This window comes from Rhipicephalus microplus, chromosome 4 (assembly GCF_043290135.1).
Source record: "Rhipicephalus microplus isolate Deutch F79 chromosome 4, USDA_Rmic, whole genome shotgun sequence".
NCBI classification, from domain to species: domain Eukaryota; kingdom Metazoa; phylum Arthropoda; class Arachnida; order Ixodida; family Ixodidae; genus Rhipicephalus; species Rhipicephalus microplus.
In genome coordinates this window covers 26062633-26130264 of record NC_134703.1, presented here as the reverse complement: position 1 = coordinate 26130264, position 67632 = coordinate 26062633, and the positions used below count along the sequence as shown (strand labels likewise).

General features: G+C 45.6%; 1 protein-coding gene across 1 annotated transcript; it reads left to right on the top strand.

The window, feature by feature from the left end:
• Positions 1 to 54054: 54054 nt before the first annotated feature.
• LOC142814202 (sterile alpha motif domain-containing protein 3-like) lies at positions 54055 to 66119 on the top strand. The gene is made up of 9 exons (XM_075892373.1): positions 54055 to 59308; positions 62129 to 62238; positions 62316 to 62546; positions 62614 to 62698; positions 63416 to 63562; positions 64976 to 65200; positions 65332 to 65506; positions 65641 to 65714; positions 65801 to 66119. The coding sequence occupies exons 1-9, from the start codon at positions 59165 to 59167 to the stop codon at positions 66068 to 66070; spliced, it is 1461 nt and encodes a 486-aa protein (XP_075748488.1). The 5' UTR covers positions 54055 to 59164; the 3' UTR covers positions 66071 to 66119.
• Positions 66120 to 67632: the final 1513 nt, after the last annotated feature.

Genomic DNA, 67632 nt, shown 5'->3' with positions numbered 1-67632 from the left:
TGCGGCGGCTGCATTTCCGACGGAGGCGGAAATGTTGTGGGCCCGTGTGCTCAGATATGGGTGCACGTTTAAAGAACCCCGGGTGGTCGAAATTTCCGGAGCCCTCCACTACGGCGTCTCTCATAATCATATGGTGCTTTTGGGACGTTAAACGCCACATATACACCAATCAATAAATCAGTTATACAATTAATCAATTATTCGATCAATGAATCAATTATTCAATAAATAAATAAATAAATAAATAAATAATGATTAATTAATTAATTAATCGCTCAGTACACGAATGTATAGCACTTCGCCTCCACCGAATTCGGCCACCGCAGCAGGGATGGAATTCACTGCCTTCGGGTCAGCAACCATGCAGAATGAACCACTGCTTCGCCTCGGTGGACTGCCAAGTTAAAGGTCCTTAGCATACAAGGTGTGATGAGCTAGAATCTGTCTGGATCGCATATTTGTTCGTTGTATCAAGAAGATAGAACTCTTTATCGGCAGTAATTAGAGACAGGGACTTAGCGATTGGACTAACGATTCCCGATGGAAGTCGAGTCCTCGGCTTGGCCTTACGTACGTTCATATGCGCGAGGCTCACGACGCAAGGACAGCGGGTCGCTAAGCGCGCCTCACGTACCGCACAATCAAGGGCACCATGCACGCCATGCAGCCACAGATTGTTGCGATAATCGTTGTCGCAGCGTATTGCGGCCGCTCAGTGGCCATACGTTCTGTACACGCTCAACGAAACTGTCGTAGCCACTCGTCGTGGAAGAAGTATCAGACGTGCAAACACCAGAGGTGGGAAATGAAAACAACGCAACAGAAACGCCGACTGTCTACCGAAAGGTCGCACTGCAGCGTACAGTTTATGCGCAAGACTTATCTGCGCGCGCTCAAAAAGAGCAGCGCCGCTCGTCGAACTTGCACACGTGCTGGCCAGACGGGGAGGTTATGTTTTAAGCATGACGTTTGAGCGATATAATCGAAGGGCTGGACCGCGCATCCACTTCCACATAGGCCTCATGCTTAAAACAGCACTGTAGCCGTTCACTTCCGCCTTTCGAAGCTGGACGTGAAATTTGGCGTTTTTCGTTGTTTAATAAAAAAAATTTCACCCCACGACGCTGCATGGTGCATTTATTCGTACTCTACAATATGCAATGCACCACATTGATTGTTCTTACGAGGTCCGCATTCCTTGTTCGAGCGTGAACACAATTTGCCACCTGTGGCACTCTCGGTCGTCACTATTGAGTCAAACCGCCTTCCCGAAAACCTTGTTTCATGATGTGTGTAAAATAAATTGCGGTTTAGAAAGAGATTAGATTTATCTAAGGAGGCTGTACGTATTATTTTTTCTTGTATTTTTATATTTCTTTAATTATGGGTTTTAATTTTCATTCGTTTATTCCAGCTGTTTTATGAATGTAAAATTCCACTTATTACGTTGTACAACTCATTGTGACTTGTAACCTACCCTCCCCCCTCTGTAACGTTTTCATTGGCCTTGAAGGCATAATTAATGTAGTGAACTAGAAGAAATCTGCTTGTTCTTGTGTGCTTGTTAAACTGCACATTTATCATCATGCCGTCAAAAAAGAGAAAAAAACGCTCGAGTGTATAAGTATCGACGTATAAATATTAGTGGAAACACACACACTAAACAAAAATGACCTGAAATAACCTCAAAAACTGGGTAAACCATTTGTCCTCTAGCGCACTACCTTTCCTGGGTTTTTTTTACCACCTACTACCGAGGTAAAAATTTACTCTCGTGCTAACTGAGTTTTTGAACGTAGAGAGAGTAGTAAATATTTACCCCAGTGAGGTTTTCAGCGAGTATAGAGAGAGTAAATTTTTACTACCTTCACAAGGTTTTTGAGGTGATTACTGGGAGTTATTTCTGGTGGTAAAAAAATAAAAATTGACGGGTGCATTCGGCCAGAGACGACAAATTTATTGAATAGCAGAACTGATTGAATTTATTGAACGGCAGAATTGGTGACACATAGATTCACATACAGACAAACACGCACACACAACAAATGCAGAATAATACACCACTAGAACAGACTGCACGCGTTGCTCTACTATACTTCGACAATCCGGTATATATATAGGCACGACTTTTTGACCGTCCAAGTAGTACCGGTAGGAGAGCTCTTTTTTTCCATCGATTAACAACAACGCTTGAAGGTGCAAGCGTAAGCTTCAGGTGGGCTGCAGGGCACTAAATGTCACACCGACCTTTTATTATAAATCTACACGATCTCACCTTTTTGATTATCCAATAATTGCTTGGCACACCGGGCTCTTTGCCCCACGCGTGTTAGCACTGCTGATGCACAACTTCATAAAATATACCTAAGTACACACAAACCATGGTAGCTCAATGATTTTCATTGAGCGACGGTGCACAAACACAGTAGCAGCACGTATTCATCACAACGGGCGTAGAGGAGCGGTGCACGCCTGCACACAAGCTTCTTACCGACGGCGTTCTAGGCCTTTTCGAGGAGCACGGCTATCCGATGAAACACAGCTGGCGATCACAGAACACATATCCTGTGCGAATTTCGTCGTCATTTCAGACACAAATGAACACGTGACCACTATCTTGCGGAGACGGGGCGGTGTATGCATACTTCCAACGAAAGACCACCATCCGGGCAGGTCCGGGTTTTCTTCGTGCTCACCGGCCGCCGCTTGTTGGTTCCGTCTGCCTCTTATCGGCTTCGTGCTACATGTTTGAGAACAGTTGGTGCATGAGGTAGGCAATTCGGGCAGCACTTTACTCGTGCAGACATCGCCTACTGTGGAACAAAATATATGCGATGCTTCTTTCACCTGCCCCGGCGACACACTCACACTGGTCACTGGTGGCCGCGGCTCGGTGCCGACGACAGAGTGAAGCATCTTGCTCATTGCTTCTCCAGCAGGCAAGCACGGACGATGACACCAGATTGATTTTGTTACCGCTGGCAGATCTGGAGATATCCGCGAACTGGAGATATCCGCGACGTGCAGGTTCGGAGGCGCTCGGAAGAGCACGGTCGCTCGATGATGTAGGAAACACGTGAGATCCATCAGCCCAACCAGACACACAGATACCGAGCTTTTTGCACTGTCTGTCTCCAAAGCCACCGCCGAGCAAAAGCAACGATTTGCGAAAATATGCAGGACAACTTTCCACAGCAGGTTTTCTTTCTTTTTTTTCTCTCTTTTGAGAGCCCCCCCCCCCCTCCGTCTGTTTCTTTTTTTTTGTTCAAAGAATGCTGTTCTCGCTTGTTGTGCTTATGCTGCCCCCAGTTCCAGTAATAGTGCGCTGACTCGAAGTCAGTCCAGAGGCACGGCGATGCAAAAAAAAAAAAACAAGCAAAAAAACATCTGTGGGCTTCGCGTACCTTCAGTATTCACTGAGAGCGTCACAAGGAGGGTATGGGGCAAAAGCCGCCGAAGCAGCTGCACCTTGCAGTCACGTGGTAATAAACTCTGAAACGCAGGTTAAAAATCACGTGATAGAAAACTCCCTAAGTGGTAAAACTGGATTTTGACATCCTTTTACTACTTGCCTGAGAGGTGGTGGTAAAACTATGTCATGTACCGTCTTTTACTCCTACGCGAGGTAGTAATTTTAAACGCGAGAGAGTTTTCAGAGGTCATGAGCCGGAAAAACCCCAAACTCGGATAGTTTTTGCTTACAGTGCATGGTGAGCCCTGCTTCGATTAAGCACTTCTGTGAAGAAGAAATATCATGCTTAAAATGCCGTCTCTGTGTAGATTGGCAAGTGGTACCACCATTATAGCACATGCCCAGATAGGTTTGTTGCGTCTGCTTTTCTTTTTTCGCCTTGCCGAATAACATATCTGCAAGAACGACAGAGACTTATAGATGTTTTTGAAAATAAATAATAGGTTATGACACAATGTTGACTGAAACCTATGCCATGCAGGTGAGTTGGTTGAAGTCAACGGATATCATGTCAGCAGGATAAGAAACAGAAATGATCAAATAGGCGTTGGGAATAACAAAACTAGCGCTAATTATAGGAATCTGACCCATTCTTTCATTTTCCTACTTCATTCATATTTTTCTTTCGTGATACTGAATTAAAATTCCTTAGCACTTCGTTTTATCCGGCAGCTGCGCATGCGAGAAGCAAAGCTTCCCACGTACATCTTAGACTCGGTCGATAAGGCTTTGGTATCATCTACAAAGGTTGCGTCAAGAAAAGAACAATAAGAAGAAAACGTGTTAAAAAAAAAAGCAGTTTCACCGGTGACTACACTCGCCCCCGGTGTGGCGGCTTCCTTTGAAGTCACATTTTCTCTGGCATGCTCGGCACCTGGGGTGATCATAACCGCCGCGAACGTTTCTTTGGCATACGCCGTAAAACATCTAAAGGCGCGCATTCTCATGCCTCCGTTGCCCCAACGCAGTCGGCGGCATACTTTTCCTCAGCAGCTGTTAAATTCTACCACTGCTGCAAGTACAGCTTTTCTTCTGCGCACATGCACTGCAACCGTTAAACCCAGATTCAACTTGTTCCAGTCGACAACATGCACACAGCAGGCTTGAAGGAACTGCGAGGTTTCATTGCATTCGACTGTGCTTAGCTTTTTCTCTTTCTATCTTCTTTTCTTTTGCGCTAAGCAATATAATGTGAGGATATAGAGAACAAGTCATGTTGAAAAAAGACTACACAGCTGGTATCTGTTCTGTTCTGTTCTGTTTTAACTGTTTTGCTGTGGAGAGGTTGAGGTGCCTATTGCCTCGGCTACTCCATATCACAAAGTTCTGCAGCGAAAAATAAAATAATAATACAGAACGGTACCCAAAAATTAACAATACGGAAAAGAAAAAAAAACATAATAGCACAGTGAAACGAGTTCAAATATCATGCCAATACACAGTTTTCTTCGCGCAGTTCACACAGTCATAAACTACTTACACGCACACCTTACTAATCTAATGTCAGTATATACATGACCACATTTTATATAATACCCATCTCTGGCTGTCAGTCATAGGCGCTTGTCCAGTCCGGTCTCCACTATAAAGTCTGTCAGGAAGATTATTGCCATTTTCTGGAGATGCATCTCAGGCCATGGCCCAAGAAGTTTCTTTATTGTGAGGGGCCGTCTGTCCAAACTTGCTAATTTGTTCTTTAATTTTTCTCTTTCATTCGCGTATTTAACGCACTCCAAAAGAATATGGCGAACATTTTCTTCTGCATGGCCACAATGGCATTCCGGTGAGTTGGATCGATGTATCTTGTGCAGGAATCTGTTTGTGTATGCTACTTCCAATCGAAGTCGGTGGTTTAATGTCTTTAAGTGTCTTTGCAGGTCTGTCGCTATGGAAAATTTTCTGTGTGGATCAACTTCATAAAGTACCGTTTCCTTTGATTTAGGACTATCAAACCACTTCTCCATCGAACAATGGTTAGCTCCTTGCGTTATAAAATGTCGAATATCCGCCCCAGACATAGGGATTGCGCAATCCCGTCCTTCCTTCAATGCTTTCTTCGCGAGACTATCCGCATCTTCATTTCCCTTTATTCCAATGTGGCTGGGTATCCATTGGAATACGATGTTGTGACCCTGCGATGAGGCATATTCCACAGTTTCTGCGATACATTGTGCTATTTCACCATTTTTGTAAGGTGATCTCACATTTCTGATTAGCTGAAGAGCAGGTTTGCTATCAGTGCATATAACCCATTTTCGTGGCTCAGTATTCTCGCAGATAAGCTTAACTGCTTCAAAGATAGCCACCAATTCTGCTGTCGTCGATGAAGATTTGTGTGATAATTTGTACATCTTCTTTTTCTGAATTTCGGGTATAAAGACCGCACAGGCTGACGCTTCTTCTGTGCATGATCCGTCTGTATATATCTTCGTTTTTTCATTATGCATTACATGAAGCTGATGAAGTACCAACTGTGCCGCTACTAGAGGTGCCATGTCTGCTTTCTTCTCTATGCCGTCTATTTCACGGATAACGTTGAGAAGTGGCAGCGTCCAAGGTGGTTTTGAAGGTTTCCATTGTTTAAATTCTGGTACTACTGCTTGAAATGATGATATAGTATCCTGTAGTCTCGTTGCCGTTCTTTGTGTTAGTGCACCAGATAAAAAAATGACTTTCATGTTGCGTGAAAATTCTAAATAAATTTCGAGATGTTTCTTTAGTTCGGAGTACTGCCAAAGGTGGCTCTCGAGCCTCCGCATACACTAAAGCACTGGAAGTTGACCGTAGTAAACCCAGACATACCCTCAAGCTCCTTGCCAATAACAAGTGAAGTTTCCTTTCGGTGGAGGCTGGAAGTCCGTGCAGCAGAGGCAGTGAGTAAGTTACGATGGGGCGTATCCAGGCAACATGTAGGGCTAATAACGACTCTGTAGTACCACCCCATTTGGCCCCGCAGAGATGCCGGAGGATTCGAATGGCCTGATTCACTTTTTGTTCCAGGGACTGGATATGAGGCGATCATGTTAGTCTTCGGTCTAAAATTACTCCCAAGAATTTATGAGTTTTAACCATTTGAATATGCTGATTTTGCAGAATAATCTGGAAATTTCCAGGTCTTTTTAATGTAAACGGAAGTATGGCTGTTTTAGCCAGACTCAGTGCCATACCTCTTTTTTTTTAGAAAACGGTCTACATAATCCAATCCTTCTTGTAGAGTTTGTTGTATATCCAAAAACGATGGACCAGACGTCCATATACTTATATCATCAGCATACACTGAACATCTGATGTTAGGTGGAAGATTATACGGGAGCTGCGCCATGACTGCATTAAAGAGAGTAGGGCTTAGCACGCTGCCCTGTGGCACTCCTTGGTTGACGACATGTTCTGACGTTGGGCCCTCCTGCGTAACTACAAAAATTTTCCGGTGCTTCAGGAAGTCAGCGATCCAACGCAGTATCTTGCCCTTGAATCCCTGTAACGCCAGGCCTTCCAGAACGTGAACGTGACTCACTGTGTCGTATGCTCGGTGGACATCAAGGAATACAGCGACAGTGATGTTTCCTTGCGTTCGTTGGTTTTCCACATCTGTGACCAAATCCAGAATGCAGTCCATTGTGCATCTACCTCTTCTGAAGCCGGCTATGCTTTGTGGTAGTAGTTTTTTCATCTCAGTGCCACCATAAAATTCGTTCATTGATCATTTTTTCCATCACTTTTGAAAAACAACTTGTCAAACTAACCGGCCTAAACGAGTCCAGCTGCATAGGGCTCTTCCCTGGCTTTAGCAAAGCTCCACCACCACCAGCTCACCAGCTGTTGCTGGTGATACCAGCAACAGCTGGTATCACCGAACACCATTCGTGTTCAAGCAACTACCGAATTGCCAAGCAAGAAAGCATAATATTAGGGTAAGCAGAGTCAAAATTTGCAAGGCAAAGAAAGAAAGAAAGAAAGGAAGAAAGAAAGAAAGAAAGAAAGAAAAAAGAAAGAAAGAAAGGAAGAACAATCATAAACGATAGAACGAAAAAAGTAAAAATTAAATTATTGATTGATATGTACGGTTTAATGTCCTAAAACCACCATATGATTATGAGAGACGCCGTAGTGGAGGGCTCCGGAAATTTCGACCAACTGGGGTTCATTAACGTGCACCCAAATCTTACATTTGCGACGTCATTTCCGCCTCCATCGGAAATGCAGCCGCCGCAGCTGGGATTCGATCCCGCGACCTGCGGGTCAGCAGCCGAGTACCTTAGCCATTAGACCACCGTGGCGGGGCAAGTAAAAGTAACTAAGTAATTAGGTAAATAATTAGGTAGTTAAATGAGTAAGTTATTGAGTGACTCGGTGAGTCAGTCAGTAAGAAGCGGCGCTTCACCAAACGTTCTCGAGACCGTATTGTTCTTGTTTTGTTGAAGACAGTCAAATGTACACGCTGATGAAACTGAGAGACTGTTGAACGTTTAACACGGAAACTGCTAACTTCCGACAGCGGGCAAATCGCACATGCTGAAAGCATCAGACACTGGCTGTTCTGTCATCCACACTGATCCACTATAGCGTTGACTGAAAGGCCATATTCGACCATTCACAAGGCGACAGACAAAACGAGGGTAATATATCATTGAACGGAGAAAGTTCTGAAACATTCGTGTCACATCTACTCCTGAGTGATGACGTCGCGAGAGTGCAATCTACGCCGCAATCTTGCGCAGGTCGACCTCAAACGTCGACGTAAGCAATCTTCGCAAGGACTGCCATCGTGTGCGATGTACGACTGCGCGATTCATGAACACTCTGTAATCAAGCCAGCGTTATTCGATGGAACGCCGGCATTTTATCGGAAATCTGAGCATCAACTTTGTGGTGTATCTGCTGTCTCAATGAGAGGGAAAGTGTGATCGTGTTTGAGGCCAATACTGTATACGTGCGAGGCTGGCGTTATTTTTGTGCGTGTGTTTATGCGCGTTAATTTTCTCATCTGACTTCATCAACTGGCACGCAGCGCACCGTCCGAGGCGTAGACGAGGCCAGTGATCGCTTTAATGGCCTTTCGGGCCGATATATCTGAGGTCAACCGCACTACTAAGTCTGGAGGTCACTGAAAGGAAAAATGTTGCGGGCAAGTTCGCGATATCGGCCTGACACATTTATCAGCGAAGATTGTTGATAACGAAGAGGGTGTCGTGCCTCAAATACAACTTGATATAAAGGTAAATATCGGCAGATCCCACGCACAGTGGCCTATCGACGATATGTGAAGCACGAATGAGGAAGGTTGATATGCCACTTTAAAATCAGCAACGCGTTACGAGGCTGACGTAAATTATGCCGTATACATGACTTCCATGCCATGATTATCAGGTTTACGCCAGGGATTTGTGTTCGTTGTCCATTCACGTCACGTAATATCAAATTTGGTGTATGTGAAGCTAGCGAAACGGTTACGGGTGCGCTATAAGCGTAGCATGGGTCATGTTTTACATGAAACGCATGTCATGATTATTGTGTTTGCACGTGTCATTTAACATCGTCGTTCGTTCACGTCACATAATACCAAATTTGTTATAGATATGAAGCTAGCGAGCAGTCGTGAGTGCGCTATGAGCGTGGCGTTTAGTTATGACTTACATGACACGCATGTCACAATATACACGTTACAGCATGTCACTTACGTTCGCCCTGTATTCATGTCATATCATAGCAGTTTTGCAGTATGTCATGTGAACGAAACCACCGCAAGTGCATCAAGACCATGACATGTACATCATGACATTCATCACAATCATATAATGATTTTCACGTTATCACTAGTCGCTTATGCTTGTCGTACAGTCATGTTATGCCATACAAAATTTGGTGTAGATCCCATTATAGAAGCGGCCAGGAGAGCTTAAAGTCGTAAGTGGCTACAGATAGATAGATAGATAGATAGATAGATAGATAGATAGATAGATAGATAGATAGATAGATAGATAGATAGATAGACAGATAGATAGATAGATAGATAGATAGATAGATAGATAGATAGATAGATAGATAGATAGATAGATAGATAGATAGATAGATAGATAGATAGATAGATAGATAGATAGATAGATAGATAGATAGATAGATAGAGATATGGATGGATAGATAGAGATATGGATGGATAGATAGAGATATGGATGGATAGATAGAGATATGGATGGATGGACGGACGGACGGATGGACGGACGGACGGACACGGTCAAAGTCGCTGGAGTTCGCTGAGAAATGCTTCGCATTTAAAACGAATTCTCTCCGCTTACGGGTATATGCGTAAACGTTCCCACCGTCAATACAGCCGAAGGACGGAGCCGCCGTCAGACACGTTTGCTACGCAATCTTGAACAGTGCGTATTCCGGCGTGGCCTTTGCAGAGGCATGTCTTAAAAGGGGGGCTTTCTCGCTTCGAGTACTTGAAGTGGCAACACGTGCACGACTGTGGCAGTTGATGACCTTCCGTGCGTTTGTTGGGGTACCTTGAGAATGGGAGCGGCGAGGACGGCGGGAAAATACGTCAAGCACGGTTATTTATTCGTTTTTTTAAAGCAAAGTAAGCGAAATATGACTGCGGTGGTACGACTGTATATGGCAAGTCCATTTTATGGGTGAGCGAGACTTTCACTTTACATGTGTGCTGAAGTGCTTCAATGTAAACATCTGTGCAATTTTAACATAAAAGAGAAGTCACAGCAAAAAATATAATAATAATAACAACAACAACAACAACAACAACAACAACAACAACAACAACAACAACAACAACAACAACAACAACAACAACAACAACAACAATAATAATAATAATAATAATAATAATAATAATAATAATAATAAGAATAATAATAATGATAATAATAATGGTGATATTATTATTACCATTATATTAATACCCCCACTATTATTATTATTATTATTATTACTATTATTAACTGTAAAGTACACCCCAACAAACGTCTGACAACACGCCATTTACTTCCCAATAAATGCAATATATGCTATAAATACTTCCCGCCTAGTATTGTGTAGCATTGTGACCGTCGACAGAAGTTGCCTACATTTTGTGCTTCTATACGTGCAATCAACAAGAGGCAGAGAGAGCGTGACAGAGGGAGAGAGAAAGCAAGAACAAGAGGAATGGAAGTGGAGAGAACCAGAGTCAAACTGTAGGCAGTCAGCGTGGTCCCTGAATGAGCACTTTATAGAAGCTAACAAAAGTGGATGTAGATGACTGCAATTTACATTAGCTCAATGACAGAAAACGAGTTATCCAAGCACTCAATGCAGTTAATGGGCACTGTATTCTCTACATAAAAATTCTATTCGATAGAGCTACGAAAGGTGGAGAAAAACTTGACGTGCCGGCAAAAAAAAAAAATATCAAGAAGATATCTGATTGAAATGACGAGAAAAATATGTGTTCGATTTTCTGCATCAGTTTGCTCTGTAGCTTTCACCCCACTCCTGGTAAGGCGTAGCCAGAGGAAATACACAAGACATGTGCCCCTTACACAGAAAGCTTCGAATGGATTCCTTTGCCGTATACTTCAACTTGAGGCAACGTGCGCGACAAGAATGTAGTAGCCTCTTTCCAGTTTATGCACTGGTCGTGCTATCATTTTTTTCTTATTTATTGCGATAGTGATTATGTGGATATTACAGGCGGCTTCGCACCGTCGGTGGCACCTTGCTTTAATGGTATCGGAAACACGCGTGCTGCGGTGCGTTGAGGCATACCAGTACTTTTAGCACTTGGCGGCACTTCATGTGGTTGCTGCCGCAGGGATATATGCTCCACTGCGTTTGACTACATCAAAGCAAGTAAAAGATTACCGTGCTAGTGAACCCTAACCTTTTCAGATCTTTCGTTTATAATTCATAGCTATGTCTGTCAGGAACAAGCGATCGTTTGACCGCTTGCTCAGCAACCATTTTTGTTTATTGGCAGGTTTATCTCTAAACTAATTTTTCAGATTGGCTTTCATTTCATTTTAGTTTCATTAAACTATCCTGCCGCCCGGTTCTTGGCCCATTCCCCTCTGTGGGTGAGCGTCATCCATCTGAGATCATCAGCATCAACATGGGGCACGCAGTGAGTTGGGCTACAAAAATTATAAAGCCAAGTTGACTCATCCCTGCGCCTGGCTCACTCGCCTCAACCGCGCAGCCTGAGCAGCTGTGTGCCTTCGTGTGAGAGTTGGGCGCGCATATATCGTGGTATACTTGCCTAACCTTAATTGTGGTTAGGCAAGTACCATGGGATATGCAAGTATCATGATAGTACCACGCCTAACTTTAAACAAGGTTGTTCGCCTCGGTGGATCAGCGGCAAGGCTGCCTACCTGAAGGTCACGGGTTCAATACCGGCCGGGGTGGTCGGATTTCAATGGAGGTGAAAAATATTGCAGGTCCGTGTACTGTGCAAAGTCAGTGCACCTTATAGAACACGAGATGGTCAAAACTTCCGGAACCCTTCACTACGGCGTCTCTCATAAGCATTTCTTGGTTCTGGCACGTAACCCCCCCCCCCCCCATATCAACTTGCAGGGTTGCAGTAATAAGTAGTCAGGAGCTGTGGGAGGCTGCCATGTACAGCTACAATGCCGACCTTCAGGAGGCTATCCTGAGGTGGGCTGATGTGGTAGAAGAGGCCTACCGCGAGTAGCATCCCTCGCCTTCTCGCAGCCCCTTTCCCTTAAGATGGGATAAATAAAGTTCTCTCTCTCTCTCTCTCTCTCCACTTCAAAAACTACGTAATTAACATTTCATATGTACTTTTATCGCACAGCAAAGCTGTACTAAAGCGTTGCTTGTCTTTGCATGGAATCCACAACGAACACTGTGCTTTCTAATCACTTCACTGAAGGTGACGTCTGCACGTCAACATGATGGCTCACACGCCTGGTAAGCTCACGTTATAAGCACAACTTATCGTTTTAAGCAGATGGCATCATTACACTTCGTGAGATTCGTAAACGTGAAAAACTGCGGCATATAGGTATAGCGCCTCGCTGACAGCTTGGCATGAAATCAATTCTTCCAATGCGTGGGATCGGGCGGAATCTTTCTTGTTCTTTCTTTTTTCATGATTACTACGGACATGTCTCCTACTTTTCTCTAGGTCACCGCGACCTGTCACATGCTTGCTGGCTAAATTTAGTCACGCCAGGCTGCTAGCGCCTGACAGCTGAGCTCCGCGTTGATGTTGCTTGGCTGCGGCAAGCAGCTCCCCTGCCCCTGCAGTGCCGACATGCGTCCTCCTCTGCCATCGTCGCTTACGGATGTTTATTCAATCCTCCGCCGTGCTTTCCAAGCAGGGCGTGATGCTCGGAGAGTTTAGCGCTGTACGCGCGCGCCACGTTGGCGCTGCACGGTCTCGGCGGCTACGCCCGTCGAGGAATGACACCATGCAAACGAATGCGGCGCAACCGCTGACGCCACGGACTTTGCGCAGTCTCACCTCGATTAGCAGGGCAACGCCTCACCGACGATATACCGGCACCGCCGAAGGACGAGCGGTTAAAGACGACCTACAGAAACGAAGATAGGCTGACGATCTAATGGTGTCATCGTTCGGCGGATTCGGAGTGGCCGAAAACTCTGCGCCGGAGCACTCCACCCCGGCGGAGGGCAACAGAAGAGAAATCTACCAATGGAACACGCGCGCTCCATCTGGAGCAAATGCCAGGGTCGGAATGGAACGCGATGAGCGCGTCTCTCTTCTTGCTTGGGTGGGCACGCTGCAGGCACAGCGACGCTACGCTAGCAAAACGTGAGCTCCGACGACGCGAGGTACAACTGACGCGACCAGCGTTCGTTTGGCGAGTCCAAAGTTGGCGCCGTTTCAAGGCACGGGGTGCTTGCGACTTCCGGTCGAATCTGTCGATTTACACGGAGTAGAAAAAGTTGCTCCGTGGAGTGGATATCTCGACGGAGCTGCTCCAGATTTGCCAATGTAACGTAAAGGGAGCACTCTCAATCCGCCAATGGAATAGACTTGCTCCGAATGGAGCAGATGAAAGTATTACCGGAAGTGCTCCGAATCTGCGAATGGATGACACCATTGCATAGAGCCAGAAAATTCGTCGCGAAATTTGTGACTGTTCTCAGGCTAATGAAGACAACGTTGTATTCTTTAGTCAATTCGGAGTATCGGCTCACTAGTCGTATTGATGATGATATGTCAGTTCGACGTCCCAAAACCACCATGCGATTATGAGAGATACCGTATAGTGGAGGGCTCTGAAAATTTCGACCACCTTGGGTTCTTTAACGTGCAGCCAAAGCTGAGCACACGGGCATACAGCATTTTCGCCTCCATCAAAAACGCAGTCGCCGCCGCCGCCGGGATTGAGCCCCGCGACCTGCGGGTCAGCAGCCGAGTACCCTATAGCTACTATATACCACCGTGGCGGGGCAACGTCTCGAATTGCTCATTTAATTGCTTTTGATGCGTTTTCATTTTTTGTTTTCTAGTGATTTGTTTTTGTGTTTTAGCCAGTAAGTAATTTTAATTTCGTTGGTGTTTATTTTGGTTCCATTTAAAAACAGAATACTATGCTGGAAGAGGTCTGCCTATATATAGTAGGTTGGTAGATACATAGGTGTTTAACTGGTCCTGAAGAAGTCATCCTCAGTTTTCATTGAGGGAGGGCCACGGGTAGCTCACACGTCAGCTAGAGAACACCGAGCTTCAAAGCAGCGCCGTGAACCTTTTTTTTGGACTTTCCTGAAGTTGGAGCCAGTCGCGGCTCTTGAGAACAGCGAATAAACAGCGTCTTGCGAGATCTCTTGATCCGTGTGGTACTGTCAAGACAGGTACTCCCAGGACATGTAGTTACAATCCCTGTATACACCGCAGCCGAACACGAAGGAGAGACCTCCATGTAACGACTATAGACCAAAATGCTTTATAGGATACGAGTGCGTTTGCAGTAACTTAAAGAGTAACCGATTGTGAACGTGATAGGTTTCGGTGAGGCAAAGTAAATGTCCTTCGAGCGAGTTGATAATGCTTTGTGATTTCGTTAAAGATGGAGAGTATGTCTTGAAAAAATATTTTAAAAAGCTGATTCCCGTGTGTGAACAATATATGCGCTCTGTGATCGACTGAATGACTGAGACAACGATCACTGATATTCAAGTTGAAACTTTTGAAAGATAGCGTCAAATACTCCTGCATCATTGTGTCAAGGATTGCTTTTAGGAGTACAGGGAAGAAGAAAGGAGTTTTAAAAGGCACATAAAGAAACAGAGCTGGAACTTCTCAGACTTGCTTCAGTTTTATAGAAATGGCCTTTCAAAAGCACCAGTGAGACACACGAAAAGTCGTACGTGCTTTAGCGCATTGTTCTGAGTTTAGCGCATTGTTCTGATCGTCCGAGATTCGGCATACCCTTATTCAAATGCCACGTTTTTTTTTTTTTTTGTCACCACTGTTCCTGCGTGGGAGTGGCCCACTACGTGCTAGTTCATGCCCAGATGGACCTAAATAAAGTTTTGTGTGTCATGCCGTAGGGAGTACATATAGACAGCCAGTATTCCGTTAAACTGTCGACTCCTGTAATACTCTTGCTCTCTGAATCATTTGGAAAACGCTCGTGCACACGTAATCTCTGCTCGAAAAATGGGGGAGCACATGCAACGAGGGCCCTGCTTGGCATATGCGATAGGTCAGATAAGTGTTCCTCCGTCGTTAAATGGTCAGCTGTTCGGGCGCCATTTCGGTGTACCACATTTCCGAACAATTAAACCCCATAAGCTAACATGGCCCTCCGACGGATCGACTATGGCGTATACTTTCAAATCTCGAGGACGCGGGTTCGATTTCCTGCCACGGTGCCGAATTTCGATGGAGGCAAAATGTGAGAGGGCCCGTCTAACTTACTTCAGGTGCGTGTGAAAGAAACGCAGGTGGTCACTATTTATTCGGAGTCCCGCATCTACGCCACGTCTCGCAATTGTGTGCTGGCGTTAAATTCCGGAAATTACTGTCGCATTTAAACAGGTAAGCGTCGTTTACTATCCTGTTCTACAGCTTAGCGCAGATCTTGAGGTGGGAAGAAGACCTCGCGATGCGTGCATCGATAAGCTTTGATCATGGAAGCAGGACACGTCGTTTATCGATTCTTATCGGTTCCTGTTCTTCGCACGTAAGAAAAAAAGGGTTTGTGCTCGTGAAAATGCAGCCTTCCTCCTTTCCCTCGGCCTCCACCGACGCCCTCCCTACATGGACGAGACGAGGAAACGACCAGAGAACCGTGACGGCGGGGCTTCGACTTTCCACGATCGCTGTCTCTGATGAATCATCTCTCCGCCGAAAAAGGAAAAAAAAAAAAAAAGCACACACGAGGTCGGCTACCTCCGCAATGCACGCAGCCGGTGCTTGTGTAAATGTTACACACACCCGCCGACCGAGTCTTTTCAAAACCAAATCGCAGCTGAAAACACCATGGTCACATGTTTTCTCTGTAAGCGAATGGTTACGGCGCGGTTGTGTGAAACGATGTATCTACAGACTGGTATATATGGTTTGGAAATAGCACAGACGGTTGAAAAAAAATGCTGTTTTGCTTTTGATATTTTGTCATTTATCATACTCGCTTGAATACGCTGTGGTAGCATATGGAATTGCAATGTTTAGATTGGTTCGCAACTGAAGTCAACTGAAGGCAAGTGATGTCCCAGCTGAGTTGCGAAACTGAAGTCAAAATTGATGTATGCGCGCACGTAGTGTGTCAAAGTGGTTACGAATATATTGTCATAGGTTAGTGGCTGACTGTAAAAAAAAAAAAAAAAAAAACAGTCGACACTCGTGACACGAATCTAAAGGCCCCTTTGATTTAAAGAATATTATGAACGTCATTACATGCAGCGAAGGTTAGCTCAAGTTGGTGGCTTCTTCACCATGCGAAATCTTTTTTTGTGTCTCGCTTTTGGCTGCGCGTTTTTGAAAGACAAGCATTTCGCTGAAACACTAAAGTACTACCTTTCGCGATGGAAAATGTAACCAAGTGTTCACTGCACTTCAACCATACAATTAATGAATGAGTAAAATAAAAAGAAAAAAGGAGGGGTCCTAAAAACTTTTTGAGTGTATCTAGGGCTCGACGACCGATAAACAGTGGAGACAAAAGGTATGGTAACGTTGTTTGCAATTTGTTGTGTCCTTATATTCTGTAAACTAGACACAACGATCATAACGGCATGCTTACACCACCGTTCCACTTTAATAGATGGTACCCCGCCGCGGTGGTCAAGTGGCTAAGGTACTCGGCTGCTGACCCGCAGGTCGCGGGATCGAATCCCGGCTGCGGCGGTGGCATTTTAGATGGAGGCGGAAATGATGTACGGCCGTGTGCTCAGATTTGCGTGCACGTTAAAGAACCCCAGGTGATCGAAATTTCCGGAGTACTCCACTACGGCGTCTCTTACAATCATATTGTAGTTTTTGGAACGTCAAACACAACATATCAATCAATCAATTAATCAATCAATCAATAAATAAATAAATCTTTAATAGATATGGGTCTTTTTACTGGAGGCATATGTGCACCACGCAGTTTTGTCACCTCCGAGAGGTTTGATCGTGCTCTGCATAGCGAGAACCTTAGTCTCTCTCTCTCTCTCTTTTGGCATTGTATTTACTTTTTTTTCGTTCAGACATAGAAAGAGAGAGAACATAATAAAGGTAGGGAGGTTGACTATAGACTAGTTCGCTAAAAAAAGCGGACTAGCCTATAGGCTAGTCCAATTTTTCTTAATTTCTTCCTGAATTTACTAACAGTGTGCATTTTTTTTGCCAAGCAGCAGCGCGAACTGCAAGTCAGACACGAGATTGACGAACATGCGTCCGGGTTCCTACTTTTAGTCCCATCTTCTCTGCGGAGAAACTACATCTACACTGTTCTTTAACGGCGTCATTAAAGCGACTTCGTCCCTTCCGGGCAAGCTGCATACGATGTCGACAGTCGCGACCTAACCGTTGCCGTTCGGCCTTTTTAGACATGCCGTTGAACCTGTTGGTCGCAAAAGACATGCACTGGTCTTGTATACGCGCTTGCGAGGGTGCGCCTTCCTCTCTCCCGCGCATATATCTTCACTCTCTCCCAACGCGGAACACAAGTGATGCACAAAGAACTGCTCCGACTCGTCGTGCGCCAGAAGCGATGGCCGCATCCAGGGAGAAATGCCCGCGGGGCGTTAGCTGATAGCATGCGCGCCGGCCAGGTTCGTTGCTTGTCCAGGCGTGACTGCTAGCGCATACTTTTTTTTTACGTTGCTTTTTCTCCCCCTACGTGCAACGTGTAGGGTCAAGTCCAGGGCGACGTTTAAAGGTCTTTGTTGCGGCGTGCCTAATTATATACGCCGTTGGCTCAGTCCTCCTCCGTATCAACCGCTCCAGAGCCGGAGAAGGCGCAACGGCCGTCGGCTGTTTGTGATGACGCATTTTGAATGGAGAATCAACCTGCAGTCTCCCAACAATGATATCGGCCTGCGCGACCGCTGGGGTAGAATATGCGCACTGCACATCCTAGATCAACCTGAAACGTGTCCAGAACAATAATCGTTTTGGTGCCTGCGAAATGTTTGCGTGTTATTGGTTGTATTGAACGTTGACCTCAAGGACGTTGCATGCGCTTTCACTAGTTCTGAATGCTTTGCCAATTCATACCCCTCGCGTCCGAACCCCCTTTCTCCCGTCCCTTTAATTCAAATTCCCCCATTCCCTGCGCTGAACCGTGGAGGTGCCCTCATCGAGAGAGGCAGTAGCGAAGCAGCGCCTATTTCTTCATTCTTCCTCTTTTCAAAGTCACTTCGGAGGCAGTCGTTCATAAAGACCTATTCATCTAAACTTCACTTTAAAATTCAGGTACAATTCAAAAAATAGGTCCCACGTGCAACAGGATCCCGATGGTGGTGTGCATTGAAGAACGTGCTTTGACGTAGTGTATGTTTTTTTCTCTCGTCTCCTATGAGATTACGGTGCTCAACGCGTTTAACTCGGAACACCACTCTAACGCACAGCTCAGTCATTGAAACGTGAATGACGTGAACGTGAAACGTCCGTACGTGAATGACATCTAATAAAATGCACTGTTTAGTTGTGCTTCGGTCATTTTCCCGAATGTATGCTGCGTATTGCCTTGTTGGAGGGTAGTGTGAAGGCTTCAACTTTTAACGTTCTTGATTGTAGTTGATTATTATTATTATTATTATTATTATTATTATTATTATTATTATTATTATTATTATTATTATTATTATTATTATTATTATTATTATTACCGAGTCACTGACGACTGGACAAAGCAACGAAAAGCGCTAATCGTTGTTGCAAATACAGCTTGATAAAAAGTAATCGGTGTGAACTGATCGAAAAAAATTACTAAAAATTTTGCGGATCAGTCAAAGCAAACCGCGTTGAATGCTTAGATCTTTCATACTGAGATTATACCCAGTGGCGGGCCTTATGCTCAGCGCAAGTCGCGCTATCACTGCGGAAGGGACGGCGTGAGGCCCTCCCATAGTACATCACTCTAGATTGTTTAGTATTTGTTCTAATCACCACAATGTTTCCAGAGACGAGCCTAACTTCTCGTGAGTCAGTACGAAAGTGGAATTCCCGTGGGAACTGAATTCGTCTATCTGAGACCCGTACCGCCTCAGTAACTCGTACCTAAATTTTGAAACCCGAAGTTACAGGATAGGAACGGTTTCCCCGAAAGTTACTTCGTTATATACAGTCTATTTCACATCTTGAACTATAGAAGCTTGTACACTGCTCTTACTTATGAAAGGGAACACGCGAGTGCGTGGCCTGCGCTCTCACGCGGCTGCTACAGATGAATCAACCAACAGATAAAGGAAGCACGTCCGAGTTTAGAGGCCGTTATTGAAGATGGATTAAAGAGACTGGAGCTGGAGCGTAATCAAACAGCGCTGGTCCAACGGCCATGACTCGTTATTTTGCTTGTTAATTGATGACTGAAAAAGCGGATGCGCTTTCTTTAGCTGTCGGCTGATGAATGTGTGAGCAGCAGCCGCCGCAGAGCAAAGCGCAAGCGCTGGCGTCTTCCCTCATAAAAAAAAAAAAAAAACTCCCAAGCATATCCACGGAGTGAATGATGATGAGTGGGGCGAAGATTCAAAGGATTTCATCAGTGAACCGTGAATCATCCACTGGCCGCGTCCGTCCGTCCTCTGTCTGTCTGTTTGACGCACACACGGACGGGTGGATGGATGGACGGACGGATGGATGGATGGATGCTTCACAACCCTGATCATCATTCACTCCATGGATATGCTGTGAGTTTTATTATTTATCATACTGCAAGTAACGTCCTCTAGTATCGTACCATTTGCATTTCTCACCGTATATGCATTTCGTTATATGTACAAGTACCGCCCTCTACGGCTGGTTCAAGAACTACCGAGAGGTGGCTACATTCGATTACGACGGGATGCTCAGCCCACGCCTTAAGGAGCTTCGCCCCTAAAAAAAAAAAGACGATGTACCTAAAAAAAAACATTGTAGGACCGATTATATGCGTACTATGTCACACATCTGTTGATACTAGCCGAACGAAACATTTCTTCAGATTCACATACCCGGGGACAAAGGAAGAACAAACAAGACAAGCGCTGAACTTCAACCGTCACTTCATTTCTGATGAAGGAAACTTACATGGACCTAACAAGCTTATGACGGCACTTCATTTATATCCATACTAGCTTGCTTCATCGGAAATGAAGTATCAGTTGTAGTTCAGCCCTTGTCTTGTTAGTTATTCCTTCGTCCCCGTCAATGTCACGCAATACGAACTATAGTCCACCAAGCCATCCGTCTGCGGAGTCTTTGTCTGTTACAAATGCTCTCTAATGTGGGTGAACATTTCTCGTTCATTTAGGCAAAATTCTAGGTGACTGTGTACTGTGTGATGTCAGGGAACGTTAAAGAACACCAGTTGGTTGAAATCAACGGAGCCCTCAACTACAGCGTTCCTTAAAATCGTATCGTGGTTAAGGATGTAAAAACTCCTGATATTACTATTATTTCTGGTTCAACCACTACTGGCTTTCAAAAGCAATCATGATATCGTTGTTTGCTTCTTCTTCTTGCCCTGTTGCATTCGCGCAGCGCTATTAAAATAACTATCAGCAAACTCGGCCAAATAAGCCGTACTACCGATTGAACGTCTCGAGTATCTAAACCCCCTCACCAACTTCCCTAATTGCCCCGATTCATGAGCATATTAAGGGCAACGTAGAGCAAAGATAGGCGTTGCGTGTGGAAACCGAGGGAGGACGAATCTTTACTTGCGCTGCTGCGACATGACGTATATAGCAGCCGATCGGGCGAAATGCAGTGGGTCACTCGACCGTTCGGCTGTTCTCCTAACATCAGCCCAACTCCGCCGTTGCGACGGAGAGAGCACGGTACGCTGGATAGAGGGAGCTGAAGGCGGACGGGAACAGGTCTCGGCGCCTTGCCGAATACGTGGCAGCCACCAGCGACCGTTGGCTGCAGAGAACGCACAGTTGCGTGACGGCTCGGCGTCTACTACGAGGACGGCCAGGCGGGCGAAGGAGCGAGCAAGTTGGAAAGCGTCACGCTTCACGAAGCACCACATGTCAAAGACATTCTTCTCGCTCCCCGGCACAACGTTCGCTCTTCTCATCTGCACCCCCTGACGAACTCCATTTCTGCGGTTCACCGCCGCTCTTGTCTTTGCTCACTTGTATGCACAAGGCGGACCTACGTGAGGACGCACGGAGCAGCCCGGCCTTGGGCGTGTGTGCAGATCAGATTGCCTGTCGTTTCGTACAGCATCATTCACAACGGGAAAACAGTGGCTCGTAATTTTTCGTTGGCCAGTGCGTCCCTTTTGCTTTAATAAGAAATTAGGATTGTCGACATTTGGTTCCTGCTCACCGGGAGCGAACACGCACATACACAGGTGCGCGTGCACACAAAAAAATGTTACACCATCTCCGAATAAAAGAAACGTTAATATGTTGATGCGAAGCAGCGGACGCTAACGCTTACACTGGCGGCTGCGTTGACGCTGGCACTCATCGCGGCGTTGAAAGCATGCAGTGATGGACCGGTGCTTCCTACTGGAACATTCCAGTCGCGGCTAATGGGCAATGAGAGACAGAAGACCCCGATTGCACACAGAGACCCGCAGTCTGCTTTTAGTCAAGTCAAGATCTAGTGCCTATGAACCGTTGTGCAGCGTGAGCAGTCAGTTTTTCGAATCAATATTAACTCGCTAGCAGACGTTGCCTGCGTCGGCGTTGTGAGGCGATAAAGGGGAAGCGTAGGAGAGAAGAGGAACGGGACGCGCATGCACAATGGTGGTCTAGATGCCACGGGAAGGGATGCGTAAAAAAATTGTGGGGAGTGAGCGTAGGCAATAGCAGACGCTGTCTGCGTTGGTGTTGCGTTGAGAGAGGGGGGATCTAGGAGAGAGAGTCGGAGAGAGCAAGCGCGAGCGTAATGAAGCACGGTTACCACCGGATCAAGCTCGCTCATTAGATGCTTCGCATCTAAAATCACAGGGTCCATAATGCATTCGCCTAATCCCGCAGGATCGTAATGCATTCACCGATGTATTCATCCTCCCCACACCCGCGCGAAAGCTTTCTGCACGTAAAGTAATTTTGCCCCGTCTCAAGGATTGGATGTAATGCACGCTTTCCGCATCTCAGCTGGTGTTCTATTTCCTCCGTATTTTACTTTCCTCTTCTCTCTCCTATTTTCTTCCCTTCTGTCTTCCTTTTCTCGGTCTCCTCTTCCCTTAGGGAGGAGGCAGGCGTTATGCTCTTCTAAGTGGCAGTGAAGTTTTTCCTGAGTGGAACGCTGGTTTCAGTCTCTGTTATTTTTTCTCGTTTTCTTTGGTGCTAGTGGAAGACGCCGCTCTTCTGCCTGCGGAAATGGACGTAGAATCACCAGGGCCTCCACCCATACGTCCCGCGTCGTCTGTGGCCACTCTAAGAAAACGCTCCGGCCACCCAAGTGACGTCGACAGTGAGGACACGCTCATGTACTCTACGGCCAGTGATGAGAGCTCCGATGAAAGTGACTTTGTGCCCGTGGCAAGACACAAGGCGAAGAGGAGGCTGCTTACGACATCTCCTTCCCAAAGTAAGGCCACCACGAATATTCAAGAGCCACCGGTTCACACTATTTTGTTTGTCCCGCTGAATGCCGCTGACAGCATGAACCGACTTAATCGCCAGGTCACGTCTATGTCACTTGAGGCGCTCGTTCCGGGACAAATAACAGACGTGAGAATCAATGGCCGCAAGAACGTTCTGGCGATAGACGTTACGCAACGTACTGCTCTCGACGTATTGACCAAGGTGAATGTGCTCGGGAACATCAACGTACGTTCTTTCATACCAGATGGCAAGGACTCTAGGGCAGGCGTCGTCTACGACGTCGACACTTCTATCAGCGATATTGATTTTCCCACTCTAATCAAACCAGTGACGGAAGCTACTATAATCTTGCAAGCCCGCTGTCTCGGGAACTCACGATGCGTGAAACTAGTTTTTAAGGGTGACAGCCTCCCAACGCAAGTAAGAGTTGGTCATTTTCGACACACAGTACGGCCGTTCGTGCCGAAAATAGGACACGTGAGTGCTGTTTGCACAAGTTCTGCTGTGTGCTCCCGATGCTCGGAGTCGCAGAACACGGAAGCCTGCCAGGCAGAACATCGCAAATGCGGCAATTGCCAAGGTCCACACGAGGCGTCGTCAAAGCAGTGCCCAAATGTGAAGAAGGAGATGCAAGTGCTGAGGCAGATTGCCAGAGACGGTTCTACCCACAGGGAGGCTGCTGCCAAAGTGCGACGTCGGCGTTCGCGCCATAGGAAAACTCCTAGGACATCCTCTGCCAAGGCCAGGGATACACCACTACCCCATATCACGCACTCACTACCACAAGCATCAACAAGTGCCAAAAACAAGCATCCTCAGAAAGACGCAAGAAACATTGACCCTGACGCGTGGCCAGCGCTGCCGTCAGTGACACCGCCAGTAGAGCGGCAGCATCGCCCACTGAAAGCTACTTCAGAGCGAGTAAGTCATGACAGTCAAGATAACGAAATAATAGACGTGATTAAGACCCTCATGAAGACAATTCGAGTACTCCTGAATAATATTCAGACTCCGGCTGCCCACAGCGCTCTTTAAATATTGGACGCTTTGAATCCGGTGCTATCAAATCTAGAGAAGCACCATGGCTCTTTCTCTGCAGCCCTTCCGTAAACAAGTGAAAGAGGCATCAATTTTTCAATGGAATGCCCGAGATCTTAAACCCCGCATTTCGGATTTTCAACCATATGTTTTCAAGAATCAGTTTCCAATTATCGTAATTTGTGAACCACGTCTTCACAATGCTATACGCCTTTCTAAATACGAGGCTTTCAGATCTGCAACCCGTAACGAAACCAGTAAGGTCATTGCTTACATCAGGTGCGAACTCACATATATTGAGCATCCAGTAACACCGGACGACAGCAACCAATACGTGTGCCTGACAGTTAAGCGTAAGAACGTGAACTTCACGCTAGTGGCAGTATACATTTCGCCTTCAGGCCGCTTCGACCCAGCAAGATTAAGCGCCATTATATCAGCGACACCTGGACCATGGATTATTACCGGTGATTTTAACTCTCATCACCCCCTATGGGGAAGCCAGAAGATGAACCGTCGGGGAAGAGATGTGTCCTCCTTTGCATCTGGCCACCAACTATATTGTTTAAATGACGGCGCTCCCATGTTTTTACGGGGTCTGACATATAGTAGCTGTCTCGACCTAACTTTTGTGTCAAGTAGCCTAAACACCAAGGTGCAGTGGTTTGCGGACAATGAAACGCATGGCAGTGACTACATCCCCACCTATATAAAAATAAAGGGGCTAAGCAAGTCGCAAATCGCGCCCACTTCACGGATAGACTGGTCAAAGTACAGATCATCCAAAGAGAAGCAATGCGAGAGAAACCAAGAAGGTTCTCTTGAAAGCCTAGAAGGTATAATGAAGGCCGCTATTCAAGAGGCAACGTTTAATTGTGGACCTTTGCCAGATTTTTGCAAATATGAGGTGGAGTTGGAGCGACTTCGCGCAATCCGTCGTCGCGCTGAACGACGTTACAGGCGCACGAAATCCGTCTACGACTTGAGGGAAGCGAGACGTCTACAAAAGAAGATTCAACGTCGAATCAATGCACTACAGTCGCAACGATGGAAGTCACTATGCGAGTCGCTCAATCCCTACAAACCTCTTTCGCAAATATGGAGAATAATCCGTGGCCTACGAACATTGCCACAACAGAATCGTCCGTTCAAATGCCTTGCTCTCCACCAAGGCCGGCGTGAAATCGATGTAGCGGAAGACTTCTGTGCCAGAGTTGCAAACAAGGGGTCCGGGATCAACATGACTAACGTACGAAACGCGCCGGCGTCCAGAGACACTCGAATGGACAATATGTTTTCTCTAGAGGAGCTTCAGGCAGCATTGGCAGCATGCACGCGCTCGTCATCGCCTGGACCCGATGGAGTCACTTACATGGCCCTTGCTAGCCTAGGACGAACAGCTCGGCGTGCCCTTCTAGCTGTATACAATGACTCGTGGAGCAACGGTTTGGTTCCTCCTCCGTGGAAGTGCAGCCGCCTTGTGCCCCAGCTCAAACCAGGCAAATCGCCTCTGGACATGGCCTCCTATCGCTCCATCGCGCTTGCCAGCTGTTTTGGAAAGGTGATGGAGAGAAGAGTGCTGACTCGCCTGGAGTGGTACTTGGAACATAACAATGTATACCTCGATGCTTTGACCGGCTTTCGACGTGGACGGTCTTCCATAGACAATGTTGTTGATCTTGTCACGTCTGTACAACAGCAGAAGAGCCTAAAGAGATTATCAGCGGCACTTTTTTGGATATTAAGGCTGCATACGACAATGTATTACATGAAACCATCCTGGACGCCTTGGGCAGCATTGGATTGGGAGGCCGCGTTTACCAATGGATCTACAGCTATTTGAAGGACAGAACCTTCTTCGTTCAGACAGAAGATGGCGCAACAAGGCAACATCATACTTATCGCGGCGTACCTCAAGGTGGGGTCCTAAGCCTCATACTTTTCAACCTTGCGCTCATCGGCCTCGTTGACGTCCTGCCACACTCCGTACATCTGTCGATATACGCGGACGACATCTGCATCTGGGCATCAGGGGTCACGCGTCTACACGTACGAGCCAGGCTTCAGACAGCGGCTACACTGACGTCAAACTACCTTCAAGGACGAGGACTGGAGCTGTCATATGAGAAATGCTCACTAGTTGCGTTTACGCGCAAGACAATGACGCCATACCGCGTCAGAATTAATGGACACACAATCAGCTATCAAAAGACTGACCGTTTCCTGGGAGTAATAATAGATGGTGATTTGTCTTGGAGCCCTCATATCGCTTACATGAAAAAGAAACTGACCATGATCACCCACGTCCTAAGGTTTCTTGCGGGAAAATCATGGGGTGCATCGGTACGAGCCATGCTTCAACTGTATGCTGCACTTTTTCTTGGCTTCATGCGCTACAGCCTACCTGTGCTTGGCAAGGCCCGCATAACAAACGTACACGTCCTCCAGTCATTACAAGCTCAAGCACTGAGAATATGCCTCGGGCTGCCGAGATGCGCATCCTCAGCAGCGACTGTCGCAATCGCTCATGAACACCCTATCACAACCTACATTCGTGTCGATGCTTTAAGAACGCACATAAGACATGCCACCCGGATTCAATCGCATCACCTCGCCTCCCTTCCAACTTCCAGGCCATGCTCTGCGTTCTGCTCTATTATTGCCCCACATCGCACGGTGATTCCCACGAACTTCACGCACGCAGCAAGACCGTCGTTACCATTGTGGTGTCTACATCCACTGGAAGCCCTGATAACCATCCCCGGAATGCAAAAGAAGAAAAATTTGTCAAATTTGGCCCTAAAACAAACAAGATTACGGTTTCTGCATGAGAAACACAGTGGACGCATTCACATTTACACGGATGGGTCGGTCACTACAACAAGTTCAACAGGCGCAGTGGTAATTCCGGAGAAATCCATCACGATAAAGTTTAGGACCTCGCATCTGACATCATCCACGGCGGCAGAACTCGCTGCCATTCGTGCCGCTCTGGAGTTCCTAGTTGAAGAACCGCAACAGACATGGTCAATATTCTCCGACTCCAAAGCAGCTCTCCAGGGCATTGCCTCGCCATATCGTCATGGACCAAACGAACAGCTAATTGCTGAAATACGACTGCTTCATAACCGGGCTATAGAGAAACAACATGACATAGCGTATAAATGGATACCAGGCCACTGCAGCATTGATGAAAACGACCGTGCAGATGAAGCAGCCCGAACTGCTCATGATGATGCCCCTTGTGTAGCTATACCATTATCAAGAACGGACGCCGCTGCAAGGCTTCGATCACTTGCACGAGAACTGACACTCGCTCAGTGAAATTCACCGGCATTCGCCAACGTCCGCCTTCATAATTTGGACCCGCACCTACAGCTCCGTCTTCCATCAGGAATAACCAGAGCAGAGGAGACACTTTTGTGCCGTCTGTGGATTGGGGTGCCCTTTACGAATGCTTATTCGTTTCGAATCGGAATGGCCAGAAGCCCGACATGTGACAACTGCGGCTGCGCAGAGACTTTCTCCCATCTTCTCTGCGAGTGTCCCCGCTTCAGCGTGCCAAGAAAAGAACTGTCAAAAGCTTTAGATAGAATAGACAATCGCCAATTGTCGGAAGAAAGGGTATTAGGACACTGGCCGAGACCGTCCTCTGCACGCAAGGCATTGAGAGCGTTGTTGCGCTTTCTGCGGGCAAGTGGTCTTAGAGACAGACTGTAAACAGCGTCGTGGATCGTCTGATGACCTTCTCTCTTTTTTTTTACAATGTCTCTTTTCTCTCATCCTTTATCCCCCTTACCCCCTTCCCCAGTACAGGGTAGCCAGCCGGTCTGAGAACTGGCTAACCTCCCTGTCCTTCCTTATTTATTCCTCCTCTCCTCCTCTCCTAAGTGGCAGTTGTCAGCCTGTTCCCTCCTTATTTCCGCTCTGTCTTCGTGTTTTCTGTTATAATAATAATAATAATAATAATAATAATAATAATAATAATAATAATAATAATAATAATAATAATAATAATAATAATAATAATAATAATAATAATAATAATATACTTCAGTCACAACCGAAAGGTCAAACCTCAAAACACGGAGACAGCGAAATGAAAAAAAATACAAACTAAGTAACAGAGCTCTTTGCGCTATTTAACATAAGAAATAACCTTCTTACAAGCTAACAATCCAAGTGAAACTGACGACTACCGCCAAGGGTGCAAAGGTGCAAGCCTTACGTTTTATACAGCACACGGACGTAAAGTTCGCTCTTTCCTTTTTTTTAATGCAAAAGATACGAGCACCCAAGACATTTTCAGAGCATTATACTATGGCATGCATAGCTTTGCAAAGTATATTTCACGCGGCTATAACCACCCACTGGGGCCCGACATGCGTGACACCAGACAGTCTTGACAGGGGGTCGTCCAGGCTGCCTCTTCGTTGTTCTCCGAAGGGCCGTTTCTCTTTCTCTCTCTCATTAATTTTTTTTTGTCCATGGTATCATGTGTAGGACGCTCCAAATGAACGAGCGGGTGCAGGAGCAAATCGAGACAACAAGAGCTGCATTCCAACGACGCGAAGCAGCTATATAGCAGCGGCTGACAATGGGCAATTAAACTGGCAGGCCAGGCATGTAGAGTTGATGATGCGTTCCCGGGTCCATGATTGTTGTTGTTCGGCGAATGTCCAGCGAGCTCTGAGATGCCCACCTGCTCTGACCTTGACATCATCTACGAGGCAGCGACCGCAATCAACGAGACCCCATATCGTCGTCACTTTTTTTCTCCTGCCGACACAGGTGGCCAGTGCGAAGAGACAAGGACCACTTTTAAGGCGCGCTCGTGTTAGCGCTCACAGAGCGCGTCTAAATAGAATGATGCATCGTTGTAGAAGCTGTGGAGTGCGCGTTCCTATCGCTGTCTTTGTACACAATGCGCTCAGCGTGTAAAAAAATAATTGCTTCTCGCTTTCTGCGGCCGTCAAACCAGTTTTGCCAGCGCATCAAGCGGTAGACGAACAAGGGCTATAACTTCTTAATGCGTCTCTTCACTTGGTGAAACTTTCAGTCGACCTTTCACAATGCTGCACGCTTTTGTAGACCGGGATCGTCGCAGGGTATCGCTCGCGAATCGCCCTGAACTGCTTAATTCTCGGTCTGAGTGATATGGATGTATGCAGCGGCCGTGTTTTGTTTCTGCTGGCGCCATGCGTGGTGGCTTGAGGCCGCTGTGGTGCCACACACTCAATGGCACAGATAAAGCTTCGTGTGGTATTATAGCTAGACTGAGCACGTGCGTCGTCGTATGCAAAAATGCTCGCCTTGGATTCAGGCTATCTCCGCTTGTTTCACGAAGAAAAAACTACGCTGTTTTGCGGCCTAGCATCATGAGGTGTAGAGTATGGGGCATTCCGGGGTGGTTCTTCACTTTTTCATGTGCTCGACAGAGTATAGCCCACGTTACATAACTTAGATCCGTTAAATCTTTTGTTCGTTACATGTTCGAGAACTTATTGGATATACTTCCTGAATTTTACGATAGATACAAATAACAAAAGGAATATATGTGCTCGGAAAGTGGATCATGATGACTTAATTGCTATGTGGTCAGTATGCTGATGCTACTGCTGCTGGAGATGTGGTCACACCTGGTAATAAGAATGTCGGTTGTCACGGCGACCTGCACTGATGTGTTGGAAAAGGCGAATACACTCGCGATTCACGGCATAAAGAGAGGGAGAGAGGAAGAGAGGAATGACAAGGAGGTTAACAACAGGAAGTCTCCGGTATTCTACCCTGTACATAGGGGTTGCAGATGTGAGAGAATGAAAAAAAAATTCCGCCATATCCACGAAGTGAATGATGATGAGTGGGCGAAGCTCCGGAGGTAAACCTGGTAAACCATGAATCCTCTGTACATTTTGCCCACTCGATTTTATTACATCGCTCCCCCTAGCGTACGTCGCCGCACTAAATCGAACGATTGCCTTCAACCAATGACACGCGCCATATGTGACATCATTCCTATTTTATAAGATCTCGCGTCTTTCATCAACTACAAGTACCGCTTTCTAGTTTATAACATCTCGCATCTTTTCATCATCAGCTACAAGTACCACCATCTAGTAAACACTACAAGAACTAAACGAGAGGTGGCTACATACAGGAGACGGTACCGCCATCTAGTGAACACTGCAAGAACTAAACTAGAGGTGGCTACATACAGGGGACGGTACCGCCATCTAGTGAACACTGCAAGAACTAAACTAGAGGTGGCTACGTACAGGCTACTGGGGACGCACAGCCCACGCCCTAAGGAGCTTCGCCCCTAAAAGAAGAGGTGTCTGCGATGACACAGATGGTGCTGATTTGATGACAAAGTCCTTACAATAGCAAGGTGTGCGTCGTACTCGGGAGCCGCTATTGTCATGAAAGTAGGGACCCTACATGTAGGCTCCCTACGCGAAAGGGTTATGACAATCGCACTGTGCAAGTACGACACGAACATTGTCCGTGAATACCGAACGAACATGATTTGTCGTTCAGTCTGTTTGTCGAAGAAATCGCAGCAACGCCCTGAGAGATACTCACGTTGAAGACCGAGTAGGCCAGTTCCCTAGAGAGAGAGAGAGAGAGAGAGAGAAGAAAGGCAGAGAGGTTAACCAAGCTTGGCTCGGTTGGCTACCCTACACTTGGGGTGGGGGAAAGGGAGAATAATAGAAAGGGAAGAAATAGAAAAGAAGAGGAGTAAGAAAGAGAAGGATGAATAGTCAGCTCGAGACTACACAGTGCGGTCTCACACTGAATTTTGTTAAAGTTTAGAGGGTGGTTGCCTATAGCTCCCATAGCGCTGCTGAGGGCGCTGCTCTCCCTGATTTCAAACGGGTGCACTTGCGAACGAGGTGCGCGATTGTTTCGCTGCACCCGCAGAATCGCTGATGCTACGTGAATGAAATTAATCCTGAGCCCTCTGGTTCAGAATCGCCCAGGGGGGCTCTGGACCAGTATGGGCCGGCATTCGGTGAATAATAACGAGAATGCCGCAATCACGCGAGCCCACCTGGGTGGCACCGTGGGAAGGGAGAAAGTGTCGTGGCGAGTAAAGCGTTTTCATATCGTTCACGCGCGCACCATGCTCCAAGGTTGAGGCCGTCATAACAACCATTTGGCGCCGGGTTCTGGGCGCTTGAATCCGAGAGCCCTGTCTCGTACACGTGCAGTTCAACTGTTATCGCAAGCGTCCTCAGTGCATTGCCCTTGAGACCGAGCAGTCTGGGCGACCGTGGGGATTGCCGCGCTGCACGATGACCTTGTCGCATGTTTTTTTCTCTTAAACTCGACGAGCAGGTAGGCGAATGTACTCCGCAATAGTGGATATGATTGATGATGCTTAGGTGGAAAGCACCTCGCCATAGGCAGAGAGCCTGCGTTATATGAAACTCCGCAAAAAATATTCTGTACAGTTATGATTGGCATAAGTAAAGTTATAGTACTGACTTAGCCGTGTGTCGAGGTGGTTCAAGTGACAGCGCACGCAATGGTGTATTTGTGTTTTACCAGTGGTTTCCCTTGGTGTACAAATCTTGTTTTGGTAAGGTGCCAAGCGACATTTCTTAAGTGTCACCTTCACTACTGAATGAAATTTCGAACTATTTCATCGGAATATAGAAAAATACCAGCCGCAGAACACCGGGGTGTATTTGCTATGTTAAGTAACTTTGGTATTAGGATATTCATTTGGTGAATGCAACATTTATATCTTCATGACTCGTTGCACTCGCATGATCACTCAGGCTGTCACACGCGAGTAAAAACAGAAAAAAAAACATTCGCAGGAAATGTTTGCATTTCCTATGAGCGCAATTCAGATAAGTGCGGAAGCCGACTGGTATTTTCTGCAACCTAGAAATTCTGAAATTCTATTAGCTGCGTAGCATTCTCTGGGACCACCTCGAGCACATTTTAAAGCGATAGCGTTACAGAGATCATTTCACACGAATTTCACTCTGGTTGCGGTACAAACATCGGCGTGAACTGTGAGCGAAAATTTGAGGCGGGCGCATTTAAATAAATACAAAATATGTTAGGATCTAGTTGGAATCAGACCAAGACCTTCTTTCTGGCAAGTAGGTGTTCCACCCCAGTGCTTCAAAAATGCTTGAAAATGTCTGACAAAAAAATGTATGTGAACGTGAACGTCCCGTAGTGCGAGGAGGTTATAGTTATATTGCGTGGCGTAAACGTACAACTTAACGATCGTCATATCATGTTAATTGCGCCACGAATGGGGCATTTTAAATGCCCAACCATTACATACCACTCGGGTGCGACTTGTCATATCAGCAACAGTATGAACAAGCCCCGCCGTGGTGGTCTAGTGGCTAAGGTACTCGGCTGCTGACCCGCAGTTCGCGGGATCACAATCCCGGCGGCTGCGGCGGCTGCATTTCCGATGGAGGCGGAAATGTTGTAAGCCCGTGTGCTCAGATTTGGGTGCACGATGAAGAACACCAGGTGGTAGAAATTTTCGGAGCTCTCCGCTACGGCGCCTCTCATAATCATATGCTGGTTTCGGGACGTTAAACCCCACAAATCAGTCAATCAATGAACAGTATATGAACAATGTGGGCTGCTTGTGTAGTTGGTACTTCGGGAATTCCCGTAATGAAAAATCATAGTGGAATGGGCACTTCGTACCTGTGCTTGCAGTAGGCGTTCTAGGACAGTTTGAAATGGCCAGTGTCACTCGCACAGGCGTTTCTTTCTTTGCGGCTGGTCAAGGTTACCGAGAATCTAGCTCAGGCTAGCGAAATGGGAAGGCTATGCGAACGGGCCCTGATCACGCACTATCGCGTTCTGCACTTCAAAGCGAAGCATAGGTATACCCCGAGACTTTTCATTCGTGGCAGTGTGTGAATGGATTAAAATTCCCGAGCATTGCTATAGCAATAAAATCACGAGCTTTATTACAATAAGAGAAATCACGAGTTTTATTTTATTACAGGTGAAGACTTTCGCTGTGCGGCCTTTAACAATGGAGATACTTGGACTAGTTGGTTGTGCCTATATACTTCATGATCAAACAGTGAAGCCACCACACAAAAACAGAGGCAGTGAGGAGCACAAAACCAAAGCGCCGACTCACAACTGTTTTTTTTTTAAATTTGTTTTCTTTTTTCTGTCTGCGCGTTGTTGCCCTGCCGGTCCACCAAGGAGCACCATTAAACACACAAGACGTATAGGTAGCCACATTTCAGCTGCCGTACCAGGATTCCTCGTTTCTGGCGCGTCGCTCTTGCGTTTTTTATTTTCTACCGGCACAGGCGCACTGCTAGCAACGGACGAAGCACAACGACCTTCCGTGGAAGTAGCCGCCCAGGGTTCACGGCCGGCACTGGTCAGTCTGTGTATACAGGCGCCGTCGTCGGGCACCGCTGGTCGAGCGAGGGCGGCACGCTTGGGGTGACAATCATAAAAGGCAGCTCGGCGAATACGGCGGCCATGACGGGGCAGTGGCTCGTCAAGCGAGTCTTCGCCGAAGTCTCTCCGCCGCCTCATCACAATGTCGGCTGGAGTAATGCGAGATGAAAGTGTTTATTATGTGCACGCGGAGTGCTTGCACAGAACGCCAGTAATGAGTTGGCGGGGAATAAGCGTCGATGAAAAATTAAGGCAAGCCCGAAGCACGTGCTGAGCTGGGCAGCCTCCTTTGTTTCTCTTCGCTTTTTCCTTTCTTTCCTTCTCGTTCCTTTTTTTGTTTTCTCTGCTCAATTTTTTGTTTTTATTCTCTTTATTTCTAATGATTTCTATAATCATTAAGTCGCTCTAAGAACAAGAGGAAGACGACTTCTTTATGGTGAAAGCGCTCTCTCGAATGGCAATGTTACATGTGGTTTCCCCTGCATACGACAAGCTACGGCAACGTATGACGATGACAGCATTCGACAGTTCACCCCGAGTGTTCCGAATTTCAAAGAATTCAGTGAATTGGGGACGTGATGCACTCGGTGAACTGTAACGTGCCTTACACTGTGGAATCAAGATGGATGCATGAGGCCTCCTGCGGCGCTGTTGTGGTTCTGTCACGCTGCTTTACGAACACAGGCATTCTGTAGGATAGCTTGAAACGGCCAATCGTGAGCGCACAGACGTGCGCACAGGTGTTTGAAAAAGAAGACAGTCATCTAGCCCATTTATTTTTGGCCAAGAGACAGCTATAGGATAGTTCAGCATTCGTTCTAACCTTTTTGGTTGTTTTTCTGTCTATATTCAAACTTCTATTTCTATATTGTACATAAACCCGGAACGAATCCGGTCCTGTCGATGCAAGCTTCGTAATTCATATTATTGTTCGTATTTTCAGGACAGAAACCCACAGTATAAATTTAGAATATTGAAAGCACGGGCTGGCTGGAACAACATTTCGAAGGAAACCTAAACACCCAACCCTGCCATTCCGTGTTCTAGTTGACTGCGTGCTGGTTTCTCTCGCTACGCTAAAGTATCGCAGCTGTCTCGCTAATACCATGCGACTTTCGCTCACTCATAGTTCTCTAGAAGCCATAGTGTAGTCGAGAAAGGTAATACAGCCTCGGTCCACAGAGCGTATACTTCACGCACATCACCGACGCCGTATATATACTGTAGGACCCGTACAGCCTCATTGGTTTCCGATGTCCTCAAAGTGGCATCGCCGCGGATCTTGCGGATGTACTCGTGTATCCACGACTACGGTGCATTGTGAAGCATCGCACGCTATCCAGACGCTCGCATCAACGTTCTCCCATGTCACTGTGTGCTGCTTTCGGCGACGTTTCTGCAGTCATTGTTACACCGCAGACTGCATGTATCGGCCGATAGCTCTGATCCCACCTTTTCTTTATTCTTGCCTGAGGTAACACGATACACGATAGCGCTCAAGGTGTAGCAGCTAACGTCAACGACTTGCAGAATGCGTGAGATACTTGATCGGGGTCGGTTTCGAAGCAGCAAGTATTCGGTAGATGGGGATGGTGCTCTTTCATGTCTGTTTCTTTCTTCCTATCTTTGTTACGCTGTGCCTACAATGTTTAACGCGAACCAACCCGCTCTAGTCAAGCTCATGTTTGGTGGTAGATGGATCATTGCAAGCAAACCATTTCCTCTCACCAGCAGATCCTAGAAAGTGTTGTTATCGCTCTTGTTGCTGCGAACCAGTTCAGCACCTAATAAAACGAAAAAGTCGGGTGATTGGGTTTTACACTCTGTGTGGGCTGCCCAGAACGAATGTTTGCTGAGCAGTACGTATTTTCGGAAGAGGTGGAGATGCAAATTTATTAGTAGAGACCATAAGGTCATTGCGGGAAAATAAAGGCCGTCACAAAATACAGCCACGACTATGTACGCCACATATAGCAATTTTATCTTCCTTTTTTGCCGTGCCCAGCCTATATAGTACTGGCAAAAAAAGAGTCGTCAGTAGACTGGCCAATTTTGTGACGATGCCTGCCTGCACAGTTGATTAGGCATATGGGAGCCTCATTCTCAAACAAATCTAACACAGCGTAGATCATTAGAATGATATAATGTTCCGACATTGCAGCTGGTGTCGTACTACCTCGAAGAAATTTTTTAGAGAGAATGTTTAACTGAACTCGTAGTGCTCAGACGTAATGTACCATATGTGGTGTCATATTGACGTATCTTAGTGAAAGATGGAGTTTAAGAAAGTCATTTGATGTTTGCAACTCTATCTGGTTGGCTGCGTCTTAGAGCAAAAAAAATGAAGATGAAGAATGAAAGGTGTCTTGTGCAGTGAAGCGATAGCAATGAACCCTTTTCACGGGCGCCTTCTGTCGCTGCGCACCAGAAATAGTTCGACGGTACTACTATTCTGGTCTCTATGCACAATGTCCGAAACATTTTCGGGGTGCAACGCCTCTGAAATCTGTCGGCGTGCAATCTCGGTGGCCATTGGTGCAAAGGAACGCACAAGAAACCGGCGGAGGGCTGTCATATTTGCTTTTGGCTCTCGCCGCTAGGTGCGCTCTGCCTATCATGAAAAAGGTTCATTGCAAAGAAACCACGCAGTGGTTTCTGTGCCCGAACATATCTCACATTCATCAGATCTTTGGTCATACCGATTATTTGGGAGCAGCCATTCATTCTTAAACAGTACTCGAATCCATAAGCATCTTTGGTAAATCTTACGACAAGCAGATATTTAGATGAGGATCCAGCAGTCCAGAAAAAAAAAACTTGTTTGATCCCTTCAGCATAGCAATTTGTATAACATGAAAGTGGAATTTGCCTTCATAGAAGTAGGGCCTATATAGTGATACTTCAGAACTCTTTCAATGTTTATAGGAGTTTGGCAGCTATAGCGCCAGTTGGCGCCATTTGGACCACTAGGCACTCTCGTTGGCGCCTAGTGGTCCATCACCATCACGAGGTCCATGATGATCATTTATTGATAGTTGGGCACAGCGCATCGCCGATTGAGAGCAAAGGTGGAACACAAGCACATAATAAACCCTGGTACTCGATACCAACTTCAAAGCATCGTCAATTAAACAGAGAAACGACATTGTGTGCGCTACTGACTAATTGGGTAACCTATACACTCGTGCTCATGCATATACACTTCTGTTCAGCAACATGAAGGCAGAGGTCCGCAAATTTAGCTCTGAACACGCGCACACATTCTACGTCATGCTGGCCTGCAGGTCTCCCTTCATCGCCATTCGTCCATCGACATGGCTGCCTTTCTGCAGCGCTTATTAGTTGATGCTATCGCACTCGAAGCAGTCTGTGACGGAAAACACCACTACTGCATCTAGAAGCAGCACTACTCTGACGAGCCATCACTCGTGAACACCAAGTGAGAGTCAATTAGCATAATTGCGGCAGCTTCGGTAGCCGAGTTGGTAGTGGGCTGGGAGCTTGCGATCGCGCACGCAGGGGTCGTCGATTGGGGGTGACTGAAATCGATGACTGAAATACGTCACTGAAGTCTTTGTGGGCCCTGGCATACACACTTTCGTGTTAAAGAAAGTTGCTGCCTACCGAATTCCACTGGGCCGTATGTATGACACTATGTAAGCAAATATCTGCAGGTGCGCGAAGCTTTCACGCTCCATCTGACCTTCACAAACGACGATATATATATATATATATATATATATATATATATATATATATATATATATATATATATATATATATATATATATACTAAATGCCTATACGTTCAATTCAGCCATTTGCCGAATATAGACACTGTATTCCGATATAGTACTCGTTTCTTGCTCAACTCATCCACGCACGAGGCAAGGCTATGTTTCCGTGCGTTAGAATAAGCGTGCTCGTTAGCATCTGCGTAAGGCAGATAAGCTATTTCGTTCAGTTCTTCTAGGTTGACCTCCCTGTCTCTTCCTTTTATTTATTTCTCTCTTCGTTCGTGTAAGTTTCCTTTGAAAAGCATGCAAACAAGAAGGCGAGTGTATCAAAACAGGTATCAACACGGGCAAAATGTAGCAATGTAGTGAAATTTAAAAGAAAGAAGTAGGACGCTACATGTGACTGATGAAATGAGATCCCCGCTTAGTCAGCGAGGGTCAGCGTTCACTTTACCAGACCGTTCAGACTAGATAAAAACTTGTTCACACGCTACCGTGTAATTTGCTCCTGCATGCTGTCGCGCGATTCGTGACACGCACGCCAGCGCTGCTCGGAGACCGATTTGGCAACAGGCACCACGAAAGAAGCGAAGGCACCCGCTCCACCTCTCGCATTGCCGAAGCGTCCACAAAGAACGCACCCTTATCATCAACTGACTGATGTTGACAGCGTGGGTTTGTACGCAGAGTAGCTGTTACTGTCGCAGCCAGCCGCCGAGGAAATCACTGGCTTCGCTTTTATACGCTTTCTTTCATTTGTCGGGTGGCTATTTTAGGTGACGGCGCAATGGACTCACTCTTTACTGTTTACGAGTGAATGTAAAACCCCTGCAGAGTGTTTTGAAAATATTGCTTTGGTTTACTTATCGTTAGAGCATTTCTTTAATGCCTTGGAGCAAGACTTTGACGTTCAACGACGTTTCCAGTGGCCTGTCTCCCTCCATCGACATTCGCCCATCGGCATGGTTGCCTTTCTGCAGCGCTTACTAGTCGATGCTATCGCAATCGAAGCAGTCTGTGACGGAAAGCGCCATTGCTGCATCTGGAAGCGGCCCTACTTTGACGAGCCGTCACTCGTGAACACCACGCGAAACTCAATGAGCATGATTGCGGCGGCCTCGGTAGCCACGAGAATCAAAAGTCACCAAGCAAACAGACGGGAGGTAACAATCAGAGCACCGGAGTGACAGTGCGCGTGTTTTTAATCATCATCATCATCATCATCATCATCATCATCATCATCATCATTTATTTTACCCTTAAGGGCCTCTCTCGGGGCATTACATAAGGGGGGGGGGAACTATCCAAGTACAAATTTCAATGAAAATGCAGTTCATGGTTACAGTTTTTGAATTACTAAAACATACAGGTAGCAACAAAAAACAAAAAGAAAACAGAGCATGTCAAACGAAATATTCAACAGTCAATTCGTGGTCCAAAATTTACAGGCGGCAGAGAGCAAACAACAAAGAAAGACAAACAGCGATTAAGAGTCAAGGGTAGCTAGTAATAAATCTCTAAATTTAAAAGCAACTTTTTCGCTGACAATAGCATCCGTCAAACCGTTCCACTCATCGATAGCCGTAGGAAGAAATGATTTATTAAAAGCGTTAGTAGAACCAAACAGACGTTGGATACTCAGGGAATTAAATAGGCGACGAGATGTTCGGACAGGCGGAAGTAAAAGTGAGCCATGTAGGTGAGGAAAGCTGCAGTAAAGTTTGTGAAAAAGACAGAATAGATTGGACGGTGTAAGATGTCAGAGTTTTTCTGCAAGGAACATATTCGTATTGTATGCTGTGTGAAACAGTTTCTCGAAATACGGTATTGGTGTTTATATATTATATTGCGTGTCCATCAGTGTATATATACCTGCCTCTTCTACGGACCTCCGTCTATCTTGGTCGCCTTGCAGTTACGGATCTCGGCTGGAGGCCGGCAAGACGTGGATTCAATGCCGATCGCGGCTGTCACATTTCGATGGAGGTGAGATGCTGGAGGCTCGTGTATTATTCGATGTGAGCGGGCGTTGTAGAAAACCAGGAAGTAGAAATTATTCGCAGCCTTCCACTACGGCACCTCTCTGTCTGAGTCGTTTGGGGACTTTAAAACACCGCAAGCATACCAACCAAACGACAGATATCATTGGGTACTATTAGACAGATTTTAAAATGGGTGTCCACCCTACATTTTTCCTAAAAGGCCAGTACATGCTATTCCTTTTGGTTCTTTATTCTTCAGTTTCCCGCTTCTATTCACATGAGAGTCGTAAACGATGACGTCAAAAAAAGTTCATTGTGGACGAGTCAGGACGACCCGAGGCTCAGGCGACAAAGTTGCCAGTTGAGCCATATTGGTGGGGCAAAAAAAAAAAGTTGATCCATAATGCTGTAGAGTGCGAACGCGAGCCGAGGTTGAAGAGAACAGAAGCTTGTTTTCTTGTTTCTTCTCTCGGCTTTGCGCTCTGTATACCATGATGAGCGAAGGCGACGGGAGCGACCGGGAATTTCGGAAAATGTGGATGTGCATTGTAGTGGAATTAAGCTAGGTTGCCCTTGTTCACATGCAGGACCTCTCCAGCCCACCGTTCCTGTTGCTATTTTTTTTTTTTTTTGAAGAAGGCCACAGATAGTGTGTGTTATTCCTGTAGACTACCTCTTTGCACGATTTGGTAACGCCATGAACCCCCCCCCCCCAAACACACGCGAAAACACGCGCGCACGCACACACACGCGCGCACACACACACACACACAGACACCGTCACTCGTGAACACCACAGACACACACACACACGCACACACACGCACGCACACACACACACAGACACACACACACACAGAAACACACACACACAGACACACACACGCACACACACGCACACACACGCACACACACAGACACACACACACAGAGACACACACACACAGAGACACACACACACAGAGACACACACACACAGAGACACACACACACACGCACGCACACACACGCACGCACACACACACACACACACAGACACACACACACACGCACACACACACACACACGCACACACACACACACACAGACACACACACAGACACACACGCACACACACGTACGCACACGCACACACACACACACACACACGCACGCACGCACGAACGCACGCTCGCACGCCGACGACACCTAAAATTGTGCACAAATCCCTTCCAGAATGAGACCGACCAGTCGCGCTTTTCCGAAAATGGCTTTGATGCCACTACTCTCCAAGATGTTTGGTTTACTTTTCTTCCCCCTCCTTCGCCCCTCGCCAAGACTCTGCGACGGCACTGGGTCACGAAAGACAGTAGGGGCGCCGATGTAGTGCTACAGACCAAACAGTAAAACAAGCAGCGCAAAAGCGGACCGAATGGAGAGGGAGACGCTGGGTGGGGTGGTGGTTTCGGAGGGAGGCGATTTCTGGCAGTGCTGGAGCAGGTAATAGCGACGCACGAAAGGCCGCCCAAGGTAATCAAGGGGACGCGGCTGGAGATGCTGCTGCCCGCTGTCCGGCTGTTGTTACCTGCACGGCTTCGAGCGGGCGGGTGCCTCCTCCTCGTGAGCTGCGTGTTTCGCCGGTGGCTCACTTTTTTTCCCACGGGTCTAGCCGGAGGAAGCGAGCGACGACCGCAGCACATCGCTGGCCATTCTGAATCAGGCGCCCGACACGACGCCGACCGCCCGTCGCCGCGGGCTGTGCCACCGGTTGACGACGCCCTTGCCTCGATGTCGGCCTTGATCGGGCGGTGGGAGCGCCTCCACTTTTCGGGGGCTCCTCCTCCTCCTCTCGTCGTTAAAGGGGGCGCTGAAGAGAGAAACGATTTTTATCGTATTAGTAAATTACTCTTTCACGACATCAAGAACACAACATTTGCCCCAAGGCGACGCTCACTAAGCTAGGGAAGAATACACACAAACAGAAACTGCGGGTGGCTGTATACACCTTATCGAAGTTCCCGCGCCAGTCTCTGTGATGTCGTAGAGGTTTTGATGCCGTGTACTGGGGGTTACGCAGTTTGTAATCGTTAATACTGGTGTAACTTGTTTTCTGAGGGAGCCAGAGACTTAAAATGCCAAGTTTTGAGAAATTTTGTGGGGCTAATGTGGCCAAAATACGAAACTCGAAATCCGTGACATCATTAACGAAAATTTCGGCGGGAAATGAAGGTGAATTTTTCGTCATGGTTTTTCTCATCGATTAAGGTTATTATGGTGGTGAAGTTCCCGTCACCAGATTTAGAAACCTTAATTCATAAGAATAGAATTTTTTTTTTACATTAGAATCCCTTCAAGTGCGTGTGCCGGCGTTTTCAGTGATTTATCTGTTTTTGTAAGCGCTATTACCGAGCTGCTCCCTACACCGGCATCGGGAAGGTGTTTCGTTTGAAGTAGGGTTTGAATCAACATGCAGAACAGAATTGGAAGAATAATGAATACTTTGAGTGTGGAACACCACGAGGCAGAGATGATCTGCGTGGGAACAGCAATCATAGCTGCTTAGAAGCCAATCGATAGTTTTTTATTCAAATTTATTTCGCCAGCAATAGTTTTCATGGCTGTTCAGACCCGAAGCTGAAACGACAGTTTGACGGGGGGGGGGGGGGGGCAAGGACGTCGTTAAAGGGCATGATTATAGCGCGACCCTCCCCCACTTCCCCGATCTCCGAAAAAAACTTCCGGCTACGCCCCTGCCTCACGTCTAAATTGCAAACTCGTTTTTTCTTTAATTTGAGGTAGTCTTTCTTTGCCTTTTTACAACATGCGATTCTGATCACATTAGCCAACTGCGTTGCACTGTCAGACTGTATACAAGTTAGTACTTGGTTAAAGCACTGCCAGTGTCATCGGGCTGCGGTGATGTCGCGTCTGAGAGCGTGGCATGGGTGTACGCTATCCCAATAGGATATGCCGTGCCAACGAGTGCCGCACGCTGATTCAGTATAGCCATGCTGAATCTCCGGTTTCCACGTGGTTTGCCACATGCGCGGAAACAACACACACTTGCTTATTTGTGTCCTCGCTTTTTTATTGCGGTCGGTACCCGGCGTCTGCAGGTGGCGACTCGCCCAGTGGCAGGGGCGACGCCGCATGCGTCCGTTCTTGTGCTCAGCCCGGCGTGTCGCATGCTTGGTGCGGAAGACGGCAGCAGTTCGCCACTGCCGGAAGTTGCTCGAAGGGCCGTTGGCGCTTTAACAGCGGCACACTCGCACGTGTCTGTGCACGTGCAGGCGTCCGCTGAAACGATTGAAGTGTACGTGCAGATTCGTCCTCCAGAATGTGACGTCGCACAAACAGTGCATTCCGTTGCCCATGCCACGCACCTGCTGTTTCTGGCAGACTCTAATGATGTTATAGTAATAATATAGTAAGTGTTGATGCTTAAAAAGGCCATGACACCTCATTTTTTAAAATCATAATCTGCGTTGAGTTAGTTAATACTCCTGCGTTCACAAACTGGTGAAAATTAAGCGATTTAGTTGAGCACAATGTTTATAACTAAATGTTTTTATGAGCAAGCGAGTGGCTGTACAGTCGTCTGGAACTGGCAAACTCGTGAGCACTGCAGTAACGTAACAGGCTGCTTTCTTTGCTCGATCGCGGTATTTCGTGCCGACCGGTTGTGCCCCCGCGATCTCCGACGACAGTGCAGCTCTGGCCGACTGGGCTCGCCTTACACGCCATCTCTTGACGCCCGCAAGAGCTCTCGCTGAGTGGTGCCCCGTCCTCGGACTCCTGTGACCATGTACATCTTTCCTATCTTCTCCTTGATTCTGGGTGTCTCTGTCCTTACGCCACGCTTTCTCCTTCCCCCTCTCTATCTCTAATCCTTTAATCCTATCCTTTTAATCCCTCCTCACCCCCCTCCCCCGTGAGCTACTGTTGAGGTATCGCACTATGACGCAGACAGTTACGGGGCTCACTTTTATCTTCTTTTCACTTAAGAATCACATCCATGCTTTCTTTGCGAGCGTTTGTGATTAAGGCCTCGGTGTAACAATAACAATTTTTCTTACGCCGTAATTTCCGCAAACAGTTTAGTTCCGCTCTCATCTGCGCGTGAAATCAAACTATTTAAGCTTTCTTCAGCTTTGCATTGAAATTGAACGATTTGCAGCAGCTGAAATTTTCGTAGAAGAAGACATCTCCACTCCACGGAGCGAATCACGTGACACAGGCCATGGCAAAATGGCTGTCGCCGACGGTGGGTAGGGCTCATATCCTGCGTCATCTGGGGTTCATCTCCCACTGAGATATGACCCCGCCGCGGTGGTCTAGTGGCTAAGGTACTCGGCTGCTGACCCGCAGTTGGCGGGATCGAGTCCCGGCTGCGGCGTCTACATTTCCGATGGAGGCGGAAATGTTGTAGGCCCGTGTGCTCAGATTTGGGTGCACGTTAAAGAACCCCAGGTGGTCGAAATTTCTGGAGCCCTCCACTACGGCGTCTCTTATAATTAAATGGTGGTTTTGGGACGTTAAACCCCACATATCAATCAATCAATCAATCAATCAATCAATCACACTGAGATATTCTTTTACAGTCCATTTTTCATATATATACAGGAACAATATACCCTTTACGTAGTAGCCGAGGCACCTTTCCACAGCAAAACTGTTAGGACAGAACAGAATAGACCCTTCACTTCTATATTTTCCTGAAAACCACAAATTGTTGGGTGAAAGTGTGGTGAATCCGTTTAAGGTTTCAAAAAAAAAAAAAGATATGGTTATGAAAGACGCTGCAGTGGAGGGCTCCTGAAATTTCGACTTCTGATGGGTTTCTTTAACATGCACCTCAATCTAAGCACATGGACCTCCATTATACATCCATGGAAATGCGGTTAATTTGACCTGGATTGGTTCTCATGACCTTCGGGTGAGAAGTCCAGCACCATAATCACAAGACCACCGTGGCAACGAAATGATGCGATAGTGGTGTTCTTGTCATTTTGTAAGAAAAAAAAGAAAACTGCCCAAGTTTCAGCTTATTGCGGGCACAAAAGGAAGAGTGATTGGCATGGACCTGTCACAAGATTTTTAACGGTGTACAAATGCGGAGACCATGTAAACTGTGCGGCAAAGGTTCAAGACTTATGACCAGGATGCCTAAACAGAGCAGTGGCGCTTCGCATTCTCGTGAAAAATGTATCGCATGAAACGGAGTGACGGTAATAAGAGAAAGGTCAGCTGCCGTCACTCGCGCATTTGGTGTCTGTACCTAACATTCCATCTATGTGGAGATCCCCGCAAACTTTATATAGATTTGTACGGACTTATCTCAACCTAAATAATGGCGTCAAGTCCACCACCCTCCCTGTAGCCTTAACCAATTCATCGCCCTCAACTCGTATGAAAAAATATACTCAACCCTGGCTGACTGTGGCGTTTTGGAACGTCTATCGGTGCGTGTTAGTTACCACGGATGACTGAATTCAAAAGTACGTAATCAAACATCGTGACTACACCAGTAAATCTTTCGAAATTTACATAGCACAAGAAAAAAACTCGGCACACAAGAAAAAACACACAAGGGACAAGTGCTATTTGCAAACGTGCAACTGTTTATTCCACAACATCGTCATGAAACATTGCATGCATAAGGCACATGCACAGATGGGTTCAACAAACAAGATGTTGACAGACTTCTTGTCTTTTATACTTGCTAAAGAGCCTAGATTTTGATGGAGCGACGAAAAGCTCGCTAACACCCACCTATGCTTAATGGGAAATCATACGAGTAATAAGCGGGCTTGCTGATTACTGCTTTTGCAGAGAAAAAACCATTCACGCTGGCGTTTTGCGTCCGCATCTCTGATACGCATGGTCAGGACTTGGCTCTTGTAGCTGGCGTTTCGATGTCGCTTACTGGCTTGGAGAAAGGAATCAGATAGATATGTGGGGTTTAACGTCCCAAAACCACCAAATAATTATGAGAGACGCCGTAGTGTAGGGCTCCGGAAACGTCGACAGCCTGGGGTTCTTTAACGTCCACCCAAATCTGAGTACACGGGCCTACAACATTTTCGCCTCCATCAGAAATATAGCCGCCGCAGCCGGGATTCGATCCCGTGACCCTGTGGGTCAGCAGCCGAGTGCCTTAGCCACTAGACCACCGCGGCGGGGCGGACAGAGGAATCGGCCCTTCTGTGACGCTGGCGTTCACGGCAAGAGGAGGCTGACGTTCCAAATGTACTTCTTGCTCGGCTTTCGTATATCGAACGTGCGACTTGCGTAACCCCAACGGCAGACATGAGACTGAGTCACAATTCGTTACGTGAGATGACAGCGTGACCCCTTAAAATGCTCTGCAGTTAAAACAGGTGAGGACCTGCGCGTCCAGTCGCTCATTCCTTGATTGACGTTATGCTAATATAACCGCTGCGTGTACATGAGAAACAGATATAGCTTTAATGACTGAGGCGACACACTATGACAAAAGACAACGGTAGCAGTCGTTCTTTACCGAATGGATTAATAAAGGGCCAAACAAAAGCAATAAGACGTTCAGGTATAATTAAAGCAATTCAGAGCTTCGTGCTCATATTAAACTATACCTAATATTGACGGCATGACTTACTTCCCCTTTGGCATCTTTGATGATTTAGGGCCAGTTGTTTTCGTTCTTTCTTCGCAATTTTATCTGCCGTTTCTGAACTTCCACCATGATCCCACGAAAATTGATGAGACTTTTCCAGGAACGCCAGTATTGCAATTGTGACTTCGTCACATGCACCTTTATTTGTCTCTTCTAGAGGACCTTTAGAACAATGACCCGGCAGCAAGAAAGAGCGTACGTTGTTGACGGTGTTAATACTTGCCCAATAACTTTAGGTCAAGGAATGCGAAACACGACAGCCCTGCCATCATCAGACATGTGTAAGGTTTTGATGGATTCCGGAAATCAGTAACTACTCTGCCTCACCTTGAATATCGTGAAGGACGTCTTCAACTTAACAGCGAAAATGACTGTCAAGTTGCATAAGCCCTGGCTGCAAAAAATATCTAAAGATAACGAGGTGATATTGTGCCTACATCTAATTGTGCCTGGTTGCTTATCTCTCATTTTCCTTGCATTCATCCGGTAAAATCTATTTTTGAAGCGGAAGTGTTCGGAATAGCTGTTATGTGGGTCAGACAGAAGAGGAAAATTATCGTAGAATAACCAAGGACACACCTGGTTCGCTACTCTACACTTAGTCAAGATAAATGAATACAGAATAGCGAAGAGCACATGTGTAATAGATGACGTCGTGCGACATATTTTAAATGATTCCTGAATATTGAGCTGTGGTATAATGAATGCTGATGTTGAAGACGTTTCAATGCATGAGCCATCTGTGTAAACGTGTATGTACCCTGGATACCACCTATGTATTTCATAAAGCGCTAGTTAATGAGCAGCTTGGATCAACATGCATGTCTCCCTCTTTCTGATGATGCCATGAGTACTTTTCAGAGATTCACAGGCTGCATTAACATCACAATCTAGTACAAACACGACAGTAATTAGTGACAGTATGACATACGAAACGCTGGAGGAGATAGAGAGAGATATATATAAATAGAGAGGAAAGGCAGGGAGGTTAACCAAGCTTGGCTCGGTTGGCTACCCTACACTTGGGGTGGGGGAAAAGGAGAATAACAGAAATGAAAGAGATTAAAAAAAGAGGAGTGACAAAGAGAAGGATGAATAGTCAGCTCGAGACTACACAGCGCGGTCTCACACTGTCCTTTCACAAGTAATCGTGAAGTCTGGTGGTCATTAAAAAGTACAAGAGGGCTTTCGTGGCTTTGCGCGTATGGGAAGCCGTCGGCCAAGGTCCCAGGATCTTCTTTTCTGTAAGCGGTCGTGAATCCAGCTGACAGAGCTTGGCTTCTACATTATGTCGTTCAGACTGGTATGCTGGGCAATGGCATAGAATGTGCTCAAGCGTTTCCTCGCAGGCGCAGATTTATTTATTTATTTATTTATTTATTTATTTATTTATTTATTTATTTATTTATTTTGAATACCTCAAAGGTTCCAGCCGGGGTATTACATGAGGAATGGGTATTAATTACAGAGTAAAAGAAGTGATTCGAGGGCAATCTTGAATTGATGCGGGTCGGAGTGGTGCACGGTAGTTGTAAGCAGATGTTGCATGCCGAAGTTCTCGCCATTCCAAGAAGACGAGAGTACGCATTTGTAAATGCCACGCCGAACCTCATGCGACACAGTAAAGTTTCAGCGCATCGTGAGAGCCCGGATGGCAAATGAAGTTGCAAGTTTGGGTCGATCGAATATAGGTGCGTGTTGGAGAAACCCGGTGTATTCCATGGTAGGAGAGTTATACAGCGAGCAAGTGATTGTAGTCGCTTTGCTGCGTCCGTTCTCATGAGTGTTATGGGCGTACGCAGGTCTTGGTCATGAGCCGATCGAGCAGCTTCATCCGCGTGGTCTTTGCCGACGATTCCGCAATGACTCGGCAACCACTAAAATACAATGTCGTGACCTTCCTTGAGCGCTTCGTGGTAGTCGTGGCTTATCTGATATACTGATTGTTCGTGTAGCCCATGCTGCATAACAAACCGTAGTGTCTTTAAGGCTGACATCGAGTCGCAAAAGATGGCCCATTGGTTAGGTTGCTGCCGAAGAATGTACTTTACTGCACCTTGACGCGCTGCGAGCTCTGCTGCTGTCGACGTCGTGGTGTGAGAAAACTTGTATTGAAGCAACACATTATCAGATGGAACAACCACTGCTCCTGTAGAGCTGTTGGAATTAGTGGAGCCATCGGCGTAAACATGTATGTGGTCGAAGTATACTTTCGTCCAACAGACGCAAAGTCAATGGCTTCAGGGCTAGCGGTGACATGCGTGCCTTCTTAACAATTCCAGGTACTGATAAGCTCACGTCAGGTTGATGGAGACTCCATAAGACAGCTGCTGGATGCATCGCAAGTTTGAAGCCAGACGGTAATATGTCCTGATGTTTTGTCACATAACCGCAGAACGAAGAATGGGGCCTCCGAGCTGTCAAACACGCTAAATGATGTGACGGTAGCCGTGATAAATGCCGAATGTGCGCACTCAGCGTCTCGACAATGATATGCATTGTGACCGGCTATTCTTGTGCGATAACAATAGTTACCGCTGCCGATGAGGATCTTGGAAGGCCAAGACATGTCCGAAGTGCTTGGGCTTGTACGCTCTGTAGTGCATGGATGTTAGTCTTGCACGTGTTGGACAGGACAAGAAGTCTGTACTGGAGAATTCTGAGAAAGAGGGCCGTATAAAGCTGCAACATGGAGAGCACAGATGGGCCCCATGATTTTAGATGACGAACTTGAATACATTCTCAATGCCAATGAGCTTTTTCTTCATGTATGCGACATGCGGGCCCCAGGTTAGGTCATGACTGCTCCTATATGCGATTGATCTGCCATCGATGCACAATGAGTAGAAAGACATCGGTTTGCGTGTAAACGCCACCACTGCGCATTTTTTTGTGGCGATAGTCAAATCTTGCTGGTGAAGGTATGCCAATATCATTGTTGCCACTTTCTGTATCCTTGCGCGCACTTGAGGCCGTGTCACGCCGGACGCCCAAATGCAGATATCATTAGCGTAGAGGGATATATAAGCTGTCTCTGGCAGCATTTCGGTGAGCCCCACCAAAACCAGGTTGAAAAGAGTCTGACTCAAAACGCCGCCTTGTGGCACCCCGCGGCTTGTGAAATGCTTATTCGTAGGCCAATCTTCAGTGTTGAGCCTTGCTTGTTTGGTGGGCTGGAAGGGCTCACCAAAGCAAGCAAGGTGCAACATGAGATCGAATTCCAGTGGATACCAGGCCATTGCAACATTCCTGAAACACAGCTGGCGATGAAGCGGCACGACAAGCACATTGTAAAAATGTTACTGTGTCTTTACCAATTTCGAAAAATGAATTGCATAGTAATACAAAAGCTACAACTTTCAGAATGACCAAACTGCTTGGTTTGACCAAAGTACAAAGAGCTGTGATTTATATCACACCGTTCCTTTCACCGAAATCGAAATTTGCTAGCATTAGATAGAAATATAGAAGCACTTATTCACCGATTGAAGCTAGGTACCGCATACACAAAACACTTTTTGCACCGAATTGGCTGAGCTGGAACTCCGGAATGCGAATGTGGATTTATAGATGAAGACACATGTCACCTTCTCGTAGACTGTCACCTTCTGTCACTTTCTCATGTCGCCGTCTTATAGACAAACAGAACGTAGCAGTGCGTCGTTGAAATCATAGTCTTGAAAAACGTCGATCCCCAGGCAAAACCTATTAGTCAAGACAAAGTGACTTTGGTTGTATTGCTTGTTCTCGTTTGCCTTTTTGTGCGGCCTCATTGTCGCGTTCGGGTGTTTTCAACATTAGAAAGCCGGAGAAGCCAGTTTGAAATCCGGCGTTTCAAAGTGATTTGTGCGAATTCAACGCGTAGCCTTTGCACATATTTCGCGCTTAGGTGGGCAGAGACGCAGCAGATGATGTTGTGGAAGTTCTGTGGACGAAGAAGATTTCAGCCGTGCGGCAAGCACGCGCACCGGAAATCGGTCGTCCCGTCTCCCATGGCTCTCCTGGGTGCGGCAAGTGGCGTTGTCACGACACTTCGAGCAACCCTCGTCTACTCTCCCCCTTGCGTTCGTCTTTCCATTACTATTCCTCGCGGGGTGGGTACGCAACGCATCGCTGTCGTAAACAGTCTGCAGCGGAAGAAAGAAATCGCTATGAAAAGGGGGGGGGGGGGCACGGGGAAAGGGCTGCAAACAGGCTCGGCATGAATGGACCCGGAGTATCTCGAGTTTTACGCTACGACCAACCGCCACTACCGCTTAATTAGCGTGCGATGCCCATTACGGGGCGGAAAGAGAGGAGGAGGGAAAGGTTGAACAACCCCGTGCACTGGCCACTTTTCTCGTACCGAGTTCATCTCGTGTGGCGCCCTCTCTCGCTCATTCATTGATCGATCGTCGCCGTTCACCCGCGGGCCAACTTTTTCCCACAGTGCCAGCCACTTGATGCTTCGCCGTCCGGGCTGCCTTCGAAGTCGAGCCTGTTTTCTTCTCGCACCTTGCGTGCCACCGAACGGCCGGTTTGGTAACAGGTGCATCCGCGCGCTCTTTGTCTGCAGCCCATTTTAGCCGTGGTGGATCGTTGCCACCTCAGGGGTTAGCAGGTCAAGATACTTCTATGACGAAAACGTTTGTTTCCTACACTCTTAAAAAAAAGTTAGTAAAAAGGTAGTAACTGCAAGCGAACAGGTAGTAACGACAACGGTTACTACCTTTCCTGAACCGTTCCTAGCTTCTTCCTACCTATTTACTACTTACATTAGTAAACAGTTGCAACCTAACTGCAATAGGGTAGCAACTGCAGCTGTTACTACCTCTCTTGAATTTTTACTACCTCTTTGCTACCTATTTACTACATACATTAGTAAGCAGTTACTAGCTGCATGCAAAGAAGTATAGTAGCTGCAACGTTTACTACCTCACTTGAGGTATTACTAACTTTTTCGTATTCTTGTTAGTAAAGAGTTGAAATGTTGAGTAGTTGAAGGTATTGAAATACAAATTCTATACTTGATCACGGTCTCTCTCTTCACCAAGCCCAGGGGTGGTTCATGACCCTTATATATATATATATATATATATATATATATATATATATATATATATATATATATATATATATATATATATATATATATATATATATATATTATTCGAAGGTCGTTATTCGAAGGTCGCAGGTTCGGTCCCTGCCCACGGCAAAGTTATTTTTTCACCCACTTTTCTTTCTTCACGTTTACATTACAATTTGGTCTAATACCTTTCCCTATACTTTCCTCTTGGCATTATTGTCTGTTAGATCTCATTATTATTGTGTCAAAACACGCAAACACGAGCCCTTAATTATACACTTCTTTCCCTTATATATATATATATATATATATATATATATATATATATATATATATATATATATATATATATATATATAGGCACCATGTGTAAAAAACAGAAAATATTCTATAGGTGTAAATTTTCACAGCTGTACATTTGCATAACTCTAAGCTAACAGGCCCTAAGCCGTAACTTTGTGGCTGCCCATTGTGTTTCATGTTGATTAACCGAAATTGTTCGCTGAATGATAATATTTCGGTTGCAGTTGAAGGTAGCAATTTCACATTAACAGCAGATGTGCGCATCAGATAGTCCAAAGTAACAATCATATCAATTATCCGCTCCGGATACTACTAAATAAACAGAGCAATATGTAACAAAGTAACCATGCACAATGCGTTTCACTATAAATGTGGTGGATATCATTTAATTTGTTATCACACAAAGTGCCATGCGCTCTGCAGCAATACAGTGGGAAGAGACCAATAACACTGATAAAAGAAAAAGAATGTAACAAGCTTTGGTTAGAAAACAGTAGATGAAAGGGTGCATCAGGTACAGTAAAAGATAAATACAGTAAAGACAGCACACTAGAAACCATACACTAAAAGAGAGATGTAACATAAAATCATACGTCATCTTCAGTTGCGTAGCCAGGGAGGACATTTCCAAATACACAAACTCCAGAGCAAAAATATATGAAGTATGACTGAAACCCCTCTCCTAAAAAAACATTGGCTACGCTACTAGTAGTTTAGATTCAGCCCGTGACAAAAAGCTGTCTAAGATGACAATTTGGACATCATTCAACAATCATAATTTCAGGCCGTAGCATCAGCTCAGCACCAAAATATAGGTCAAGAACTTGAGGTGATGGAAGATTGAAGGGCTGTACAAGTTTTTGCTCGTCTGTATTGTCGACAACATACGACCAGCGGTGACGATCGAATCTGACTGTCATGAGCACATCTACAAGCAGGAAAAGGCTTCCGCAGTAAATATACAGCCTTCTTATTTGGCCAAAAAGTGGCAGCTGTTGCTTCTCTAGGATGACTACATCGAACTTTTTGAAAACCAAGTTTTCCACCTCGGCAGAACCAACTTCCCACACTGGAATGCCAGGAGAGACAACTTTGCGCATGTATGAGCACAAGTCTTCTAGCTTCAGCTGCCTGGATCTTTTAGTCTGTATGCCACGGTCCACTTCTAAGTTGGAAAATTCGAAACTCTGCAGCAACTGGTGTCTTTCTGCGATAGACTTGCATATATTTCGAAAGTTTTGGTTGCGCTGTGCAATAGTTTTCATGTACTGGTGTTTGGCTTCATATCGCATGCACCAGTATTGCTTTAGTGGACCAAGTTCACTGATGAGCCGAGGGTAATGAATCAAGAAATGCAGTTTGGGTATTATTGCACCAGGGTAGAGAGCAGCAAATGAAGATAAAAAAAATCGTATTTCATCTTGCAGATATGCCAAATGGTCGTGAGGAATCTTGTCGGCAAATGTTATATCTGCAATGCTTCTCAGAAGTAGGTACACTTCCCAGTGCTCATTTTGTTTAGGAACAATATCTGCAAACATAAGAGAAAAAAATCTGAATAGGCACCACTTTTGAGAAGCTGTTCCCTTGTATGCACTTTGCCCATTAAGAAAGGATTTCACGACTTCTTCCGGTTTGTTCTTTTTGTCGTGAGCACCAAAAACGAATGTGCGGATACGATCAAGGTCTGAGTGCCTAATTACTCCAGAACGAAGCAGGCCTTGCAAAATGTGCCTTAATACATGTGGAATGGCTCCCTCCAGCACATCGTGCATCAAGTCCGGAGGCAGTTGCACTGTCACATCAAAATAGGCAACATCTGTGAGTGGAGATTCATCTTTAACGCCGTACAGTGCTGTGCCTAGCTGCCTATTTATTTTAGCACTTGCAACGTGGTTTTGGTGCAAGGGCAGATTTCGAACCTGAACATCACTCTCGTGAAAGGCAGTGTTGAACGCCGAGTTTGGTGAAGTACAAAATCTGCATGGACGACCACGGCTGAAAGAACACGTGAATCCGCCAAGTCGATTCATTGAAAGGTTATCACCGGAAAAGGCAACAAGAATCGCTCTCACCTTTACCGCAACAGAGTTCTTCCACAGAGTGAAACCAGTCATCCATAAAGCTGATACGTCATCTACAACTGGCTTCAAAATAACATTGATTCCGTGCTTGATGACAAGTCTATATGGTGCAACTAAAACTACATGGATAGAGCTGAGCTGTGATCTGTATTTGGCATGGATGTTTACCACGCTGAAATACACGACAAGGATTTTGTGAACACCCCGCTTTGACCCCAGCGGATTCACTATCTCCACTTCGTCGCTGTACAACACAAAAAAAAGCGTATACTGCGCGCCATCCTCGAGTAGTGCATGCAACTTTTCTTTGTATATGCAGCCATCCCTAAAATTATGCAGCGTTGGTGAAGGCGCTCCTGTTGAGAAATCTAGCTCTATGTGGTCGCGGAAGTTCTCAGAGGACATAAGATTTCGCATGACACCACTTATAGGAACAAACTGAAAAGTCTCACCAGCACCAAGATCACGCACTTCAGGCTTTACGTATGGCAGGTGACGCTTGGCGAATTGCTCTCGCTTATATTTACTACTTGCTGCTTGAAAAATATCCTCTAAGAATTCACCAGCGAGTAACTTGCGCAGTTCGATTCCTGCCGACTCCATCGCGATGTTATTTTCAATGACAGAAGCGAATGTCCGAATTATGTCGAGAAAGGTAATCTTGAAGTCATTGAAAACACTTTCTGCCGTAGAGTGCGGTAGCTTGTGCACTTCTGCAACACGAAAAAAAAGTAAGCACAGCTGTTTTTTTATTTTCAGCACGAAGTCGTTGATTGTGGTCACTCGAGCAGTGGGAACAGAGACCGCATCGCATTCCGTGTTGATCATGTTCGACGAGCAACCAGATGAAAACATTTCACTGTGATCACCCACTGTGTCGTGCGCAGCGCAGCTTGTTGTGGCACGCACCGGTGGTTCTTCGAGGACTGTTGGTTCAACACCGGCTTCCTCTGCGTCATCCATGTCCATATATCGTCTGTGCACACGGTAAATGTGCCTTCGATAAGATTCGAACTCACTGTAGGTTTTCGCACACCCATCCACACCGCACATGATAGAAAATCTATTGTCGTGGCGATGGTCTCTTATGTGCCAGACGACTTTGCAGAGCTTCGTGGACTAGAACGCACATCTTGGGCATGAGTGTAACATGTTCACTCGCGGCAGTATTTGCGTACAGCCGCTGGGCGGTATTCTGGACTAAGTACGCCGACGGCTCACCATGATTACAGGTAGCTACATGGCAGACGTAACTGCAGTTCTATCCGTAGTTTTCACCAGCCGAACTGGGCCAGCATGGCTTACCATTTAGGACCAAAAAGTTGACAAGACGGCGGAGGGCGAAAAACATGAACCGGCAACACGTGGAAGCTCCGCATTCTTTGAGGGTTTTTGCACGGCCGGGCTAGACTGCACCTGGAAGGCGGGCGTCGTGGAGGAAGGGGGGGGGGGGGTGGGTGGCAAGGGTGAGATATTTTCACTGACAATAAGGATAAGGAGTAGTTGCCTTTACACGGGAATTCATGTGCCGTCTTAGCTGCGGGTAGCGAGAGGGTACACATTCCTACACGTGTCTAGCAGCGCCGTGAATATTGGTCGATGCAGAAACGGTTTCTTTCAAAATCAAGTTCAAGATCTAGTGAAGGATTCGACGAAACACCGTCTGGCGAGGGGCATACGTGTCTTGCAAATAAACAAACACTCGCCAAATTTGCAACGATATACGTTGCAATTAGCGAGCGTTTGTTTATTTGCAAAACAAGTTCAAGATTTGAAAAAGCCACGCTAAACTGGACGGACATGCTTTTCGTGGAAGTACACTGTGCAGGTGGATTTCTTGGACCTGCCCTTCATCGTGCCCGAAATACAGGCTGCCCGTAGGGAAAGCGCATGGGTTGGTTTACTTCATGCCACGCACGTGCTTATTGTGACATTTCATTCGTAGGGCAAGTATTGAACTTCCTGAGAAGCTACGGCAACATAAGAGCGATGTCCCCAAGTTCCAGTGACAAAGAGTACGTTCGCGGACCACGGCATCTATTTTCACAATGCCGGCGTCGTCGAACAAGATGCAGCTTATTTAAACAGGTTTTCGCGAAATCCTGGCCTATCCAAGACAGTCAGTCAGTCAACAAACTTTTTACACATTCCCCTGAGGAGCTGACGTCTTTCAAGACGGCTGGTCGGCTGCGGGCGGCACCCACGTCGGTACAGGAAGGGCATGCCCCTTTCGCAAGGAGACAGCCAGTAACTTCAACCGGCTTAAGGTGCGCTGCTAATCGAGTGCGCTCAATATAATTTCGCTCATCATGAAGAATAGGCACGACCCCACGGCAGGAAGAAAAAGTACGCGAATCGTGGAATTTTTTCTTGCAGCTAAAAAAAAAGAAGAAAAGAAGTGGATATTTCAAGGGCTAGTTTTTCTTTGTTAGTCTTGATATTGCACCTAAGAACAACAAAACAAAACATTTGTTTACTCCTTACTTTGATTGGCGTCCCTCTGTTTCAAGTAAAGTCCATTAATTAAAGGACTGCACAGCAAGCATAACCGCAATTAGTCTCCTAACCATGGTTATAGAAATTAAACGGGTGATTCCACGGGAGATAAGGTAATAAACCGAACTGAAGTGAGATCGACAGGAATCTGAAAAGGATGTATCACATTTGATTGAGTATTTCATATTTTATGTATATAGCACCAAGCAGCCCGAAAAGGAACCCAGTTTTCTTTTAAACTGCATAATTTATGGGATCAAAAATATGGAACATATTCAATGCGGGGGACCAATTTCATCACCCGTCGTTCTCGACAGGTGATGAGGGTGTTATAAGCAAACATTACCGTTGAATTTTTTGTGTGAAATGTATGCGACAGAAACAGTAAAGTAACATTTATGAAACGTACTTGTAAAGCGAAGGAAACTATTTTTGAAAAATTTCTGAATATGCAACACTAAGTATAAATTGTTGTTGGGCGATTTGATTTAACGTCAGTAGGGTACATAATACCGCAAACTTGGAAAAAACACAGATTCTAGTAAATAAGTAGGAGGGAGCAGAAAGGTCGTGCGATAAACTTCTTTGTTTATTTGAAAGAACAGGCCACCAGATTACAAATCTCTGCGAATGCGTGCGTCAAAATCGGTAAACACTGGTCACATTCGCGTGTCAGAAAGCTGCAGCTCGTTTTGGTAAAGTAAAATAGTCGTATCAATAATGTAAGCTGTGCCTCTTTTCTTAATGTCAAACGCCCCCAATAGCTCGCACTAATGTTTCGTTGCTTCTGCCTATTATCTTGACCTCGCGAAGCCGAGGATCACATCTGCAGGCTATACCATGCGCAGGTAAATACGCATTTCTTTTATTCTTTAGAGATAAAGGATGCTCCCGAGTCGGTCGTTGAGACAGCGTCCTGTTTGGCCTACGTACGTATTCCCACACGACAGCGGTATTTATGCAACCGTCACGCATTTCACATAAGGTATGGTGTGCTTCTTCAGGCATCCAGGCATTTCTGTCAACGTGGCTGACCCACGGACACCGTCCAGCCAACTTGTGTGGTGCCGAGATTACGCCCACGTACCATGCTTATTCCAGCTCACAATCATCAAAAGGTAGCAAAGGTTTGCTTTTGCGTCCACGTCTGGTGATGATGTAAAAATTTGAACGACTCTCGAGTGCAACGATCCCGGCGGCGATACCAAATGTTTGTTTTGTCGAGAAGTGGGTGACACGTGTTATTGGTACCTACTTTACACAGTGTTTAGACTTGAGTGAATAGCCGTTTGTAGAAGAATTATTAAGATGCTCGCTTAGCCGAATGTTTACACACCGACACCAACTCGAACAATCAGCCATTTTTACACACCAACCCGGTTGCCCCACGTACACCCACCTCAGTTGTCTATTGGCACAATGGTCACAGTAACTTAGAGTGGTCTAGAGTGGCTATAGACCACTCTGGGCTCCGTGTTTCGGAGCACAAACCGAGATCTCAACCAAAAAGTGTCACTTTTTTTGGTCTAGTGAAATATGCCGATGGAATATGCATGCCGATTCGACGCTGCAGTGTACTGGTTTAATATGGCAGACAGTGTGCCATCTTAAGAAGCGGAGGTTGGGAATACTTTCTAAGAAGAATAATAAAACATTAATTGGACAACTGCAGATCGAGAAGACATACGCGCCCGATATGTTTGAACTCTTTAGTGTGATTCAGCGGTCCTCTGGATACCATTCAATTGTACGATATGCCGGGGCCATCCTGATTAAATGCGTCGCAGTGGTCTAGCTAAACTATATATGGTCATATCTCCGACGAGCTTTGTAAAGGCAGCCACCCGCCCCATTATTCTGTCAACTAACATGATTTTAATTAGAACTAACAGACAATGACTCCAAGAAATATATAGAGGGTGTTATTAGAAGTAATTGCAATGTACATGTAAAGAAAGAAAATGGCATGGAAAGATAGCAGTCCGCTGGTAGGGACCAAACCTGTGACCTTCGAATAACGCATGCGATGCTCCAGAGCAGGGGTTCGCAACCTGCGGCCCGCGAGGCACTACTATATATGTGGCCCCGGCAGGACGTCCACCCCCCCCTCTCCTTCTAACCTTATTTCTTCGTATACTTAAAGGACCAGGCAGTTTTGGCCTAAAATGCAATTTTTTTAGTAACCAATGTTTAATTGGAACCTCATGACGCGTGCTTAAAATAAACATGATTTTACAGTTTTTTTACATTATCCCTTTGCTCGCAAAGCCCCCCCCCCCCCTTCCATTTGGCCCGTCGCTGTGCCAACTTCTGCTCTAGAGCATCGCACGTGTCGAAGGTTCGGTCCCTGACTGCGGTAAGTTACCTTTTCGTCCACTTTTATTTCGTCAAACTTACATTGCAATAACTACGAATAACATTCCCTATACTATCTCTGGCATCATTGTCTGTTAGTCCTCATTAATATTCTGTCGAACAAAGAAAAACGAGCCGTTCAGTTTTCACTTCTTTCCTTCAGCCAATGTATGTATATCTTTCCTAACAGAACAACAAGACCTTGAAGCAACAAAAAAAATTTCTCACACAGGTTTTGATAGTGAATATTACCTACATGCAACACAATCACTCCATTAGAGTCTCTCTCGGAGTGAGACCGTGCGGAAGTGACATAATATCGCTTGTAGAATAAATGATGTTGACACCGGTGATTGTTTTGTCACGAACTCAATGGCCACGATAAATGAAATCTTAGCACTTCATTCACGTGCTCGGAGAACATATTCAAGTTCTCATCGAATGGCCGAGAGATAACAGAATTCTTTGCCTACATTATGCTTGAAGCAGTTTGTTTTTACGAGTGGCCTTGAAAACTGTGTCTCACACCTTTCAAAACAACACGTGGGGAGCTGCATCACACTATCTGAAATAACACAACCGCTGCTTAATTAGTATTGAGCGAAGTGGTAGCTGCACATGACTTCTGTCGTCGTAAATTCACGTTAAAACGGACGTGGCATCTGCCTACACGAGCGAGTCATGCAGCAGAGAATTAATATAAATTAATTAATTTGTGCGCTCGATGCACACAAATTGAATTGAGTTAGCTTCTTTGTGGTGGTCTTACTTATTTGTACCAATGTCCATCTGGTTAAGCGCATAATTGTAAGCTATATAAACATGGAAGGTGGTGGCGCGTTACAGTGTCGAACGTTAGGGGGGGGGGGGGGGCAGTGGTTTTCAGAATCGGAAAAGAAAGGAAAAGTGAACCCCGCAAATATTTGCCGCCAACTGCGACACCTGAGCAGTGGTTCACTGGGGAAGGGGGATAATAGACTAGAGTGGAGAGATGAAATGGGAATAAGAAAGCGAGAGAAGAGACCAGGAAAAAAAAAGGGGGGGGAGAACTTGTTCTCTTTTCATGCCCTTCTACTCACTCGCTGTCCCCAACTGGACCGGCATAATGAATAAAATGTTCTTTATTACCTTCGCATGCCAGCTACAGGTTTCAGACAGGACAAATTTCCGCTGCACAGAGCCAAATGGTCTTCAAGATTCAAAATTTTAACAACAGACAGCGTCGTTGTGATAGTTACCTTCAGGAGGCGCTGATTACTGAAACGCGGCAGGGGGCGCACACATCGACGGAAGCTGAGCCAGGCTAGGGTGGCTAGCCAGGCAAAGAGCAGGTTGTCGCAGTGTGAACGTGTCAGCAGCTTTCCTCCCGCGCCCACGTGCTTGTGTATTCATGGAGCCGCCGGAATTCCAATATTTGGTGTCATTTCAAGGCCGCAAGAAGATTATTTCTGCTCGTGGACCGACGGAGGCGGACATTTTGGAAGCCTTGAAGACGACAGACTTTGGCCATTCTTTGCAAGCATGCCGGATTGAGGTATGTTGTCTCTATCCTGAAGTGCATCGAATTGCATTGTGACAGTGGCCCAAACAGTACTGATTATATTCCGTTGTTAGCACGTGCTTCAACAGTTTTACCAAGCATGCGCTCGCGCTTTTCGAAGCGTGGGGCTTTTCTTGCCCTGCTCTCTCACTGGAGCTGTCGGCCCGCGAAGCGTGCACGTGGTCTCGGAGTTGCTGATGGGAGATGTAAACCAGGTTTAATCTCCGCTTCGGCGGCGCGCAACCACCCTTTGCTGGCATTCGCAGTGGTTGTGTTGCGATAATGTAATGGTGCGAATCGGCTATCGGGGTGGTTTTAAAAAAAAGTGAAGAAATAAGTGTGGCCTCGTAACTGTGGCTCACTTCGGAGGTCAACTCAACAACACTGCACCGAGGATGGGGAAGTGGGAATGACAGATGTAGAGGATGAGAGGTGAAAATGGTAAAAAAAAATGCGCACTCGATCTGTCTCTCGGAGGCACGCACGAACTTTCATTAGCGGAAAGTGGGGCAGCGCGCTTGGTCATCCAGTTATCGAGCAGGCAATGCACCAAGACACGGCGTTGGTAAGATGAGTGGCCGTCGCTGAGTTCGTTTCCTGGTGTTCAAATTGAGCGAGATTGTTCACGAATAAAGGCATAGCTAGGATGTTAAGAGGTTAGGTATGTAAGGAGATCAGCAAAAAAAAGTAAGACTTTTGTACCGCACGTAAAACATGAAATCAATAAAATTGGACTACAAGAAAGACTTATTATCAATTTCGAAGGACATGGAATAGGCTAATTTCTGTGGTTACTGCATGTATCTTCCATAGTGAAAATAGCGTGGGTGCAGAAGCTGCTTGTTAGCATCGGCATGCGCAGGGTTCCCCTCTGAAGAGGGGGGCTGGGTGAAGGTTGCACGCCGGGCACGTTCTCTCCCCCCACCCCGAAATTTTTTTTCGCTCTGCCTACACAGAACAAAATGAACGTTTACCTGCCCGGTACCCACTATAGATCAGAAACGTGCCCTCCCCTCTGAAAAAGATATCTGCATACTACCCTGGCTGACTTTGCGCTGCCTTCTGAAACTCAGCACCCCTCTCCCTATTGTGTCAATGAGTGGGGCAAACATGGCGACCCCCTTCTACGTCTTAATTGACAATAGGGTGAGGGGCGGGGGGACCGCCAGCTGTGCTCCCAGGTATGCTCGTCAGAAACTGAAAATTCTCAAAGCTAGCGTAAAGTGTTGTGTGTGTGTGTGTGTGTGTGTGTGTGTGTGTGTGTGTGTGTGTGTGTGTGTGTGTGTGTGTGTGTGTGTGTGTGTGTGTGTGTGTGTGTGTGTGTGTGCGTGTGTGTGTGTGTGTGTGTGCGTGCGTGTGTGTGCGTGCGTGTGTGTGTGTGTGTGTGTGTGTGCGTGCGTGTGTGTGCGTGTGTGTGCGTGTGTGTATGTGTGCGTGCGTGCGTGCGTGCGTGCGTGCGCGCGCAGTCTTGTGTTCTGGATGCTTGTTCACCAATGCTGTACGTTTGCCCCACGGTCGGCATTTCTGTCTCGCAGGTGTCGTTAGGTGTGTTTAATGCTTTGTATTCTTTGATATATTGTGTTGCTTTGTGTAGTGAAATCATCAATAATTATTAGGTGTGTGAGTATTCAAATTACCAATGGAATAGCGACGGATCCTTTATCTCTATTTAGCTATTTCATTGCCGAAATGTGTGCACTCGAAACATTAATGGGCTATCAACACTGTATTTATTAGCGCATGATTTCGCTTCTGCAAAAAACTATGGTGTTGCCAAGCGGTGGTGTTGGATGTTGAAACACAGTTTGAATTTTAGCCATTTTTGTAAAGGTGATAGCTGCCAGGTAAAGCCAGCTACATAGGTCAGAGAAAGTGTTTCCCAGAAACAGTCTGGAAGATAGAAGTGCAGCATAGCGTTCTTGCAGAGTAATATGAGAAGCACGATCATAAGATCGACTTCGACATCGCTTCTGTTCTTGAAACAGAAAGGAATCTATGAAGGAGGCTCTTGTTCAAATGCTGTTACATTCAGAACACACCTGTAAACATGAACCGGTCGTTAGGAACAATTCCCTCTGTATACGTTCACAGCCTCCGATACGCGAGAGAAAGAGAAAGCAGGGGCCATTGTCAAACAAGACGGGGAGATGCTTCCATGACCAATATAGTCATCTCCTTAGGAAAATACCGAATTGGTTCCGAAACGTCGAGATCTCTACGAACTTGGCTAGAGCCATTTCTAATTTCTAAATTGTGATACACTGTAGAAGAAAAGTTTGACGACAGAGATAACAACAGAGCTAAAAAATTTGCTTCAGCTTAGCGCACGCAAGAAATGCAGCCTAATAATTCCTTCAACGTGCGAAAATATAAGGCTCCATGGTCTATTGAATGAAGACTTGTGCCATTAGCGTATACAGTATTTTATAGATAGCAGATACTGTGAGTGTGGTTTTTCGTTGTAGCACAGTGATTATCTTCTGCTAGTACAGCAATCATTAAATGCTTTTGTTTATTTCTAATTGATGTTATGAAACAGTGAAATTTCACAAGTTTAATTGTCACTATTTCACAAATCTGAACTTACTGATACCGAATGTCCAGACGAGTAATTTACAATGCTCTTTACAATACATACATTAAGGGTTTCTCGACAATACACACGGCATCATGATAATAATAAAAAAAAACAGGACAAGTAAAGTGATTCTAGGGTGCTATTGAATATAACATTGGTAGTCTGCTTACTTCAGGTTCTGTGCCTATTGAGGTAACTTTATGGGAATTTGAACATCACATCTGAATCTCTTTCAGGTATACAACGTCCGACATGATGAATTTGTGGACCCACCAGCTGGCCATGTCTTCTCTGAGAAAGATAAAATCAGGCTTGTGTGCAGTGAAAACTTCTTAATGAGCTGCAGGTCAGTACCTAAATTTCAGGTGCCAAGTTTAATATTGCTTTTGGAAAACTGCATCACTTACTAGCCTCTGTTTTCAGCACAACTGACAAAGTGACAGCAGTGCATGAAGGTAGCCTGCCCAAGACCCTTGAAAGTAATGAGCAGTCACCTAGTCAGCAGCTTGCCTGCTGTGAAAATGATTATAGGCTACCACCTGTGCCCTTAGATATTAAGGATGCGATTGAAAGGACACAACCAGGAAAAGTGTCCAGTCACACTAAATCCCGCATTGTAGGGTGGATTGCAAATCATCTCATGACTATAACAGTGTAAGTATAGGCATGTATTTGCATGTGTTTAATTCAGTACAGGTTTTAAAGTTGCTCTTTTTTACAGCTATCCAGGAAGCCTCTACGAAGCAGCTGCAAAATCTCTCGTGTTGGAATATCCAGTGCTAAGGGACACTATTGGCACAGGCTGGGTAAGCACTAAAGCAATGGCATTCCTATAACTTTATTGGGATGTCATACATGTTGGTGAGCTAGACTGCAGGTGCCCTTCAAGTTATTTTGTTCTTGGAGAGCATTCAAGAAGTTTCAACCCCATATTTATTACATTTGAATAATTGCCATGCATGTTCTTAGAGTCGTTTCATCGAACTCTGATAATGGCAGACATTAACTTGAGGGTTTGATAATAATCATCAACTAGGTGCCCATGGCCAATATATTCATATCATGCATTAATAAAGTTAAAAACTGGCCCTGGTTATAAGCTTTAACACCGGTTTAAGAGGATAAATACAGATGTAATGCATCGCTTCTGGGGATTGAATATTACCACTAATGGTATATGTAGTTTCTAATCACAGCTTGAATAGAGGCTCACACAAGCTCAGTTCTGCGACTGAAATGCCACGATCTTCGCCATGCCGCATGGCTCCAGCACATACATAAAATGCAGGAACCGGAGTTTGGAATGAGCAGATAAAGCTAAAATACAACAGATATGCTGATATTACTAGGAACAGCTAAATTTGCCAGGTATTGTCACCTGAATCTGCTTCTGCCCCATAGCAGGTTAAAAGCAGTGTATCAAGGTTCCCAAAGAATCATTTGCTTCAAAAGTGACCATGTTCAAAGAGGACAGTGTCCACTGTGCGGAAATTTGAAATAATAAAAAAAATTGTTGTTTCCAGGACTCATGGAAAGTCTCCTTGAAATACAAATTCGCATATATGAGGAAGTCTCTGTGCACAGTTCCAGCTGTTCAAGCAGCGAGAGCAGCTTACGGAAAACGCAAAGACTTAGAAGAAAGCACCAATACTAAGCGGCACTGCCATGTGGTAAGTGAAACGTCAAATGGACTGGTACATAGAACTCAACTATGAAGTCACTCTTATTTTATGTGTGAGCTACTGAAGTAAAACATTATTCATGTTTTTAACGATATAACCTCTTCATATCAACACATTAAGAAGCCAGGCAAGTTTTCAGGGCCATATTGACAGTTAAAGTATAGTAAATGCAAAATAAGACAAAATAAATTTGGTAAACAAAAAAATCATCTTATCTCCTATGGAGAACAAAACAACAACTTTCACAGTTTTCATGCAAGGCTCTATTATTTGAGTCAAGATGGTAACGCTCTATCAAACTTCTATGTGTCCCTGTATGTTTAAAACTCGGCGTTTCAGCAAGTGCCGCGGGCATGTTGCTCGATTCCTCATTCTTTTCTTCATTTTGTAGCTAGGTTCCCGACTTGGCTGATTCCATGCTCCTTGGTTAGCAAGTAGTAGATTTATTGCTCGGTATCAGCTTGTTATTGACATCATGCATCATTCCAGCTTTAAATATTGTGTTCTACATTTTGCACCATACTTATCACTGAAAGTGACTGACAATCCTTTGATTCAACTATTAAACTCGCATGAGTACTGAAATAAGTGGACAGGTGAAATCAAACTACTGCAGCTCAGTGAGCATGTGATGTGAAAGCTCCAACCAGCGATAATTAATGCCCTTTCAGTGGCCACCATAAACAATGCCCATATGCTATGCTTGGCTTCAATATCTGTCTGTCCTCTACATTAGAAAAGCTCCTTATTGCTCTTTATTTGTTGACTACACCATGTAACTATACATAAACCAATGTTTTTCCAGAAGCTTCTTAGAGGTGAACATTTTTTTTTGGGGGGGAGGCAAGATACATATTAGGTTCGAAATTTCAAGTTTTCAAACTTTCTTTTTATATGAAAGAACAAGCACTACTAACTAATATCTGGTCAAAGTTTTACATATATGACATACATATAAAGGCAACAACTCTTGTATTCTAACACCGACACCGCAGTTGGCAATATTTAAAATCAGTGTTACCTCTTCAGACTCCTTCTGATATAGGTAGGAGGCGTGGTTCACTGGTTTTACACACACATTTGCGATATGCTGGTTCACAAGGTGTAAATTTGGAAGTGGTGAAGTGCCGAGGTGGTCGACATTGGAGAGAATCATTGTGAGAACTTTGATATTAACATAATTTATGACACACTCGCAGAGCAAGATGGTATCAGTACACACTGCTTCAGTTCTCTTACGTAAGTCAACCCTGTAATTGAGTTCTCTACACATGTCCAGTTCAAAAAAATGCCAACATTCTTCAACTGAGCTAGCAAAAAGTTGAGTTTTCATGTCTGCCTATTTCATGTCATTTGTCGTGATCTTTCACTGTGCAGTACCATCTTTTTTTTGCTGATTAGATTGTAGATCTCTCCCAACATGTCGCTTCTCAGCATGATGAGGCTACAATTAATAGCCATATTGACTACATGGTGAAAGAAATCAAGCGGCCTATTCCTGACATGCAAAAACTCGGTGATTCTATGGAGCAGACAAGACCATCTAGACAGAAGTGGATGAAGGAAATGAGGCCATCAACAGCAGATGTGGTGCTGAAATACCCTGCTTTGGCAAAGGCTGAAATGGTGAGCAGAAACAGCTGTGGTTTTGATCCTGCTGCAGAAATGTATGTGAGAGAACTTAACAATGAGTTTTTTTATGTTATCGATAGTTGCAAATTTGTTGGTGATTCGGTACAATTTTTTTGTCGTTCTAGCTTCATGAGGAGTTCATTGCTCTCACTGGCGTTAACTTAGAAAAAAAGGTCCTGGAATTTATAAACCGGTATGGAGACCGGTGTTTTGAGCTTGCGAAGTGTCGTCGTTGCGCGAAGGAAGCTGTGAAAGCAATTGAAGAAGAAGTCGAGGCACTGGATGGTGACGAAAAGAAATGTACGTGTAGAAGCTTGCCAGCTTTTCCAGTTTTCCCAAATTTCCAAACTTTTATAAGTCATTTTCATAGGAGTATTACTGTCAATGCCCTTATATGTGAAAGTTTGATGTGCCTAAAAATATTTCGTCAACAGATCGCTTTGCCGTTGGCATTGTCGAGTTGCTGCCCATGCTCCTAAAGGAGCAGCCGCGATTTCTGCAGGGACCGGTGAGCTTATTTGCTTTACCTTTTTTTATATCAGCTAGTATACTTTTCATCAGTGATGCTGATTTTATGTATTACTCATTTTACAGGACACCTACCCTGCCCTTTCGCTGAAGGGCAAAAATGCCTCTGAAGCTACAAACATAGTTGCGAGCTTTGAAGGGCTTAGTGTAGAGGTGCTTGATGTAATTGCAGGTATGACGGCGCTTATGGAAATATACTGGATATTCGATGTCAAGTACAGTGGCGCCAACAAAAAAACATTCACTCTACTTGAACATTTCTGTGGCTTGCCGACAAGTGCAAAGCAGATGCCGCTAGTCATACGGCAAATATCATCGCTTGAAAAGGCAACTTAAGTTATGCCTACAGACGTGTGTTATCAATAAATGTTTTCATATAAAAATGCACTGTGTGGCATATTTCATTGCTCCCTGGCTTTTGGAACAATGCATTGTTTTGTTCCTGACAATGTCAGCCGCATAAACCTGTGGTTTTATACGGCCGTTGACACTCAGCAGTGAATTTGGAGGTGTGTTCGTAGTGTCTTTCATGATAATATATTTCGCAGTGTGGAACAGAACCAGGTGTTTTCCAAGAAAAAGTGCTAAATACCATGATGCAATACATTGGCAATTATTCTGATTTTATATGTATAGTGCATATCTATATTATTGGTATATATACCCGCATTTTCGTCGCATTCATTACAGCTACAATGTTCTCGGTAAAATATGGCCATCAGAATAATCAATTCAACTAACCTGGTGTGCACACAATTGTGTATTCGAAGAGTCTGTCGTACCTCCATACCAGCCGTAGCTAGTAAGAACGTAGCATCGATTACTAACATATTAGCTTCGTAACTTTGGAAGAAGGTAGTGGAACTTGCTACTTTTGGGTAGCAACGGCTTGTCACATATGTTACAACCATATTATAGTAATGGGAGTAGTAGTAACTATTGCTACATATGCCGTTACTAACAGGAAGTAGTAATGGCAAGGCCAGTAACAGTTACTACCCTTGTTGTTGCTACCTGCTGTTAGTAACAGCAACGGTAGTAAGGATTCCTACCCTTGCTTTTACTAGCTGCTGCTAGGAACGGCAAGAGTAGTAACAGTGACTACGCTTGCCGTTACTAACTCCCGTTACTAACAGGGTTGTAACATATGTGACAAACTGTTACTACCCAAAAGTAGCAAGTAGCACTACTTTTTTTTTAAGAGTGTACTCTACAACGCTACGAAATTCTGAGGGCATCGTTTTTTTCTATCCTGTATAGTATAATCCCGACCGATCGGTGTAAGCACCACTTCCGAAATTCGGCGCCTTTGGATGAAAGAAACGAGGACCCGAGCTCGTACAAGTAGAATACGTCTTCATCCTGCGATACTCAGCCCCGAATCACCAAACCTCACTTTTCTTTGTCGCACCTGACTCAAGGCTGTGCCCCGCTGTATTTTCAATGTCATTATTGCTGGAAAAAACATCTTAACTTGAACAAAACACCGTGTTTTGCTCTTTGCAAAAACACTGCGAAGTTGGCTAAATATTACATATAATTACATCAACTTTCTTAGCCTGTTAACCTCGATTCCGTTTGTTGCCTGTCTAAATGCTATCGCATGAAAAAATAGCGCCAATAGGCATGTGACACATTTATAAAACACTGAGCTGGAACATGCAGTGGATGTTGGCTCTGTTAAACTGGTCCCAACTACTCTTCATAAGCGTGAAAAACGGAGGAAAAAGGTTAAAATGAAAAACGTGCATTGATGATTGCTTAAACTGTTTCGTTTATACAAGCGAATATTGCAGACACGTTGGCATTGGCACAAGTGGAACAGGAATCAAGTGACAATGCTTCTCTCTTTTATTCTGGACGCATGCATTCCTCGCATAATTCCCGCGAATGCGTTA

What these genes read in the sequence shown, in the direction of transcription:
- LOC142814202 (XM_075892373.1), top strand. Translation starts at nt 59,165, where the DNA reads ATGGAGCCGCCGGAATTCCAATATTTGGTGTCATTTCAAGGCCGCAAG. An exon ending in CTTTGGCAAAGGCTGAAATG is followed by an intron (nt 65,201 to 65,331) that starts GTGAGCAGAAAC and finishes TTGTCGTTCTAG; the next exon opens with CTTCATGAGGAGTTCATTGC. An exon ending in GGATGGTGACGAAAAGAAAT is followed by an intron (nt 65,507 to 65,640) that starts GTACGTGTAGAA and finishes TTTCGTCAACAG; the next exon opens with ATCGCTTTGCCGTTGGCATT.